Here is a 69,795-nt window from a genome sequence, read left to right on the forward strand (position 1 = left end):
TTTGAGAAACGCCCCATTACCAAACCAGGGACCTGAGGGGGAGGAGAGAGCTAGGGGTGGAGTAGGAGCCACAAAGGTGATGGCAAGCTCCCTAAAACTGTGCTCAGAGCCTCACAGAGACAGAGGGGATGATGGACGGGGGATGGAAGTTGCCTTGGCATGGACCACGCTAGAAAGGCAGAGGAAGGCTGCCTTTGGTTGGGAAGATGCCCCTGGATAGGGAGGATGCTGACCCTTCCTCGGTGGGTCCTGGGCTCATATCCTTGACTCCAGAGCATGGGGGGAGGGACAGGCAGGGCCCTGGTGAGCTGCCCCTCCCCCGGGGGCTGGACCAGGAGCTGACATCCTCAGGAGCCCACAGAAATGATGGTAGGGAGGGCTCCAGCAGCCCGCTAGACCTCAGCAAGGCCAGCAGAACGAATTTTGAGAGGGACATTTGGTGACCCAGGAACTGGTCACAGTCTGATATGGAGGTGGAAAGGGTTACAGAGCAGCTGGGTGTGAGAGGAGCTGATTGCAGGGGGTGGGGCAGGGGCCTATATTTTCCAAATTTCCCACAATGAGCATATATTACTTTTGTGACAAAAAAATAAGCCATGCACATTAATTTGGGAGATGGGACAGGAAGGGAGGGCCCAGGAGAGAAGGACCCAGTGGCCTCTGCGCAGATGGAGGCAGCACCCACCAGCCACCTGCCCATCAGTGACATCGTCTCTGGCTGTGGTGTGTCCCATCACGCCTGCATATTTCAGCCTGACAGCCTCCCTGCCAGCCAGCCCAGCTCCTCCCTCCTCTGGTGCCCGATGTCACCTGAAGGACTGGGAGAGAGCTCCACCCACCTAAGTTATGGCCCAACCTGCAGAGCCAAGGCCGCCATAAAACTTCCTGCCTTGCTCTGTCTCTGCCCCCCCAGCCGTACATCCAAACCCACCCCACCAGCTTCATTTTAACTAATAGGACACTTAGTTTAATGAGCAGAGTTTGCATAAGAGGAACTTGCTAATTAAATTTTAAACCTTGTCATTCTAAAGATTAGCGAGAGCTCTGGACAAAGCATTTGTCAGGGACTGAGGTCTTGGGTGTAAACTACAGAGAGGCCTCTGGCTGATGCAGCCAAAACAGAATCTTCTGGAAGGGGCTCAGAGGTTCTCATCTCCAGGTCCCCAAGGCAGCCTGGGGACTCCTGGGGCCATTACCCTTAGGAGCCGGTAAGGGGTGTTTTCAGCACACCCACCCACGCCTGCAAGCCAGGGATCTGCGGCAGGGTGGCGGGGTCCCTCCTCAGGAGCCCAACCACACTGAAAGTGCCACGTGAGGTACTGGCAAAAGGCCGGGGCCATCTCCCTGTCATCTGTCTTCACTCTGCCTGCCATTGCTGGGGGCCAGCCCTGAAGCTCAGAGTGGAGGCTGGCAAGAGAGCAGACGCTGTGTGGCTGTCCCCAGCATTGGCCAACCACCCGTCGGCAGCCAGCATTGCTCCCCAAGCAAAGAAAGAAAATGGGAGGGGCCTGTGAAGAGGGTGTGTGTCACCAAGTCAGCCTGGAACATCACAGGCCTCGGCCTCTGACCTTTCTGGAGGTCAAACGAGGCTGGTGGTAAGGGCAGGCTCGCCTGGGGACAATGACCAGGAGCCTCTTGTAGAGCGTTTGAGTGGGAGACAGGACAGTGTCACTTTATAAATGACCAGCTGCCCTGGGGGCTGGAAGCGCACCTCCCTGCTAAGTCCACTCCCTGGAGGGTCTCTCAGGAGCACGTGGGATGGAGGGTTGAAGGGTATGTGTGCTCTGGGGGCTTGTCCCACTGCAGGGTCGACCTGCACACCTGCTGAAACTCACGCGCACGCGCATGCACACTCCCACCCCCATCCCAGGTACATCGCTGACTCCGTCTGCGGAATCTGCGGTTTCCTGCCAGGCTCCCCCTTGGACTCCATCCCTCGACCCCCCTGACAGCTGTTGCTCAGTCTCATACCTGGTTTTGAATGCAAGAGGGGCTCCGTGGTCAGGAGGGAATATTTTTATGGTAAAAAATGAACCTCGCTGCATTGGCTCCGGGAGGAATGGGTGCCGTCCCCGCAGGTTGCCAGGCAGACGGATGACAATTCTGCTTATGAAGCCGCTGCTTCCCCATTAATTAGGGGGGAGGGGGCCCTCCCCGCCGGTGCACCTCACCCTGGGCCAAAAGCTTGTCAACATCTCCCACAAGAATGAAAATGTAGATAACTTTCAGATTATTCAATGTCACCAAGGTAGGGAAAGGTCGCGCGCTGGGTGCCATTTATCTCGTGGTGGATTTAAAGAGCTTTTTTCTATTAAATTTCTTAAAATTAATGTTTTATGTTGCTCAGAGTAATTTGAACAATTATGGGCTTAAAGAATTGATCATCTCAGCCCCCGGGGTTTGGCCTCCAGGCTCATTCCTCTGAAAACCCCTTGATTTACCCTCTTGCTACTCAACCAGGCAAGTCCCGGGGTAGGGCCCCCTCCTGTCGGTCCGGGGCGGCGCCCAGACAAAGCTGCGGCTCAGCGTCGGACGCCGCGGGGGTGTCCCCTGGGCTCCGACGGGGGCCCCTGGCTGTCACCCGAGCGCAAACTCCGTATTTAGAAGAAAAAAGGCCCTTTCCCGGAGGAAAGAAGTGGAAACCCTCGTCTGCACCGTTCAGGCACTTACGTTTGACGATGTGATGCAGTTGCTGGGTTCAAAGGTTAACGAGCCCCGACGCCCCGGGCCGGCCCCCTGCTCGGCCCCCTGCCGGCCTCGCGCCCCAACGAGCGGGAGCAAACCGGCGCCGCTGGGGCGCCCAGACCCCCCCCCCCCCCGGCTCCGTCCAGTGGGTCCCCCGAGGCGGCCCCTCTCCCCCAGGACCCACCCCCGGCTTCCAGCTGGGCGCCCCCGCGCGGGTTCCGTGGGAAGACGGGGTCCCGGGAAGCCCGTATTCTGGGGGGCCGCCCACAGCGCCCAGACTCTGCGCCCAGCCAACGGGGCTCATCGTGGGAAACGGGGTGTTTCCCGGGTGAACCCCCAGAAGGGGACCCGGAACGCTGCGCGCCCGTCTTCTCCGGCCCTTCGCCTCGCGCGGGGGGGCCCTGGTCCGCGGTGCCCCCCAGGCCCGCCCGCGCGGTTCCCGGCCCTCCCTGCGCCCCGCCCGTCGAGTCCGGGTCTGCGGGTGGAGCCCGCGCGCCTGCCGGGGACACGACAGCAGGAGCGCCGCGGGCTTTGCCGAGACGGGGAAACTGAGGCTGCAGTGGGCTGTCGGGTGGCCGTGGGTGTGGCCTGCGGAGCCCCATCGCCCAGGCCCCGCGCCCCGGGTGGGCAGGGGGCCGGGCTCGTCCCGGCGGGGACACTTGGCGCGTCATCAGCCTGAGGCGCGGAGCGTTCCCGGCGGCTGGGGGCGGGCGCCAGGATTTATAGTCCCCCCCCCCCCCCCCCCCCCCCCGGCTGCCCCACCCGCACCAACTGCCTTCGGCCGCCTGAACCCCCCACCCCGCTGGTCTCATCCAGGCTCGGCCGCGTTCCCCTGGGGGCTCCAGTTGTCCCCGGAAACAGAACAAGGTCACCCCTCAGAACCTGCCCAGCCTGCTGCTGCGCGGGGGTCCCTGACCGCTGCGCCCTGCGCCCAGGTTAGTCCTGGACACCCCGTCTCCCACCCCCACACCTCCACCCAGTTCCCCTCCTAGCACCCCATCCCAAGGCTGCCTCTGCCCCAGATACCAAGGGGCTTTGTGGGCTTGGAGGCTGCTGGTGCTCCAGGTCCTGCGGGCGGGTGGGGCTGGGGGCAACTTGACCAAAGCCCACTGGGCTGTCTGGCCCCGGGGACAACTGAGCACCTGCTCCTCCCAAGTATGAGCCTCCTGCCCATCCCTTATCCTGTGCTCTGATCTGGCACCCAGCTCCCCTCCCATGCACTAGGGGCCTGTTCTCTCAACAACCTCAGTGCCCTAGCTATCCAGTGGGGGCCCTGTTGGGATCACTCATTGCAGGGGGAGGTGGAGTTTCACATCACCGACTCTCCTCTTGTGTCCCCCTCTTCCAGGGGGCTGTCACCACTGTCTCCACCAGAGGAAAGGGGACTCAGAGGGGGCAGGTGACTTGCCCAGGGTCACACAACAAGTGAGCAGAGGCTGGGATTGGAACCCAAGTTGGAGAGACTCCCATGAACATGTGCCAAATCTGACCAGCTGACTCCAGCATTACCCACCCCCACCGTCGTGCCAGCTCCCAGGTGTGAGCTGTGCTCTGTCTGTCATATTGTCATGTACCCCGGCCCCCTGCCTCTTTCAGAGACTGAGGTGGAGGCCACAGCCCCAACCCCATAGATGTCACAGTCTGTTCTCCTGCATCTCCTAACAGTGCTCAGAAGTTAGACAAGGGGGCCCCAGTTCACACCAGGTGCCACCCCTGGCAAGGAGCCAGCAGCTACTCCAACGTGGCTTCCCTGCTTTCAAAGAACCTCCTCCACCCATGGTCCCCCTCCGCCCACGCCCCAGCTTCACTAAAGACAGGGACCTTCAAAAGACGGCAACTGACAAATTTATTTAAGTCTTGGAAAAAGCCGATGGTCAGAGAATAAATAAAAGACACGGGACTTTCACAGGACCAACAGGTAGCTTGGGATGCAGGTTTGCAGGAATGATGGACTCCCAGGCCGCCAGCCTTTGTCTGGAGAAGGCAGCGGGATGTCTGATGGAGGAGGCAGGGCCAGCTCAGAGGGTCTCCGCCCCCAGCCTTCTCCAGCTGACCTCGGGCCCAGGGCAGTTAGCGGCAGCTGGGGAAGGGGGGGTCGGGGCTATTTGGCAACGGAAATGGGTGGGCTAGGCGTGGCCCTGATGCTGAAGCTTGGGGGCAGCTGTGATGGGGGAGGGGATGAAAACTTAATCTGTGCTGGGAGGGAGCTCTTAGTGGCCCGGAAGGGCTGGTCTGGAGACAAGGGCCCCCCTGGGAGTTCTGTCAACTCCCTAGGGTAGTGGAGTCCGGCAAGCCAGGAATGAACTAGAGCCCTGTGCCCCAGGGAGAGGGATGAGGAGCCTCCTGGGGAAGGTGGGGTTCGGTGGCAGGGAGGTTCCCAGAGGCTGCAGAAAGGATCCAGGTGTGCCAACCTTCCCACACTGCGGCCTCCCTCCTGGAAAGATGAGGCCCACTTCTGACCTAAGAGGGGGCCGGGCCCTACACAGCTCAGACAGATGGAGCCTGGGACATGAAAGCATGAGCAGTAGTAGTTTTTAATTTTGGAAATTAAAGCATTTTCCAGCCTGGCTGGACTGAACTGGGCTGGGCTGGGGAGAGGCCCCGAGTGAAGGCCTGGCCTAGGTGGGATGACATTTCATGTCTAGAATCAGCAGCAAGCCCTCAGTTAATCGGTCAGTAAAGGGAAAACTCTGCTTATAAAACAAGGCTTGCTGGATGCCCACCAGGCGGGCCAGCCCTGTGTCCCAGGATGAGCAGGCATAGAGTCCTTGCCCCAAGAGTGGGGGCTGAGGGCTGGGCGCTCGACAGCAGCCAGCCCTCCATGGACATCTTCATCTTGTCCCCCGCTGGTGGCACCTGCTTCTCGAAGAGGTCCAGGGCTTTGGGAAAGGAGCATGCAGCTCCAGGCCACCCAGCCAGGGGCAGCACCGCCGTGGGCCAGGCCCTTCAAGTTCAGAGCTCAGTGGAGCTGGGAGCCTCCGTCAGAACTGAGCGTGATCCACCTCGTCCAGCCAGGAGGCAGGGCTGGCGGGGAAGTCTGGATAGCCCCCGCTGCTCCCTGTGGACAGGTCGGAGCTGGGTCCATTCCCTGCCACCACCCTCATGGGCGGGGGCCCACCCGGGGCCCCCGTGGGTACGAGGCCCAGGCCAGCATCAGGGTACACCAAGCTGGAGAGGAGGGGCTGGGGGCCGGAGAGGCTCTGCAGGGCAGCTGGGGATGGGGGGACGCCATAGGGGCTGCCAGGACGCAGCTCACGATACTGCTCTGGGCCTGGGCCGGCCAGGCCTCCGTGCTCCAGCGGGAAGCTGCCTGGGGCTCCTGAGGGCCGGCCCAAGGCTGGGGTGGGCTCCGCAAGGCTGCCATAGAGGCCGTTAGCAGGGCCTATCTCGGCCATGGACGGCTCTTCTGTAATGGAAGCAGAGGGCGATGGTCGGTGCCTGCCCTCCTCCACCTCTGGACTCCCTCAGTGCCACTCCTGCAAGGGTGACCTGCCCACGGCACAGAGCAGGCCAGCCCAGGTCTCTTCTGCCCTTACTGCCCCCTGCTGCCCCCCTGCACCTCTGCTTTTGGTCAGCTCAGTCCCGGTGTTTAAGGAATTGGGGATTCCCTGTTGGGATGGTGCCAGGAGCAGTCCAGTCAGGACCCAAGGTTCCCAGAATGACCCCCAAGGCTGCCTTGGGAAGGGTGGCACAGGTACCACCCACCCCCATTTTACCTGAGGCCGAGAGGTTGGATGAGTAACCTAAGGGCACAATGCGGCCAAAAGGAGTCTCCTGATGGACATGAAGGGGTGGGGTGGGGGTCCCCTGGTGCAGGAGGATGAGACCCTTGGGCCCCACAGAGGAAGGTGCACCCACCCAATGCCAAGCAGCCAGGACTTTTTAGTCACTGACTTCAAAATTATGCTGTCCACTTCCCCAAAATCATAGCAAGGGCCGGGACCCCCCCCCCCCCCCAGCCTGCTCGAGGACCGGCAGCCCCACCAGGGCAGGGCGGCGGCTCTGAGCGGCCCACCCGCGAGGGCCTACGAATGGAACCTGTAAAAGCTCCGAGGAGGCCGACTGGGGGTCGGGGCTTCCAGGCTCCCTGCCACCCGCCAGCCCCGGTGCTCCCGGCGTCCCGCGCCGCCCTACCGGTGAAGGAGACCTCGGCGTCGCTGTCCTGCGCCTCCTCGGGGGCGCCGTCCTTGTCGGGCTTGGCGCGGGCGCGCTTCATGCTGCGGAAGTACTGGCCCCAGCGCTGCCGGCCCGCGTCCTTCTTGAGCCTCTTTTCCTTGGCGCGGCGGTTCTGGAACCAGACCTGCGGGGAGGCGCGCGTGAGCGCCGGGGCGCGCGGGGCGGGGAGGCCGGGGCCGCGGCGCTGACCTGCACGACGCGCATGTCCAGGCCGGTCTCCGAGGACAGCTGCTCGCGCACGTGGCGCGCCGGCTTGGGCGACGTGTTGTAGGCGCTCTTGAGCGTCTCCAGCTGCTTGGCCGTGATGGTCGTGCGCGGCCGCTTCGCCGTGGCCTCAGCCTCTGCGCCGCGGGGAGCCGTGAGCCCGGGGCTGCTTCTCCCGGCCCGGCGCCCCGCCCCGCGCCCCGGGCGCCTGGCCCCAACGCGGAGCCCCCGCTGCGGACCTAGGGGGCCCGAGGCCTCGCGGGCCGCGCGCGCCGGGAGCAGGGGACCCGGCGGCTCCGCGGCTCTGTCGGAACCTGCGGGCCCTGGTCGTGGGCGCCTCGGGCCGCGGCCAGCGCCCGCTCCCCACCCTCCTTGTGCTAAGCGCGTGGGGAGGGCCGGGTTCCCAGCGTCGGGGATTTGGGAAGGCAGTTCGGAGGAGGGGTGACAACTGGCAAATTCAGAGCCTCGCTGCGCTCCGGCGAGGCGGCGCTGAGACCCCAGGCCCGCTTCCTCCGGGCGGGTCTGGGAACGGTTCCCCCGCCCTGGCCCCCAGGCCCGGGGTGCGGGCGCGCTCCCTGCCCCAGCCTGCAGGGACGCCCCCGGACTCCCGCCCCAGAGCGAGCGCTTCGCGGCGGGCGCTGGAGGCGAGGGTCCCCCGCGCCCGCGCGGACTGGCCTTAACCCCGCTTGCAGATGAGAAAGGGGGCGCCAAGACCTGCCGCGTGACCGTCGCCCCTCCCGCTGACCTCGCTGCTTGGCCGTCTCGTAGTCCGCCTTGCACACCAGCCGGCTGTCCTCCATGAGGTAGAACTCGTCGCCCGTGGCCAGCTGCCGCTTGCACACGACGCAGGCGAAGCAGTGCAGGTGGTACACGAAGTCCTGGGCGCGGCGCACCACCTGCGTGGGCGGGATGCCCAGCTGGCACGCGGCGCACTTGGTCCCGAAGCGCCTGCGGGACGCACAGGGCGCGGCTCAGCGCGGCGCGGCGGCTCCTTCGCCCGGAGCGGGAGCGAGAAGCGCCCGCGCCGCGCCGCGCAGGGCGGTTCCGGGAGGGAGGCTCCTGGGCCCTGTCCCCGGCCGCCCGTCCCGCAGCCCCAGCAGAGTCGCACAGATACCGAGATGCGCCCGGGGTCCCGGGGAGCACAGCGCCCTCGGCCTGGCGTCGGGAAGGCGAGTCCCTTAGAGGCCTGTGCCCGGAGATCGACAGCCCCCCCCCCCCCATTAGGGACAGAAACAAGACCAAAGCTAAGGGAGTAGGTCCGGCAGAGCTCTACAGACGCGGGATTATTTTTTTAACGGCTGCTCCCACGATTTACAAAATTAATTACGTAAAAAAAGTTAATGTGTTGATGTTTTCGCCGTGCCCAGCCGCCCGCGGAGGCCCGGGTGCCCGGCCTGGGTGACGGTCCTCCAGGGCTTCCCGGCGCGGCCGTCGCTGGGGGCCGCCCGGGCCCGCGGCCCCCGCGCCCCCCGCGCCCCCGCGCCCCCCGCGCCCCCGCGCCCCCCGCGCCCCCGCGCCCCCCGCGCCCCCGCGCCCCGCAGCCCACTCACTTGAAGAAGTCCTCCCTGCAGTACACGCTCTCCCCGCGGCTGAAGCAGCGCTCGGCCAGCGGCGCGTGGCAGTCGCTGCACTTCAGGCACTTGCTGTGCCAGTGCCGGTCCAGAGCCTTGAGGACGAAGCGGTCCAGGATGTGCTGGTCGCAGCCGGCGCACAGCGGGATCTCTGCGAGGCGGGGGCGCGCGGTCAGGAGCAGGGCCGGAGCGGGGAGCGGGGGTCACTTTCCCATCCCAGCCCCGAGGACCGGCGATGCCGAGGGAGGCCCCTTCCCTGCACTTCCTCTCCCCCGCCCGCTTGAGGGGCCGCCTGGCTCCCCAAGTGTAAGGAGTACACGGCCTTGAAGCCCACGGCCCAGCCTGCAGCTAAAATTTAATGAAAGCGAAACAGGTTTAGAAGTGTGCCGGCGAGCAAGAGGTGCACAGGCGTCCACAAGGCCAGAAACTGCTAATTACGAAATGGTCCCACTGCGAAGAAAGGCTGCCCACTGAGCTCAAATGAAAATCCGCCCCCGGAGCTCTCAGAGGCAGGGCTGGAAAAGGGGTCCTTACCTTCACCTGGCAGCCAGGCTCGTGCGTGTGGTGGGGCACCCACCACCCAACCACTCTCATTACTTTGCACAATTAAGCACCCTGGTGGTGAGAAAGAGACTCCTTGTGCGTCAGCCCTGTGGCCCTGTCTGCAGGCCACCAAGGTAAAAGCCGATGCCCTCCCTCCCATCTTCGGGAGGCTGAGGGGTACTTGTGAGTAGACTGGACAAGTGGATCCGATGTCCTTATGCACAAGCACGGGTGCCGGAGCACGCAGTAGGTGCTTTGCCCTCCCACACAGCTGCAGTTGCTCCAACAGCAGGTTCTCTAGAGTTTTGCTCCCCTGAGACTGTGGGCCTCGGGGAAATCAGGCAGGGGAAACTCAGGGGTGGCCTGCAGGAGCCCTGGGTCCATGAGGCACTCTTCAGGGTGCTCACGGGGTGAGGACTCCCTGTTAATTCGGAAGAGAGCTCCCAGAGGAGAGGGCCATGCACAGCCCTGGAACCTACACGGATATTGCATCCACCTCACCTTGCTCACCTGGCTGGCCCCGGACCCCTCCCGCTCCCGGCTGGCTGCAGTGAGCGGAAGGACAGAAGGAGGACCTCACGGGGGCACCAGAACTGGAATCGACCTCCCTCCCGCAGCAGCAGGAAACCCGCGAAGGACGCGGACCCGCATCGGGCAAAATCAGGGTCCCAGGTGCGGAGCCTGGGCATCCGCTGGGCGCCCCGGGCCCTCGTTGTGGGCTGCGACGGCAGAGCGGCGAGGACGCCGGGCACAGAGCTGATGGCTGGACGGGCCCTCGCAGCGCCTTTCAGCACCGGGGCCCGGACAGCGCCCGGCCATCCCTTCCCCGCGGTCCGCATCCCGCAAAAGCCACTTCCGCCGCACCCCTCGCGCTCCCGCGGAACCCTGCGACCGGCCTTACGCTGCATGGCGACTCCAGCCCCGGCGGGTCCGCCGCCCTCCGCGCCGGGGGCCCGGCGGAGCCTCGCGCCCGCCCGCCCGCTCCCGCTGCTCTCCCGAGGGCTCCCGCGAGCCCGCCTCCTCTCCCTCCCTCTCCCTCCGCCCTCCCACCCCTTCCTCACAGCCCCTGCGGCCAACCCCTCCCGAGAGCCGTCGGAAATAAATAAATAAGCAGGAAGGACGAGACCCCGCACCTGGATGTCCCCTTCCCACCTCCCGCGTGCTGCCGGGCCCCAATGCGCCCGGCTGCCTCCGTCTCCATCCCGCGGGTCCTGCCAGCCAGAAGCCCGCGGAGCACGGTCCCGATTCCCTGGGAGCCAGAGTGCTGGGGGTGAGACAGGTGCCACCAGGACGTTGGGGGCTCGGTTGTACAAGGGTCCAGGGGACCAGCCCGAGCGGACCGACAGAGCAAGTGCGCGCGGCTGCCGGTGCCGAGACTCCAGCTAGGGGAGACCTACCGATGGGGCCCAGCTCCACCCTGGCCCCCGCATCCGACTCTTTCCAGGGAAGAGTGAAGGGCCAGGATGGGACTGTCCTCTTGGGGATCCTCCTGCCCCGTGGCCATGGGACCCCGCGGCTGCTCTGCACACTCTCCGCACCAGGGAGCGCGTTTCCTAAACCTGTCCTGGGTGCGGAGGGCTCCCGGCTGGACAGTGCGATGCCACGACCGCGCACCCAACAAGCAACACGGCTCCAAGGCCCCGACCAAACTTGCTGCGGGGGCGCCCAGGCGGGGACGTGCTGGGGCCCTCGAACCCACTCCTGCCGGGTCCCACGGGCCCCGTGGCCAGGCCCGGAAAGGCCCGAGGACCTCTGGGTCTCCGGGGGAGGGGAGGGTCACCCTCTCTGGTGCGGGCGCTGTGCCCGAGCACCCACCTCGGCGCAAGTCCTCCCTTCGCGCCAGCAGCGCCAGCAGCAGGTCGCCGCCCGCCGACTCCCGGCCCGGGCCCAGCTCCCCGCGAGCCTCCATGGGTCCCGCCGCCCTGCGCCGCCGCAGCCCGGCCCCAACTTTCTCGGGGCCCAGCGAGGCAACGGCCTCAGTGGCCCGGCCGGGTCCGAGCTGCTCCGGGCGCTGCGCCCGCGGGCCGCCCGGGGGCCCGGAGCCTCGGCCCGCGCGGGGGGCGGGGCGGCCGGGGGCGGGGCCGCAGCGCTGGGCGGGGCCCGGGGTCGCCGAGACCGCCGCGAGCGTCCGCCTCCGGTCGCCTTCGCCCGGGGCCGCGGTGCCCGAGGCCACCCCGAGCGCGGGCCGCAGGGCGGGGGCGGCAGAGGAGCGGGGTGGGGCTGCCTGGGCCTCGGGCCCGCAGCTTCCCGGCCCCGCGCCGCGGCCCGCTGAGGCCTGGACTCCCGCGCGCAGGCTGGGGGTCGCGGGGGGGGCTGGGTCCCTCGGCCGCTGACGCTCCGGCTCGCGAGCCGGGACCTAGAAGCCGTAGTGACAACGTCTGGTCGCCACCAACGACACCCAAGCCCCAGAGAGGGTGAGTGTGTCGCCCAAGGGTCAGAGAAGCCACCGGGAGCCAGATGCGACCTCAGACCTCCTGGCTCCGGCCAGCTTCTGGACTCCACCGTTGGAACTTCTGCCCTGAGTGGCCACAGGGAAGGAGGGCAGTTCTTGAGAGGAAAACCCAATGTCCTCGGCCTGGACATGCAGCCAAGACTCCAGGTCAGGAGGAAGAGAACTGGGAAGGCCAAGGATCTACCCTCACTCCCCTCCACCCCTCACCACCCTGGCTTGCACAGAACGCAGCCCCTGCACCTGATTTTCCAGCATCTTGCCCCAGTCCAAACAGGTGAGCCTGCAGGAACCCACCCTGTAGAGAGCTGAATCTACCCCAGGGCAGCTGCTCCTGCCCAGAGGGCCAGCCCCCTGCAGTCACCTACAGTCAGAGTACAGCTGTGTGGGCCCCCTGCAGTGTGGGACGTGGAGAGGGCAGGGGCCCCAGGAAGTGCTAGGGGACTAGCAGGTCGATGCTGTTCTCCAGGTGTCTCCACTTGGAAGCCCCACCCTAAGGCCAGTGTTCCCTTGTCCCCTTCCCCTGGCCTCCAGCCCCAGGTCTGTGTGATGTCTGTTTTGATCAAAGGCGCCTGCAGCCAGCATGCAGCCCTTCACACTGCACTGTCACCCTGAAGGACAGGGCAGTGGGTGCCCAAGCCCTGGAGCCCAGTGGGTGCTAAGTGTTGAATATCAGCTGCTGCAGAGGCCTGCCTGAGAGGGGCCATGTGTGGTCTGATTGGGGAAGGGGAAGGGGAAGGGGAAGGGGAAGGGGAAGGGGAAGGGGAAGGGGAAGGGGAAGGCAGGCCCCAGGTGGAGGGGGCAGCGGCCCCACTTGCTCCAAACCTGGATGCCCACCAACAATGCCTTCATTATCTCCCCTCGTCCCTCTGTGTTATCCAATGGCTACGGGGAAGGGAGGTTCAGGAGGGAGACCCAGTCAAGGGGTTTAGGTGCTGCGCTGTTGGGCTGGTTGGGGAGCTCTAGGCTGGGCTGTGTGGGAGCTGAGGGGTCTCTAGAGGAACTTGGCACCTCCAATCTGTACCACCCCTTGGCCCAGCAGTGCCTGCAAGGCCCCTTCTGTTCTGGGGTGCTCGGGTCTAGGCCCCCTCACCCACTGAACCGTGGCAGAGAGCTCCAGGCCCTCCAACCCTTGCCTCCCCTCACCCGTGTTCCCATCTCCCTTTCTGCTCGAGGTTTGGTCTCTCAGACTTTCTTTCCCTCACTGCCCTCCCTGCGTGCGATGCCTCTTCCTCCCAAGTATCCCTCCGTCTGCCTCTGCGTCCCTTGCCATTTCCCCCCGCAGCCTTCCTGTTCGGGCTGGAGGGTGAAGGCTCGCTGGGGCTCTTACCCCCAGTTCCGACGAAGGTGCAGACAGCAGAGGCCCCGGGGGCCCCGGGCCTATCTCGGTTGTGCTCAAACTCCGTTTCTAGCAGCATGGCTGCCACCGGGCTGGGATAGGGCCAAGCCTCTCGGGCCGCACTCCTGCCTCCTCCACCACGACACACCGGTGGGTTCGGAGCCTGGAGGCCCCCGTCTCTGTCAGGTCAGCCCTGCCAGGCCCAGGGAGCCTTTGGGTGCAGGCACTGTCCACGGTGCTGAAGGAGGCGTGCTCTGGTCTCTCACCTCCTGCCTCCCCAGGTCCCCCGTCCCTCCTCCTGCCATCCTACCACCCCTTTCCCCGCCCCACACCCTCTGTTCCCTGACCCGCCTCCTCCCCCCATCCCATGCTTGGGCAGCGTCTGGGGTGCGGCTCCGCCCTGAACTCCAGGCTGCCTCAAGGCAAGGGATTAGAGGCAAGTGTGTGCTCCACCCAGATGCTCCTGCACGGGGCCTTCTGGAAGGCAGCATCCAGGACTCCAGCCTGGGGTGGCCCCTCTGGCCCTGTTGGCCTCCAGCCCAGGTCCCCACTAGGCCCTGGCTCCAGATGTGGCTCAGAAGTGAACTGCTGCTACTGGCCTGAGGAACTTTCTGCATTTACAACCTCCCCAACACTCAACTTCCCCCATATCTCAGGCCACAGCCCCACCGCCACACAGCCCAGAGGAAGGGCATCTGGGGTGCCCTCCAACAGAAACTACTCAGGAATTAAGGGCAGGGAGCTCCAGGACCCTGGGCCTGGGCAGGGGTCACTGATGGTGAGCCTACACCCATACCAGCACCACACAGACCCAGGCTGGTGGCTGGCATACCCACTGGTTGCCTCGTGCTCTGCCCCAGCTGGCACACCAGGGGCTGCCTGTGTCCTCTCTGGGGGAGGGGCCTGGGCAAAGCCAGGGAGGGTTACCTACCAGCCTCTACACAGCCCGGAGGGGGAAAGGAAGCCACAGAAAGTGCAGCCAACAGGTCTCCCTCTGAAGCCACACATGACTACTGGAGGGGGGCAGGAGAGGAAACCTGTATTGTTCAGGATCTGAGGCAGCAAACAGGTGTCAGGGGCAAAGCCCTGGCTACTCAGCCCCAAAAGGCTAGGGCATTCAGGCTCTATGGCAAAGGGGTGGCCTAGGAAAAGCTGATGTCCAGGACTGAGTGGCTAGCGGGTAGGGTCCTGAGAGATGCCCTGAAACCGGTGTGCCCCGGTGCAGTCCATCTGCACCCGTCACCACCCACATATCACTGCTGTGTGGAATGAAGGCTGCTGCCCTGTCTCAGGACATCAGCCCAAGATCTATAATTTAATTTATCCCCATCTTTCACTTACCACCCAACCCTGGGGCTGCTTTCCAAAAGCCTCTGGTTCCGAGAAACTCTAGAGCTCCAGGTGTGCCGTCCATAAACTTTAGAGGGAGGAAGCTCCGCTCTGCACCCCTCCCAACACCTCAGTGTCTCTGCTAGTTGACATTTCAAAAGAATTACAATTTTTCAAATGTCAGTTTTATTTCAAAATGTGCACATTATAGTTTACTTAAATACAAAATGTTCACTTTCTTTGCACGTAAGAAATTTCACCGACACTTCCATGTCAAATAGCTTTTTAATCAAAATTCTTCCATTAAAAATAAATACATTTAAATTACTGAACTATTATATTCATTGTCTCAATACTTACAACTTTAGAAAAGAGACCTAAAGGTAGCATCCAGTTCTGAGCAGGCCACGTGAGGTGGGCAAGACTGCTCACACTTGCAGGCAAGTGGCCCCGATGGCCCCCGTGGCCCATCACTTCCCAGACCACTAACAGTCTACTGGAAACCTTGCCCCTCCTGACGTCATAAACGTGTCCCTCAAACAGTGGTGAACTCTAACTGCAACATTACTATGAACCTTAAAAGCCAACATTGTCTGTCAAGTGGGTTTTGATGTAGGATGGTGCACACAGCTTACAGAGAAAAAGACATTCCACACGAGCCAAGGCAGCTTAATGAATGACTCTGTTTCCCTTGAACTCTGTGTAAATCTGTTCGTTTTCAAGTTGAAAAGAAACAATATCACGTCTTCAATAACCCAGGCACACATGATATGTGAGTTTTAAACCAGAGGCTTCTAGGGGTTAAAAAGGTATCAACCAACAAGAAACCTCTGGTGGCAGAGAAGCGAGCACAAAGGTCAGAGGGCAGGGCTCCTGGCTTCCGCAGCCACGCCTTCCACTCAGGTGGGCACCAAGCTAATGACAGTGCTAGAGGCACCAGCTGTCCGCCTCCCCCACGCTGCAGCAGAGACATGGGTGTGACAGTGGTCTTACAAACACTCGCAATCAGCTGCAATGAGTGAGCACAAGTACAAAACAGGCAAAGTGGGGAAAACTACCTCCCACTATCACATGCCACAGGCACGTGGGGAAAACACGGGGGCAGACACTGAGGGCAGACACGGGGAAGACACGGGGCACACACAGGGACGCAGACACTGCTGAGCTGCTGTATAAGGGTCTCAATGGAAACGCCCTGGGCAGACTTTGTTTATATGTTCACTTACCTCTAAATGCTTTGGGTTTTACAAATAACGTGTTAAAATCATTAAATGATAAATAATTAATCGCCAAAGCCTGGGGAATGGGCTCTGTGCCAGGGCCCTGCATAAAACATCTTCAGGGCAGACAAAGTTTGGCCTTACAGGTGCCAGGGAGACCACCTGTGTACCACCCACTCTGGGCTCTGGGCAGTTAGTTCAGCAGGGGCTGTGGGTGCTGGGTGACACAGGGCCCCAGGTGAGAGCTCTGCTCTCCAGCTCACAGAGGTTTCCCTAACTGCCCAGGGAGGACAGGCAGACTGGGATGGCCCTCGCTCACTTAGCTCTCTCATCACCAGAATGACAAACGATAAGCAAAGGCACTGTCCCTGAAGAATATGGTGAGCCACCACCGTCCCTTCCAACCACCGGGTCCACCCCATGGCAGGGGTTATTTCTTGAAATGCAGCAAAGCCAGAAATCCAGTACCCGTTCTGCACCAGTCCATGGCTGCATCTAATCACCCTCCCCCTCCCAGTGGGGGGACCGGGTGAGTTTTTCTTCAAATCCCAAGACAAGGCCTTGTGGAAGGGACATGGAGTTCAGTAAACTCGAGACAAAAGTGGGCACAAAACATTTTGTTCATTTGGCCTGGAATCCCCACCCCCTAGAAGAGTAAAAATAAAGAAGTAGTTTTGCTATGCATCGGTCAAAGGCGTCATTGAGTCTGCCAGGAGTGCACAGTCCCCAGCCCGGACACCAAAGCTGCCACCTGTGAGAGCAGGTCCGAGTGTCTATAAATCCCTGATCGGAAACGTGGAAGCTGCAGGCATGTCCCAGGCCTGTTCAGCTCTACACGGATGGGTGGTAAAGCCGGACTTTCCACCGCTTGGATCGCACTCGGAAGAAAAAGAACATCACCATCAGAAACAAGGAGGAGGCCACGTAGAGCACGACACAGAGGCTCATGTCTAGGCTGGAGAAGCCCATCCCCAGAAAGGGCGCGGCCACCTCAGCCTCCCTGCGGCCCTCGGGGCCAGGGCCGGCCAGTCCCTGGTGCGGCCTCTCTGACAGGAGAGGGGTGGGGGGCAGCAGGCTCTGGGCCCCGCGGTCTCTAGGCCTGCCTGGGTTGGCGAGGCCTCCCTCCTGCTCCTGGGCCTCACCCGCAGGGCCATCCTCACCCTCACCTCCCAGGGCCGCAGAGTAGGTGTGGATGAGGTTGTCACTGCCATAGTGCCTCTTCAGGAACAGCAGCACCTGGTCTTCATTCCAGCTGTCCAGGCCCCTCATTTCCTCATGGCAGGCTGGGCAGAGGTCCGGAGTGGGCCATGGGACCTTTGGAAACCTGGGGTCCTCGCTCAGGTGGCCTGGGAGTGGGAAAGAGGCGGCAGTGAAGGGGCTTTCCCTCGACCTGCCACCCACCCAGGGCCATAGCCGTGCAGCCTCCCTCCCACAGTCGGTCAGGCCAGTGCCTGCCTGTCCCCACCCTGTCCACCCTACCCACCTCCACTGCAAACTCCCCGTGGGGTCTGGACGACGCCCACCCCCCCCACCCCCACCTTTCCTGCACAGGCTGCAGCCCGCTTCCCTAAAGCACCCTATATAAATATTGTTTCTTCCCTTACACCCTTGGATGGGTCCCCATGGCTACACTACACTGCTACTCACCTGGCCAAACCCTGCTCCTATCTGCCCAGCTGCTTTACTTCCCAAACAGTCTGTGCCAAGTTCTCACCTTTGTGCCTTTGACCTTGAGGCCCCCTACTCGATGCCCCCTCCACGTCCGCTTCCCTCAGGGTGCAGCTGAAGTCCACAGTCCACAGAGAACCCCAGAGCCCCCGCCTGGACACTCGCAGTCCCAGTGTTTCCACATAACTTCAGGCACAGGGGGCTCGTGCAGGGCCCTCCAGGCCCCTAAATACCCTTTAAGGCCCTGTGAAAACTATCTGGGAGTGAGCCCTGTTTCCTCCAGGAAAAGCCAAGAACCACCATGTGCAGAAAGATAAGCACAGCTGCTCCCCATCCTGCCCCAGGGGCTCCATCAACAGGGTCCTTCCCAATCTCTGTGATGCAGCAAATGTCTTTACAAAATTAAAACGCACACAATTCTCAGTGGCTGTGTCCTCAGAACTCCCTGTGATAAATATATCCATCCACAGTGTTTCTGGCAGTCGTTAAGGAGCCTTCATGGGCTGTGCGCTGCACAAGAGGCTGGGAGGGGGATGCAGACCATGGGTGGCCCAGGCAGGCCCTGCCCTCCGGCGACCTGTAGAATCCCAGCGTAACACCGGCAGGAAGGGAGGCTCCGGTCAGGTCTCTGGGTTTCCAAGGAATTTGGGTCACAATCCAGAGGCTAGAGGTGGGATTGGGGGACTACAGGATCTAGGAGACAGTTACACGGGCTGTAGAAAGCCTGTTTCTGCTGCAGGGTAGTGACATGGGGGCACATGGGGCTCCTGGAGTGGGGTGGGCCTGCTTCAGAGCTCAGTGCTGACAGGATAACCAGGGACCTTGTGAGGAGCGATGGTGGCAGAGGAACAGAGACAGCAAGGGTGGTGCAGATGGAGAAGTCCCTGTACCAAACCCACCACGGAGGCGCCTTAACCTGCACTGACAGCGATGAGCAAATCCCAGCAAACAGAAGGGGCCATGGGCATGTGACCACAGCCGCAGCAGGCAGCTCTGAGTGCAGAGAGAAACCAATTTTCTTTAGTGCTTCAGTTGTAATATGTTTTTATAATACAGTGGATTAAATAAAAACCAACAGTTTAGTGGTGTTTTCTATTCATCTCTATTAAGATTTACCTCTCAGTGGAATTATTTTTAAGCCTAATTTTAATCTGCCACTGATTTCGGAGCAGTTTGAATTACTTAACTCTGAGAAAACGTATGCGCCCGACTTAGGTTTTTAAACAAAGCCATTTTGAGGAGTTTGATTTATAGTCTGAAAGCAGATTTTAATGACACTAAAATTCCTTCCTGAAAATTAATTATAATCTAAGTCTTCCAATGCCAATCTTACTGGGGACCCGAGTGGGTTCCTCAAGGGCAGATAAATGATGTGTGTCAATTACCATGTGGCCTAGGAGCCCCTGAGTGAGAGAACAGTCTGTAAAGCAGGACTCAGGAGACCCAGGAAAGTCTATTGTCCGGGCAGCTCCTGGGCAAGGTCATCATGAAACTGACATTTGACCAGGGCAGGCATCCCAGCTGTGAGTGTGGAGCAGGAAGCCTGGCACAGGGTGGGCAGGCAGAATGGGACCAAGGCCATCACTGTGTGAGCAGTGCTGCTGCCCACAGCACACGCTCTGATGGGGTGCAGGCAGGGACACCCGGGCACAGGCCACCTGAGTGGCTTCTGCTTACCTGCCAGGCGGCTGTTCACCAGGTTATGTTTCTTCCAAAGCCAGAGAATGGCTTGGTCTGGGGTTTTCACAGAATCCATGGATTCTTTAGCCATTTCCTCAAAGTGCTCACCACACTCCTTACACCCAAAGAAGGTGTGGATGTACCTCCTGATGGTCTGCAGCACTGCCTGGGGGTCGTCTTCAAAACCTGCAGAGGAGCAAACACCGTGGGCACCGTGGGATGAGGCACAGATGTGTCTGTGTCCATGAGAACCTCAGGGCTCCGGGTGGTGTCGGGAGCCAGGAACAGACTGAGTACCTGACATGAGAAGGGGACAGTCCCACATGTCTGCACAGACATAGGAGGGAACCAGTGCCTGCCCAGATGCCTACTGCAGCAGGTACTCCTGGCCTCTGTGGCACTGTGCTGAGCGAGCACCTGTCCAGCCACAGAATGAACATGACTCTAAGGACTTTCAGGGGGACAAGCTGCACCTCCGACCAGGTTCCAGCCTCATGGCCTAGAGCCAGGGGTCTGCTGAGGGTCTGAGCCCCAGTGCTATTTCTCCCGCTTTCATAAGCGACCCCCAAAGGCTGGTGCCCGGGCCATGGTAGCTGCTCCTCTAAATTTGTGCTTGTTTAGCTTTGAAATCCTTGCACAACACAAGCTCAAGTGTGAACATGGCCTTAGCTCGTGCCTCTGGGGGTTGCTGCCAGCCCTGCAATGGTCTTCCTGAGGGGGCGGTGCTGGTGATGGACTGGTCAGCTGCCAGGGCTCCTTCAGGGAACCTCAGGGTGGCAAGGACCTGCTCTCCTTCTAAACAAGACTGCACCTCTGCATGGGGAACTCTGCAGCATCTACCAGCCACACAGATTACAGCCCTGTGTGGTGCCAAAGTAAATACTGCGATGTTTCAGGACAGCGGCTGCCCAGAACAGGGAGGCAGCAGCCAGCATGGTACTAACACGGGGAAGCTGAGAAAACCAGAGGCAGCATGGGCTGGGTCCAGCAGGCACCTTCAGACTAGTACGGGGGACTGAGCGTATGAATGAGACTGAGATTAAAACAGATTAAATGTCAGCATTAAAAGACATGCAGCAAAATAACTGGGGGAAAAACACATGCTTTTGAGACTGACTCCATCTTAATCAGTAGCAGGCCCTGCACGTGGCCTCTTCACAGCCTGGTGTGGCCCTGAAGCCTGTCATGGTTCTGCTCCCACGGCCCATGTTCACAGCCTTGTGAGCCGAGCCTGGTGGGTGTTTCAATGTCTGTCACTAACCTTGGCGGCCCTGATTATTTCACTGAGAGGAGTGAGCTGAGCTGGCTTCTCCCAGGCGGAGTATTTCCAGGGCAGCCGGGTGGCGCCCACAGCGAGATGACTATGTGCATGCGCTTGGGGCTGGGCCTCTGTCCTGTGGCCCCTTGCCCGCAGCCAGCAGACCTTGGGCTGACATCTGCCACGTGTCACGGAGTAATCCCCCTTCTCTCTCCAGAGCAAAGCGCTGCACACTTGGACCTCCCTAATCTTTAAAGTGGACAAGAACCACAAAGCTCTACCTGAGGGGGATTAGGGGATGCACAGGCTTTTAGTCGATGGGGTTTAAATGTGCAGTAAGGAGGGAAAAAACCTCCCAAGACATAATCCAGCATCTCCGTCTGACCCAGTTCTGCGGCATGAGATGCTCTCCCGGTATTGCTGCGATTTACGTGGCCTCCACCAGGGAAGACCATGGCATCTGTGCACTGTGCTGTCTCCACCCTCCCCGCCCTCCTGACATCAGCCTCAGTTCTGCACCATTTAGTGGAGTGTCCTGGGGATGACCTGGCCCAGCCGTCACCACACTGCCCTCAGAGCATGCTTCCTGGCAGGACCCCTGGGAACTTGAGCCCTCCAGGTTGCGGCTCATAGCCCAGAGGTGGGTCTGCAGCTTGGCTGGCACAGACCTGGCTGTGCTTGTGCTCCGATTTCACCTTCTGTCCAGGAGCTCAAGGTTTCTCCTGAAATCAGGCTGCTTTTGTTTATGTATGATTCTTAAGAGAATTTGAAGTTTGAAAGCCCACCACCTCTGCCCCCACAAGTCCACTAAAAAGGAGAACTCCAGCATTGCCTTGAGGAGAGCATGGGTGGTAAAAATTTCCGAAGATGGCCACATGCCCCTCGGCACGGGACTCTACTTCTCCACCTCACATAAGGCTGGATGAGACTTATCTGGCCAATAGGATGTGGCAGAAGCGATGCCATGAGCCTCCGGCTGAGGCCCTGAGAGCTCCTTCCTGAGTGTGGTGAGGAGCAGGCCAGCGGCAGGGCTTGGACCTTCTGAGTCCAGATCAACCCAATGACATATGCTGCCTTACAGCCAACCAACCCTCTGCTGAGCTTCCGATGGCACCAGGCAGGTGCCACCATGGTATATGTGTCAGGGGGACTAACAGCGTCCTTGGCTATGTGGGGAAGTTTACCTGTGTCATCCAACGCTTCTGGGTGGGTCCCAGCCCGGACAGTCAGAGTGTGGAATAACTTCCAGAGAGAACAGGTGTAACCCCTCAATTCCGGTCGGCTTCCCTGACATCCAACCCACTTTATGTGATTAGTAAGGAATACTCCAGAAATCTGGGAAAAGAAAGGAAAGAATTAACAGATAACTGCTAGAATTAAAAATAGCTGGTGAATGTCCTGACTGGTGGCAGTTACACATGGGAACACTTATCAAAACTATAAGAACTCCCAACATGCTCACACCAGGTACATGCTGATCATGACCACAACCATGACCATGACCACGTCCTGGCAAGTATGGCCCTGGGTTTACTTCGTTATTAGGCTCTCGGAGACCCTCACTATGGGTACCCTGCCTGAAAGGCAGCTCAGCAGGGCTTCCACACTCTTACTAAACACATCATTTTAATTCATTTTTAGGTGTAAAACTCAGTTTACTGAAAATTTAAATAAAGAAAAAAGGCATGGTGCCACATGCTTGAGAAACCACCTCTGCCTGCGCAGGGCGGGCTGTCACGAACTGTCCTTGACTCGAGGACTCAGCAGGAAGCGGAGAGCACCAGAGGCAGAGGAGGGAGTGGACATACAGTCGTCATGGGCTGACAGAGGACAGTGCGGCAGGAGCCAGGAGGGTGCTCACCCGCATCTTGTTGTTGACCAGGTCCAGGATGGCATTGTAGGGGACCCTGTCCAGAGGCAGGCTGGCTAGCCACTCCTGCAGCATCTCCAGCAGCTTCCTGACGGGTGGCCGGCCAGGGAACAGCTGAGCGAGGAAGCACTGCACTTAGACTCTTTGGAAAGGATGGGCAGCACCACTCAGGTTTCTAGGCAAAAGTGTGCAGCCTGCTGGTTCGCTGAGTGTTGCACCCAGGCCTGAGAAACCCCAGCCCAGCGACCCCAGCGCTGCAAGCACATTGCTGTTAGACGTGCAGATGCTGCTGCCAATGGGCTCCCAGCCCTGAGCCAACCTCACGATGATGAGGCTGAAACAGCAGTGGGAACAGTGCACTGACAACCCCTTAGATGTTGACACAGGCCAGCACCACTATCAATTCACGCGTATTTAACTTCAAATTTGAGTCAACTTTAGAGAAATGGTTAAGATGATGGACGCCCTGATCACAGAGCTGATCCCGTGTCACACTGGACTGAAAGACAGCACAGGAGGCCAAGCAGCCCCGCGACAGGCAGGCGAGCAGGATGCTTTCTCTGAGGAATTGAGGACGTCCCAGAGAATCCTGAATTCTGAACCCACAATGGGATCAAAACCTGTCCAAGCAACTTTCCATTCACCTGAAACATACTAAGTGACTTGTTACTCCTTTCAATATAAATTCTACCTCCTAAGTGGACTCTGACCACCCAAAGTGTTGAATGTGATGCTCTGTTTAGGGACCTTGTGTGAGGCAGAAAAACCTTTTACAGTTGAAGCCTCCTTATCTTTAGATAATAGCAAGTATTCTGGCTGCAGTGCTGTGGTGGCCACTAGGTCTCCACTGTAGAAGCAGCAGGAACAAAGGGCCCTGTTCCGGGCACACTGTGACTGCAGGTGGGGGCAGGCTGAGCTAGGCTATTCCAGAGGCCAGAGAGCAGAAGGGCCATGGCCGCGTCCAGACAGGGCTGCTGCGCCAAGAGAACAAGGGCTCAGGTCTGTCCCTAGGAACCTGAGGGATGGCCTCCTGCTTCCCGCTGCTCTGCCCCCCAGAATCGTTCTGGGCCAGAAAAAGACAGGGAGCCTTAGAGATAAGAGCTCTTGGAAGGAACTAAACTTGAGCTAACACACGAGCCTCCTACCCCACTACCTGCTACTCAAGGTGGAGGACCGGCCAGCCCAGTGCACAGGTTCAGGCCCACACAGCAGACCCCAGTGGACAAGGATGGGGTGCTGTCTGCACCCTCCCTGAGGGAGCTGCCTGCCTGCTCCCTGCTCCCCAACTCCCCTTGTCATCGGGCTAGTGGTTCTGGCCACACACTGAGTCACAGTGCCACTGTGTTTCCACCACACTCACCTCTGACCTGGCAAGTGCCTCTCAGATCTCCCCCTTCCAGCCTCACACCTGCATCCCCCCCGGGACCCCCTGCTCAGTGCACCTTCAGGGTGGTGTCTGCACAAGAGCATGGCTGTGTAAGCCACATCCCGGTGTTCAGAGCAGGACCAGGCCCACAGTTGGCAGGCAGAGCCTATCCACTCAGGTAGGCTTCGTTCCCCAGGGGTCATGGGCTAAGCTCCCAGTCCAGAGCAGACCCTACATACCTTGGCAACAATGGTAATGAAGTCCTTGAGTGTTTTCAGCTCAGCTCCAGCCAGTGTCCTGTGGGCGGCCAGCTCCACCCTCAGGAGGTAATGCAGTCCTGACTCCAGGTCCGCCATGTACAGTTTTGACCTGAGATCAAATGTCACAGAGCCAGGTGTGAATGACCTTCTCTTTACGTGACTCCCCCACTCCTCAGGGAGACCTCGCTGGTTCCTCAACAGCCAACAGTGTGGCTGCTGGGCTTTCCAGTGGACCCAAGCTGCCAGTGAGGCGAGCCCCACAGCCTTTCTGTCCCAGCCATGGCCTCCCCCACGTGCTCACTCCCCAGGCAGCTCACGTCCAAAGGGAGCACTTGCCTGTCAAACTCTCTCCACACCACAACTTCAGAATTTTCTTCTTTGTTTGGCTTTTCAGGCAACGAAAGCGATTTTTTTCTCACATCCGGCAACGACTTCAAATAAGAGGAAAAAAACGACCGGAGAGGCTTCATACTGAGAGGAAGGAGCAGGTGGGTGTAGGCTGAGCCAGTGTCCAAAACTAGCCCAGAGCTGCCCAGTCACCCTGTGTCCCAGACTGAGATCAGGCCCCCTTCCCAATGGAGAGAAGCTATACCCTGCCCTCCTTGCTCCACTCTTGACTGCAGGGGCTGTGGGTGTGGCCTTGGAGCTGGCCCTCCCCTGAGGACATAAGACAAACACACACAACCCTAACACCAGCTGCTCAGTGGGGACACCAAGTTGGTCTGTAAAGCTGGCTGAGCATCTGCCATTATCAGCTTTATGATTATGGACTTCATGGCCTCAGTTGGCTCCCCTGAGCCTGCTGCGCACATGGCCCCTCGAGTGGACAGGGTGGGATACGCTCCGAGGATATAAAAGCTGTACTGAGCACATCTAGTAGCTCAGAGATCATCCAAAGTGTGCAGGTAAAAATATCATCGTTATGTGCTAAATTGTACAGATAACACTTTCAACATAAATCAATCATTTTTCTTCTAAACAAAATGGAAGTGTTCAGGGAAGCTGTCGAGGGCAGTTCTGGGCTTTGACCCTGGCCCCGGCGGCGTCTGCTACAGGGCGAGGTGCCTCAGGTGTGCAGGCCCAGTTGCTTAGAGCATCCTAACAAACTGGACTGCAGAAAATGATACAAGATGGCCTAACTCCATAGAGAACTTACAACCCTGAATTCCGACTCTTTTGTTAAGAACAGAAATACACCTTAGGAACTGTGGTATGTTGGGGAGGGCACCCTTGGTGCCCAGTTACACTTTCCAGCCAGTGAAGCAGAAGCCCCTTGAGGGAAGGAAGCGTCCTGTCTCCTCACTGCTACCCCAGCCTGTGGTGATCACCCGGCAGGGCAGGCCTTTTTCACCACTAAAAGGGGGGGACCCGGCAGACAGCACAGGCTTCGGGATGTGACCTAATCCCTCACCTACGACCTTTCCCACCCTTTTACAAGTTGGGTTTATCTTGGGCCCCAGGCACCCAGTGCAGAGGCAAACGATGTTCTGGTTTCTGTGGTCTTAGCAAGGAGAGTGGACTGGGAGGGGACAGGGGCCCGGAGTTCACCTGTGCCCACTGCTCATCTGGAGAAAGGGGGCGTGCTTGCCCCACCAACACAGAATGGACCATGTCTGGCCCCGAGTGAGCTCCCACCTAGAGGGGTTCCCAGATGTCACCACCATTGCAAAAAGTCCTTTAGCCAAACTACGCTTACATGTTAATGAACCCGTGGGACCCATTTGGGTAAATCAAGTAACAGGAAGGAACAGAAGAAGCGCCAAGTTTCTCCAGGAAGGCTCGGTCTGTGTCCAGTGCTCTCTTCACCACGATGTTCTCGTAAGGAATCAGATCCAGAATCACCTGGACAGGGAGAGAATGCGTCACCTCCCCTGTGGAGGCGGTGTCCTCAGGAGGTGTCATACCAGTGAATGGCCTGCTTACAGAAATCAGAAACGACGCCACCAGGAATAAAGAGTCTGCACCTGTCTCTATAACCAGCCATCACTGACAGCTTAACTTCTACTGCACGTTAAGGCAACTGGATGAGACGTATACCACGGCAGAAACTACAACCTGGTTCTGAATCTCAGGCTGTCAGAGGAAATGCCTGGCAGTGACCCTGGAGCCAGCACGTCCTCCACCCAACTGGCCATCAGACAAGGGCCCTCCCACCACTGCACATGTGGGGCCACCCCCCCCAGCAGAGCTGTCCCCTTCCTGTGCCCGAGGCATGAGCCCTGCCCTTGGGAGGCCAGCAGTATCCTCAGACAGCAGCCGGGCTCTGGTCTCTGCCCTGTTCCCAGATCTCACAGATAAACAGCCAGCTCGGCAGGGGGCAGAGGGAAGAAGCTGAGGGCTCGGCTCCAATACTCGGAGCTAAGGAACTGCTGCCAACCACCCTGGCCAGCATCTCTCTGGTCCCTGGATCTCACCACAACAGGCAAAGGCAGAGCTGCAGAGCACACACAATGGCTGAGGAGAGCTGAGTCCCACGAGAGATAAAAACATGTTTTACAGAACCTGGGATTTGGCTAAAAAGCTGAAAGTTCAGAAAATAGTGCCCCCCCAAAATAAACAAAAAATCTTGTAACAGAGCACAAGGAGTAAAGCAGCACCCCCAGACCCAGGTCCCCAGCCCTTGGAGATGTGCTCCCCACCTGTCTCCTCCATAAACTAGCCAATTTGATAACACAACTGCTGTAGTTCTCACCGCCCAGGAGTCTAGTCCCAGGCCCCATGCCGCGCCCACCATGTACTGGGACCCAACAGGATAAAGACACAGTACCTCTCGTCCAACATACGAGCCGTTGCTCTCAAACAGAACAGCCACATAGCGGCCATCACGGTCGTCAATGAGAGAAAGAATGTCGCTGGGCCTTTTAGGAGGAAAAGAGGCTTTTAGTGCTTTCAAGAGCAGTGAGCTGACCGTCAGACACCAGGGCCCATTCCACTTAATGCACATCTTCGTTCTGCAGAACTAAATTCAACTCCTAACCTGTTTACAGATCTACGCACCGAACAGGGTCCAAAGCTGGGCAGGCAGGAGGCCTGTCTGCATCTGTGTGGTTTTGCAGGAAGTCAATCATGGCTTGTCTCACGGTCTGCAGCTCTCTGTTGGGTCCTAGGGGAAGCAACCATCATCACCATGGTGACATACCTGCACGCATGCCCCACTCCAGGGACCCAGTGGGGGTCCCCTCCCCCAGCTGGTACAGACAGAGGTGGAGTCACACAGCAGGAGGCTGCACAGTGACCTGCGTGAGAACAGGTGGGAACAGGGATGCATCTCACCACTGGGTGGAGACACAGGTGTACACGTCCAATTCCACCCATACCAGGTTCCCACCAGGCAGGACGGTCTGATTAGAACTCGGTCACCTGTAGGCTGACTGGTCATGTTCTGGGGCCTGATCTGGGCGCTGGCTACTGGGTGGGCCCATCATAAAAATTCACCTGGTGTGCACTTCTCCATATCTTTTTGATTAAATGTTTACTTTTAAAAAAATGTCACCACTGTGTTTGCCAAGGACGACAGAGCACAAAATACAAACTTCCTGCTGAGACTGTGCCTGTCTGAGTTCTTACAGGTGACGGGACAGGGGGGCTGGTAGCAGTGTGTGAGGTGGGCTGGGGACAGGCCCATCAGGCGAGTTTGATACATTGCTTATGTCCTTACCTTTAAAATCCTCTCCAGTTGTAAAGTCCTTTGTGAATGCTTTGAAATACTAAGAGGAAAGACACAGAACAATCAGCAGTAGCCTTGCCTGGAGTGTGTGTCAGTGTTTGATCTTTAAGTGGCAAATGAGCACACAGGTATCTCAAGGTCACCTCCCTCCAGAAAGTCTGCATGGACCCTCGAGGACCCAGGTGAGAAGCCCAAGGCTGTGTCTCTGTGGACACGGGGCTTCCTGCCAGGCTTACAGGGGGGTGGTAAGCATCCATCAGAACTCTGTTACTTACATGTTCTCACCCAACAGGGCGAGAACCATGCAGACAGCGCCTCTCCTGGCCCTGGTGTGGAATGTGTGCCCTAGTGGTTTCACTCTAACAACACAAAGGGTTCTGGGGGGGATGACAGACACAGAGAAGGGTCTCTGAGCAGAAGGAAGAATTTTACATTAAAGTTAAAACCCTCTTCATGAAAACACACACTAAAGACAGTTATGAGGCCAAGTGCTGCTGACACAGAACTGAGAGCAGCTGAGCATTGTGGACACACAAGGGGCTTCTGGCAACGAGTCAGAAATGGACAAATGACCCAACAGGAAATGGGTAAAACAAGTGAGCAGATGTGTCACAGATGGGGTGACACGAGGGCCACAAACAGATAGGGTCACTGCCCCTGGTCAGCGGGGAATGTGTTGGTGCAGCCCTTGCCCAGGGACACATTCCCAGGCCTGTGCCCAGAGGGACTCTTGCCCACACAACAGGGGACACGAGTGAGCGTCTGCACAGCAGCCAAAACCTGAATAGCCAAGTGGCAGTCATGGAGGGGATGGTGAAGAGTGCTCCTGTGACAGTGTGGTGACTCTCAGCAACCTATCAAGTAAGATAGAGGCCCCATGTACACAGTGAACACGACCACACAGGAGCACATATTCCAGGGGGCCAGACTCAGACAGGAGCCAGAGGACAGGCACAGGGCTTGAGGAGGGCTGGGCAGGGAGCAGGGGGTGAGGCTCCATGAACAGGGCAGGCAGGGGAAGCACTCTGGACGCAGCCACACAGAGCATAGGGCTTTAGGGCTGAAAGGGGAGGGGTCACGAAGCCTCCTTACTGCCATGTGCTCATGTGCAGGCCTGTGACAGAGCACACGCACACGCACGCACACACCATGTACATGGTTCTCCGCCTTCCAGACTCGTTAACCTTCTGCCCCCTAGTGGGAGAGACGGACACAAACCTGTCTGTTGGCCCACATGATGTGCTCAGGACAGCCAGGCTGGGCACATATCAGGGAGTCTTGTGGGCAACCGGACAGGTCAGTACCCATGGTACACAGAGGGGCTGCCTCATGTAGGCCACATGTGGGGTTGGGGGAAGCATGGGGCAGAGAGACCCCAGACCAGACTCTAACAACAGTCCTGACCACTCCCACCCACAGGGTGCAGGCCCCACAATGATGTGTCCAACGCCACAGGGTGGAACAGAAGAAGAGGGACCCTCTGCAAACAGAAATTCCCATGTTTGCAGAAGCACCCCAAATAAGGAAGATGGAGGAAGCGCCTCCGTGACTCCAACTTAGATGGGAGGGGTCCAGGTGGGAGCCGCGTGAGGATGGAGGGCGAAGGGCACTCACGCGGAAGCTGGGGTAGAAGTGGATGTTGTAGGCCTGGCACACCTCGTGGTTCCTCTCCTCCGCACAGTCTAGGGCAGCCACTCGGATGGCGGAGGCCCAGTCTGAAAAGCAGGGGGGAGACCTTCAGCATGGCAGTGCTAGGCTGGCTGGCCCCTCCCCTGGCCCTTCCGTACAGCTGGGAAGAGGTACAAACCTGGACCCTGTCTCCCTACTGGTGCCAATGGCAAACTGGACTTGCTGAACTGCAGTCATGCTGCAGCCTCAGCGCTGGCTGCGGTCTCCCCCATAAGGGACCGAGCTGGTACCAGCTGCCCGCAGCCCAGGCTGCTTCTCTACGACGGTCTAGTGCCCACAGCAATGAGTCAGCACCCTGGTGTTACAACACCTATGAAGTGGTTCCCAGTACTTTTCCCAAGATGCCCCCCACAATCCCGTGAACACTGTCACCTTCCTGGGAGTAAAAAAGGAGCAGTTTTAATTACATATACATTTTTCCTATCTTTAAAGTGTTTTTTAAAATCCCCACCCAAAGATATGTGTATTGCTTTCAGAGAGAGAGGAAGGGAAAGAGAGAAGCACTGATGTGAGAGAAACACTGGCTGCCTCCTGTACTCACCCGAACAGGGAGGGAACCTGCACCCTGGGTGTGTGCCCTGGCGGGGAATCGAACCTGCAACCTTTCGGTGTACAGGACGACACTCCAACCAGCTGAGCCACCTGGCCAGGGTTGAAGTTTTTATTTAGGAAAATTCTCAACATCTGAATGAAACAGAGACAACACTCCGTTGCCCCCGTCAGTGCCAGAGTAACCACTCCGTTGCCCCCGTCAGTGCCAACGATGACCAGCTGCCGTGTTGTCCATCAGAATGCCCACCCACTTCCAGAACCATCCCCCGGCCAGCAGTCACTTGGCTATGCCCAGAGCTGCACCTCTGAAGGACAGGGCTCTCCACCCAGCCTTAGCACTGCTGCCATCATGGCAAGTCGTCTACATGCTCCACCAGCAGGTATCCAGGCAGGATTCAAAGCTCCCTAATTGTGTTGTTTTTGTTTAAATTGTTTGAATTGGGTACAAATGAAGCTGTCCATTGCAACTGGTGGATGTGTCCACCATCTCCTGCCCCCAAGCCTGCACTGCTCATGGGAGGACAGGGTCCTGTGCACTGTAGTCTCCCACCAGCTGGGCTCTGCTGACTATACCTGGCCCCCCAATTTTCTGTAAACTTGCGTACCTATGTCAGACTGTGTCCGATTCTTCTGGGGAGATGACTTCCCAGGCAGAGTGCATGCTCCCACCAGGACGTGGGTGACCCCTGTCTGCCTCCCTTCTGACTGACCACCCTGAATGCATTAATTCCTGAGGGCTGCACCCAGGTGGGGTGTCTCCCTCCTCCGGCTTCACTTACAGGCAGGAAGCTCCTGTGTTCGGAATCTATGCTCATGGCGACCCTGAACGCAGCTCACTTGGGAGTTAAGTGCCGGCTCATCCCTTTAGTCACCTGTTTCAAAGGAACGGTTCCGAACATCCTCCAAAGGAGACTCATGAGGTTTTCCCTTCACAAGGTTGGTTCCCTGCCTCTAGGATGTTAGGATTGATTACACCTCCCTCCTGAATGCTCCCTGGCCTGCCAGGACAGCCTGAGGAAGCAGGACCCACGCGCCAGGTGGTGGCCTCTGCAGAGCACACAGTGCGGACCAGGTCATTCCCAGGCCAGGTGAGTCCTACTCGCCTTCTGCCGTGAGTCACAGCTGTGACTTTTGAGTGGGTCTCACCACTGCTTGTCCCTGGGAAACCGACGATGTTGCCTTGTGTTGCCAGAGCATGCACTGGTCTAAACCAGACCAGTGGTTAAAAACCAGCTGAGTTTCCTCTGAGCTCCACTATGGTCTCAAACTTCAGAGGTTCCGTGAAAAACACGCCTGAAGGAGAGAGGATACTAACCAGTCCCTAACACCACACAAACGCAAAGGCTTGCTGCACACACTACCAATTCAGTAACTACTATCTTTCACCTACTGTACCATTTCTGTTTAAATAGGCATACTTTTTCTTCCATAATTATAAAAAAAATTAACCAACATTATATAAGGCAAAGGGTCAAGTAACAAGAACATAAAGCTATGCTTTCCACGACCAATGACCGAATATTATGAGCCTCGGTAAAACCAATCCATGTCCTGAGAACATTTTAAATGGATGGAAAAGAAATGTTACAGACCCTCCAGAATCCCCGGTCACATCCTCCTGGAGGCTCGAATTACATGGGCCAGAGGAAGGACAGTTAATACCCTGGTGCCAACAGCACAGCAGATGGCCCGGCGCTGAGCAACGTCCCCGCACCTTCCTCCAGACACTCTGGATGCGGGCCCTGTCCAAGCCTGTTATCTCTGCTGCTCACCCCACGCGTGTCACAAAACCCCCATGGGTGCTACCTCCCGGCTCACAACCCAGGGATTCACTGTTTACTGGGAATTTCCATGACACACTTTCATGCCACACTTAAAACACTGCACCACTCAGAGAGTAAGCAAATGAAAACGGGTAATTCCGTGCACACAGCACAATCGCGGGAAGTGTCAGGCTGGCCCAGAGTCGGAAAGTCAGACAAACACTGCAGGGTGCTTGTGGGGACCACGCCCCATGAGTGAGCATCTGCTCCCCCATGTATCAGCTGCTACCCTGGAATTTTCCCAGAGTGAGACTCCAAATGACACCTAGAGAGGTGTGCGTGTCCCAACCCTGGGGCTGAAATGCTGCCAGACAAATCTGACGTGAGAGTGGTGTCGGTGCCTCAGTAACCCTCCCAAGTTGTACACAGCACCTGCCTGGTAGGAATGGCCGTCGTTCTACAACTTCGTCCCCCAAATGCAGAAGCCAGGGTACAGAAGAGTCCGTTCCAGAACGGGAGGCTCAGCATGGGTGGGCCCCTGGCTCTGGGCACACAGAACACCCTAATGTGAACATCGTAACCCCACTCTCCAGCTGTGCAGATTTTGGAGGACCGGGGCATGGATCACTGCAGAGCAGAGGCCTTTTCCTCATCCAATTCCCAGGGGGAGGGCGGGGGGGAAGGGTGGCTGACCCATTGCATGTGGCTCCCTTACCTTTCCTCTAGGCCCCACCTCAGCCCAGACTGCTCGTGCCACCCGCCTACTTGCCATCTTCACTTGGCTGTCTCAGGCATCCCTCCTGAAATGCAACCAAAGAGACTGATTCTCTGCCTCCCCACCCTGTGTCCACCGGCCCAGAGGGCCCAGCTGCCTTCCCAGGGAGGGGCAGAGGGATGCAGGGTGGTGGTGAGGGGGGGATGACACAGTCTGGCTGCAGAGAACCCAGACTGCAGAGGGAAAGCAGCGCCATGCAGACGCAGTCACCATCACCACCTGGGTTTTCAGCCTCCAAAGCTCCGCTACCTCCGGGCACCCAGCAGGCAGACCCTGCCCTCTGAAGCAGGGCACAGGGCTGGAGTGAAAGAGGAGAACCTCGTCTCCCCGCAGGTGTGCAACAAGCTGCGCACCCAGTCCCGTGCAATAGCATTCCCTCAGAAGGCAGTGGGAAACCTCCAGCTGACGCCTCTGATAAAGGAAACCCTGGGGCATGACTCTCAAAAGCCAAAGTCCCTACTCAGACAACACAAAATACACAAAAGCAGAATGAACCAGCCGATGGCCTGGTCGGGGCTGGGAGGACATGAGGCCGTGAACAAAACAGCCCGGCTGAGACAAACTTGGCATAAAGCCCTCGAAGTCTCTCACACGTTCCAACTATGGCCTTTAGTTCTCCAGGGAGCAGCCAGAGGCCAGGTCACTGGACACCCTCTTGTGCCCACTCTTCCTCTCGTAGCTCAGGAAGAAGTCTGTCTATAGGCCTATGAGCCTGGAGCTGCTGCTCCCACCTGCTGCCTGGTCAATGGGAACCCCTACTTGACCACTCTGGCCCCTTTCAGTTCTCTGGACACAGCAGTCCTAGTCCTGCCTGTCCTGGGGCCGTTGCATGTGCCATCCCCTCAACATGGTATCCCACACTCAGCTGCTACGCCTCATCTTTGGACTCTCAAATGCCTCCTCCAAGGCTTTCCTCCACAGCCCTATGCGAACCCCATCACTCTATTTATTTCCCAGGACTTATCACCTGCAGCCAACCAATCTGTTCACTCTGTTTTCTGTCATGGTATGTCCTCCCCCTGGGCAGTGGTGTCACTGAGGCATGCCCACTGGTCACTGCTTTCTGCACCTGCCACAGTGCGTACTGTAGGGGAGCACTTGGGACACAGTCCATGAATTACTGCAGAGCAGACATCTGATCTCACAGGGAGTTCGCTGGAGCACACTGGTGGGGACAGGATGGTGCGGGGGGCCACGGCCTGCCTGGCTTCTAGGACCCCTGAGAATCCACAAGTCCATTTGCAACCTCCACTCCACATACACCCGTCCCCCGGAACTGGGCTGCTGTCCTGGTGGAGGGGCAGGCTGACCCTCACCAGGCCTTTGTCTGTCTTTGAAAGAAGGCCTGTCTGTGCGAAGCCACCAAACCCAGACAGGGAGGATTTCAGTTACAGTCCCTGCAAGTCTCGGGCAGATGGACGGCATTCAGGGAACACAAAAGAGAGACACTCTCCATTCCCAAGTAAAATGCAGCCATTTCAAAGGTCTGCTTCAGGGTATTTGCCCCATTCAATGGGGACCCTCCCCTCCTCCTGCCCATCCCACCTGTCTGGATCCCCCCACACAAAGGAGACACCCACTCTGAACTGAAAGCACATCGTCTGCTTTCACACTTCAGGCCACCCCGGCCACACAGGGTGCCAGTGGGAGGCTTCAAGGCTGCCCGCCAGGGGCACAGTGGCCACAGCCTACTTCTCACCTCCACTCACAAGCCTATTTTTAGTACCACAGGCTTAAAAAAATACTTTCGATGTAATTAAGCTTCCAGATACAGTAGACTAAAATGTAGTTCAAGTTTACTTGCCAAATAACCAATTACTTAACCTAACAGGATTAAACCTTTTACTATTACTTGTCAGATTCTAATGAAAAGTCTGTGAAAGTCTGATTTCTGGTCAAACACCAGTTAGTTCTAGATGATGACTGGACAACTTATCAACCTCCCAGGTTTAAGAGAACACACAGGACTGTTGTGTTCAAGGCACAGAGCCTAGTTCTGGCTTCTCCATCCTTGTGCAAAGTTAGGGTGATGTGGGGGTTCCTAATCCCATGGTCCAGCCACAGGAGGGCAGTGTGCTCTCACCTGGTGCAGGTCCTGTCTGGGCTAAGCTCCAAGTTCAAGCCACAACACAGATGGGTAACACATTCAGCTCCCAGACTAGGAGGGAACAGCACAGATTATGTAGAAGCTCCCACTCAGAGTCCAGGCATGCTTTCTGAGCCCCCCGGGGCCCAGGGCTGGGACTGGTCCGCTGTCCCCAGCTTTCGGCCCAGCGAGGTTAAACTCAGGCTGCTTGGGGTCCCAGCGAGCAGGCACTCCGGGGTGACTCCAGGGACACGAATCATGTCTTGCTGGTTAAGTGCTGAAGCATCACAATGCTCTGAGATGGAAAAAGCTTTCGAGAACAAGTCTGCACATCTTCAGAGCTGAGGCAGGGCCAGCAGCATTGATGACCTGGCTTCTTCCACTCATGGGCTGTTTCTCGAAGAGGTGGAGCTCCTCTGGACACAGTTGTAATGAAGCCAGGTCTCACAGGCACATCCGGGCTCACAGCAGGAGACTGCTGCTACTGCCTGCCTCTCACCTGCCCTTCCAGCCTCTGTGAGCCCCTCCAGAGTCCAGGTGAGCTCCCACAGTCCTCCTGGGGCTCTCCATCCAGCCACACTCCTGCAGGTCATTCCCGCGGCCATCAGCACCCATCCTCCTCCAGGCCCCCATTCCTTCTTCAGGTGAACAGACACTGGGTCCGTGGGGAACACCGAGTGCCCCAGTTCATCACCAAGAAGGCTGCAGCCTTGCCACACAGAAGTCCAGACCAGGTGATGAAGAGCTCAGAGGGAGGCAGGACTGAGCCAATACCACGCGGCAGCAAGACGGAGTGCCCCCATCCTGTCCTCTGCAGACACAGGGAGGAGTCACCCAGCCTCTCTAGGCTGTGCAATGATCAGTGGGTGACAGCCTCACGGTAGCAGACGGGGAAGACAAGGTGTGGGTGGTGGTGACTGCCTGCCAGGTCTCAGCTCCCCTTCCAATCGCTTCTCCACAATTCCAGTGCCAGTTACAGAAAACCTCCCCCGCCCCCCCTCCAGGTGAGAACAGATACCAAGGATACTCCTGTGCTGATCAGTCTTTGCAGAGATATCTGGGGTGGGGTGCTGCCCTAGGCACAGGTGTCTCACTCTCAGTCACAGGAGGAGTAGACCAGTGGAGCTAAGACCACAGCCCCAGGCTAAAGATTTCCAGGAACACAGCGGACTTTGTTCAGTGAGTCCTCAGAAGTGACAGGCCTGGGCCAGACCTACGTAAACACAGGAGTGACACTGGCTACACCCAACAGTAGACCTTTTGTTTGTCAAGCTATCTTATTATTATTTTTTGTGTGAGTACATTTATTAAAGCTGGGACAGTGAAACAAGGACGTGCTTAGGACAGAAGAGGCAACAGGAGAGCCTAGGCAGGGCTGCTTGGCTCACTGGGGAGTCAGAGAAAAGGGGGCCTTGGAGACAGGTTCAAGGGGTGAGCCTGGAAGGAGCTCCCACTGCCCACTGATCCCTGGTTGAAAGTCCCATGGGACTCTTAGACTAGGAGATGCTGCCTGAGGGAAGAAAGGTGGGCGTGAGCTCCCAGGAGACAGTGCTCCGCCACCCTCTTATTGGAAAAACATTTATTGTCAAAATCTTGAAAACGGCAGTGAAGACTTCAAGTTCAATCCAAATCTAGGGTAACGAAGGTGCCTAAGCTGTGACTACAGGCCCTGCCCTGCCTGGGAGGAGCCCCATCCCCTGCAGATCACCCTCTGGGTGTTCTGCTCCCTCTAAGCAAATGGAGGCTGGTTAGAAGGCGACGGTGGGGGGACAGCAGGGGAAGCAGATGCTCATCTAACTCAGTGACCCCCACCCGCCACCCCAAGGCACTCTCAAGCCAGGAAGCAGAGCCTATACCACGACCATCCACTTTCTAGAAGACACTCAGGTGTAGAGACTGGGAGGAGGGAGGTGGGTAGGGAAAGCTGGCTGGACACTCTCCAGTTTCAGGTGTGCATGCCCTGGGAGGCTGACTGGACAGCCCAACTCACAAGTGACTGATTGGGACCAAAGTGGTGACAACTAAGTGAAGACTCCACTTAGACATGTCAAAGAGAAAACCACAGGCCCCAAATGGTGTCAAACTCTTGGCTTTATTAAGCGTTTGATGGATCGGGTAGCATCCCATCTAGCAACTAGAAGCCCATGACACCGAACCCTTAACACCCAACCTAGCCATAGTTCCAGCCCCTCCCAGGAGCAGAGTTTTCATCCAGTCTGGAACTTCCTGACCCACTAGTGGAGTCATCTGCCTGCTAAGGCCCCTGCCTTCCCCTGGGGAATGTGTCTGAAATAATCCACTCTTAACTTCTCAGCCCACCCTTCTGCTGATGAAACCTCCCATTCTGGACATCCCCTCTGAGAGACCTTCTAGTTGCTAGATGGGATGCTACCTGATCCATCAAATGCCTAATAAAGTCAATTAGATCTTCACATTTACTGTGTTGAACTTTGTATTTTAACAGACTGGACCATGGGGTGACGGGGAGCTCAGCATGGAGCAGAGGGGCTGCCACTGACTCCATGGTGAGGGCGAGGGTGTGGGCCAGGGCGGTTCTTGCCAATGCATCCCACAGGGAGTGTGCTGAAACGAGGCACAAAAAGGGACCTGTGGTTAATGACACAGCAAAGGGTCAGAGTTAACGGATTCCTTTGCTGAGGAATTTTCTAGCGGTGTCATCCACGAGGGGGAGCCACTGTCACAATCCCTGTCTCCTTGGCCACAGGCCCTTTCTTGCAGGTATCGTGCAGGGTGTCCCTGAGAACAGTGACCCTCCAACTTTGGGGCTGTGCTGACAGGACACTGGGCCTCGTGCCCAGAGCTTCTGACCCAACGGGCCTGGGCTGGGGCTGACTGCATTTCTAACAAGTCCCCAAGTGGACACTCCCAGTCAGAGTTGGCATGTAGGCAGCCTTGCTGGCAGTTTGGCTCTTGGGACCCTCTGCCTAGGTCCCCAGAGATCCCTCCCTTCTCTTGCCTCCCTTGTGTTTTGGGCTACAGCCGTCTTTCACTTTTAGCTGTATCTGCCTTGTCTCAGGCCTAGTTTTTCCGGCCTGGACCTGAATAATGTCCAACACTTTTAAGATAACCTTATTTAGCTAACAGTTGAGTTAATCACGTCACTTGGTATGGATTTGACATTTCACTTTCAGAAGTAACCTTCCAAGTTCCAGAGACAATTTTCAAGACTCCTTACAGGCTGGTTCAACTAAGGAATAGTTTGCAATATTTTAATCATATTTTACGATTTTTGTATTTCAGAAACTAAACTAAAAAAATAAAAATATGCAAAAAGTAGGTGACAAATGTCTTACCAGAGCTACCTGCATTTTATTTTATTTTACTTTATTATTATTATTTTTTAAGTATATCTTTATTGATTTCAGAGAGAGGAAGGGAGAGGGAGAGTCATTGACTGGCTGCCTCCTGCACGCCCCCTATTGGGGATCAAGCCGGCAACCCCGGTGAATGCCCTGACCAGGAGTCTATTGAGATTTCCTGGACCTAGTTTCTTGGATCCTAGGTCAATGCTCAACTGCTGAGCCATGCCGGCAGGGTGAGCTACCCGTATTTTAATTGATATATGTTTCTGTCACCGAACAACAAATGAGAACCGAAAAATTCTCCATATTATCAAAGGGCTTGTTTGTTCTCAAAGCAAAGGCTTAAAAAAACCCTGTTAAGGAGTTCTCTGTCCACTTCTGTCTCTGTCTGTTATCACCAGCACAGAACACTAGGGACTTAAAACAGTAGATCAAAGAACAAACCCTTTAGAATGAAAAGGCCCCAACACCCTGAGCTAAGATGAGAATGCACCTTAAAGGTAATCATTTACAGTTATGCACAAAAACCCTATTAAGACTTCTTTAAAGTTTCTTTGTGAACCAGTTTAGATGCGAGAAAATTAGAACAGGATTGGCTGTAAGACTTAAAAACAAAGGTAGGAAGGAAGCACAGCAATTTGTCACCGTCTTGCCCACTGAAATACATAATTACAGGTTAGCTCAACACAGGCAGGAGCCCTGCCAAACCTCGCTCGTGCCGGGGACGGGCTCCCGCTCCACGCGCGGACCCTCGCAGGTACCAGGCTGCACACGCCCCGCCCCGCCGCCCCCGCCGCCCTTCCCAGCAGGCGAGGAACGGGCCCAGCAACCCGCGGGCCCGCGACCGGCGGGCGCCGCCATCACAGTGCAGAGCAACAGCCCCGTGTGGGGGCATCACTAGTTTGCCGGCGCAGAGTTTCCAAAGGCGGCGTGCCTGAGAACCCGAACCTCCCGATGAAATGCTGGGGTCTTTTTCTGCTCCTACAGAGACGTCTCCAGAGCGCCTGGACGTCTAAGTTGGGGGGCACTCTGAGTGCCCGCTGTGCGGTCACCCAAACCAGGAGAGGACGGAGGGTTTAAAGGGGAGGCAGCTTGGGGTCGAAATGCGGATCCTCAGAGAACGGGGGTTCCAGGCAGTGACAGGGAATGACTGACGGTGTGCGTCAGGAAACCGCCAGGACAGGGCCCGGGGGGTAACGAAGCTCTGCGGGCCCAAACCAGGTGTCCCGAGAGCCGGGAGGGGCTGGAGGGCGCCCTGTGCCCAGCTGTGGAGTGAGGGCTGGGAGAAGGGCTGTCTTTCCGACTTGAGACAGCAGCTTCCCAGGAAGGAGCCCTTGGGGGCCATCTGGGGGACCCGGGGCGCAGCCCAGCGGGGCCGAAGGGGGGCTCTGCCAGGCGGGGGAAGGGGCTCGGGAGGCCCGCGAGCCCGAGGGGCGAACCCCGGGGCGCAGGGTCCCGCGGGCGCGCCTCACCTCGCACGTCTCCCGCCAGGGCCCGCCAGGTGGGCGCGTAGCCGATACAGTGGCCGCACCACGAGGAGTAGAACTGCACGAGCCACGCGGCCGAGCTGTTGGCCGTGGCCCCGCGCACGCTGCCGCTGTCCAGCACCCACACGGCGTCCTCGCCCGCGCGGTACAGCCGCGCCGCGCCGCCCGCGCCCGGCCCCGCCGCCGCCGCCAGCAGGACGAACAGCGGGGGCAGCCGCGCGGGCCGCGCCGAGGGCGGGCGCCGGGCTCGGACCGCCGTCCCCGCCGGGGCTCCCGGGCTGCGCGCCGCCCCGACCGCGCCGGACGCCGCCATGTTGGAAGTGCCGCGGCGCGCTTGACCTTTCACCCTGGCAACCGCCGTCACTCGTGCGGCGCGCGCCCGGCCCCGCCCCGAGCGCCGGCCCCGCCTCAGGCCCCGCCTCCGAGCCCAGGCCCCGCCCCCATCCCGCCCCAGGGCGCCGGCCCGGCCTCCTAGGTCCCCCTTCAGGCCCCGCCCCCCTGCGCTCCCGGCGTTGCCGCTCCCGCCCCCACCGCGGGCCCGCCCCGCCCCCGCCCACCCGAGCCAGGCCCCGCCTCCGGCCCGCGGCCTCCCCCCAGCGCCCCGGCCTCCCCAGCCGCGGTCTCCCCGACTTAGCCCGGGGAAACTGAGGACGCCCAGGTCTGTGCATTCCGGAGAAGCAGCGCGTGGTTTTCACGGCCAAGTGTATTCCGTCCCATTTGCCCACCAGGTGCGGGACACACCTGGACGAAACGGTGCGCTGCCCACCCGACGTTCGCGCGTCACGGGTTCCCGGGCTCGTCCCGCGGCCCGGCCGGGCCGTCAGAGGGTCCGCCGCGCGCCCGCGGCGTTGTAATGGGAGACCCGAACTCCGGGAAGCGTACCGAACGTTCGTGCTGATCAGGGGCGTCCAGGGGCTGCCCTGGGAGTCGCCGCAGCTCACTCCTCTTCAAGCCAGAAGATAAAGCTTCATGTGGCGTTTGGCTTCAGTCAGCGTGGGAGACCTGGCTCCTAAACCGCTGTTTCTAATTGCTATACATTTCTAGACTTAAGTGACCAAAACAAAAAAGGAAGCGGATTACAGAGCCGATGGGAGTCAGCAGCCCTCATCCATTGCCCTGGAAGTTCGAATTCCTATGTTCCAGGCCACCTCGGTCGTACAGGTGATTCACTTTTAAATTAGTAAGTAAAATGATTTGAACTCAAACTACATGTTTACCAATGCAATCACCTCTCTGCTCCTTACATTGTGGGGTTCTGTGTAAGGTTTTGTTTGTACCCTCTCCCCAGGTCCCATCGCTCCCCACTTGCCATCCTGTTTTTCTTCACTAACATTTACTGGGTTCCTGCTCTCTGCTGAGCCCTGGGGACAAAGTGGAGTCACTGGGTCTGCATTCCAGGAGAGAGGTGGAGATAAGTGCTATAAAAAGCAGTAAAACAGGGCAGGGGGAGGGGACTGTTGTACACAGGGGGTGGGGAGGCCTCTCAGAGAAGGTGATTTGGGTGGAGGTAAGAAGAGAGGTGAGCAGCCGAGGCAGAGGAACTGTACGTGCAAAGGCCCTGAGGTAGGCACTTTGGAAGAGTAGCAAGGAGGCCAGTGTGACTGGAGTAGAGTGAGCCAGGGGAAAGAGAGAGAGCTGGAGATGCAGCTGAGGGCAAGACCCCGCAGGTCTGCCCTAGCCAGGCTGCAGACGGGCGTTGACTCTGATGGTGCCAACGGAAGGATTTTGAGCTAGAATGTGGTTCTGGCTGCTGGAGGGGCAGCAGGAGACCTCTGAAGGCCATCGAAGCCCTCCAAAAGGTGGTGGCACTCAGGCGAGGGGTGGATAGTGGTGCTGGCAAGGAGGGTCAGACTTTGGGGATGTTTTGAAGGTAGAACATGTGGTGAAAATCCAGAGTGTGAGGAAAAGGGGGTCATATCTGCCTACAGGCTTTTGGCCAGTGGCTCTTGGCTGAGATGAAAGGTGGTAGGGGAGGGGTGGGAGAGCAATTTTCGGGGTGAGAGTGGAAATCAAGAGTTTGTTTTGGACCTTTGAATTTGAGAGACTTTTTCAACATCCGTGGGAGATGTCAGGTCACAAGTTGGCTGTGCGTCTGGAGCTCAGAGGGTAAGTAGGGCTGGTTGGGGTCCCCACACTCAGGGAGCCCTGGGGTGGGGCCAGGTGTGTGTGTATGTGAGGGGGGGGGGATCTCGTCCTGCCCCCAAGCCTGCACTCAAGTTTTGCAAACACTACTGGCCTTCTCCCAGATGTGCTCACAGGGCATTAGGGAGGGGCCTTTGCTTGGGGCAAAGGACAGGCTGGTTGGGGGACTTAAGCCTAGAAAGAGTTTGGTGTTTGATGGCATAGTGTGCGCTGGTAGGACAGAGGACCAAGGGGACAGATGTGGGATTCAGAAGCATTCTTCCAGGACCTCAGTGCTGCCTGGGAGCCCAGTGTGGAATAGGATTGACTTGCTGGGCACTCACCAGACAGCCTTGTCCCCAGCTGCAGCTGTGGAGAACCTGCCAAGTGGGGACCCAGCTCCCTCCAGGAGACCAGCACTCTCAGGGAGCCAGACCCCCTGGGCAAAGGAAGTCACCAATTAAATGGATCCCTGTGTGTGTGGTGAGAGTGGCTGTTATGGTGTCTAATAAAGCTGGTCTGATGATCTGGGATTTCGAGGGCTGAAGGAGGGACCGTTAAGTGGGGAAGCTGAAAGAGACAGATCACAGGAAAATTAAATGTGGGGTTTAACTGAGAAATAATCATTTTCTATGAAAGGTAATGACTTCTCTGGAGGCAGGTATCAAGATTTATTGGCCCAAGAGGTTACTGGGGATTGGAGCCAAGGCGAGCTTGGTGAGACCTGGACGGGAGTAATCCTGATGTTGAAGGTCAATACATCTGAATACCGAGCCCCCTGCCCAGTGCATATCACGTGGGCTGGGATTAAAACTGTCTACCTCCTCGGGGAACACAACTCTCTAGCCAGTCATTTTATAGCCCACCTCCCTTGGATGCTGATGTCCTGAGGGGGGGGGGCAAGATTCTCATTAGTGCCCCTCAACCAGCCTCCCTTCGAGGTCACGGAGCCACAGGCCGGTCACGTGGGCAAGGCCACATCAGGAGGCCCTGGTTCTAGCTTTGAGCTCAGCCAGGGCGTCATGACAGCTTCCACTCCACGGTGACAAGACGGGAGACCACAGAATTGGAGGCAGACCTGCAGGGTTTCCACATGGGAGATTTATTACCATGCCAAATGCGTTTGTGTAAAATACATAATTCCTCTCACATGGCCTCATAAATCCAAAAGGGTCAGCCATAAATAGAAGAAAATATAAAATTACAGACTAATTTGTTCAGAAAACTAGAAGGGAATCAATAAAAAAACTGTAGCTCAAAATTTGGTTTGAAATTGTGTGCACAGAGAATGAACACACATTTCCCTGCTCGATCTAAACCCTCCTGCTCCGTAAGGCAGGCCTGCAGTGTTCTCAGGGGACTCGGGTCCCTCACCAGAGCTGCAGGGTAGAGGGCACAGGCAGCCCCTTGGGGCTTTGCCAGGTCAGCTTTATAGACGTCTCCCACTCTACAAGTCATGGAAGTCTGGGCTCCCCAGGGGCCCATAAACATAGTTCAGTGAGTGAGTTCTGCTCTTATAGCTGGGGAATCCTGGGTCCCTGGATGGGAGAAGCTGACTCCTGGAGGGATCAGCACTGGGACCCGACATTCCTGAGGCCACCGCTGCTCACTGGATTCTGGACTCCCATCAAGCAGGGATTTTCCAGTTCAAGAGGGAGTTGGGAAAGAATGGATGGGTGGATGGGTGGATGAATGATAGATAACAGATGACTGATGGATAAATGATAGAGGATGGATAATAGGTGGTACGTGATAGATGATACAGATGAATTATAGTGAATTCCCTGTAGCATGAGCTCAGAGGTGCACTCACTGGAAGGAACTCTCTCCAGCATTCTGTTTGTACTGGGGAAGACGTAGCTCAGGACCCATGGTGGCTCAGATACAATGTTCTGGGACTGGCAAACAGAACATAAGTGTCCGCCATTGTATGAAACGGCCCGAGTGTCCTGTGGCTCCCTCTGGACAGTGGCTGTGGCAACAGCACTGCTGTGAGTGAGGTGCCATAGCAGGAACCCAGTCATAGTCGGTCAGTGTCTTGTGTGGTGGCTCCTATGGGGAGGGGTCACTGCTGCGGTGGCCTGTCCTGCAGGTCCATGAAGGCCAGCTTCCCCGGGGCTGTTCCACCTGTCCCCGACCTGCTAAGACCATGTCCCCGAGGGCCTCCACCTGGCAGGTCTCAATTCCTTCTACAGGTTCATCTTCTCCAACTTCTTTCCCCACAGGAAGTCCTCTGTGCCATAGTCAGCACCTGGGACACCTTGGAAAACAGTCCCAGTCCACACGGGGTCATGTAGGACATGCTCGGTAATGGATGCCACTAGGAAATGGGCTCTCATTTTTTCCAGAAAGTGTCCAGGGCACATTCAGAGGGGCCTTGGCCCACCCCAGGGGACAGGCCTGAGGGTAGACTGGCCAAGGTGAAGTGTCCTTTGACCCTTGAGTTGCCACGTCCTCTAATCTGTGCAACAAGGCACAGGAGACGCACGTGCCAGTCACCCAGACACAAGTGACTGGCTGGACACAGTGAAGGCACCGTTCAGTCTTGGCCCTGCATCAGATGACTATCTACACCGCCAGCCTATTCTGAGAGGTGGGTCTACCCGGGGGAAGTCCCAGCTTCCTGAAGCCTCCAGAACACGAACATGCACACACAGACACACAGACACACACACAATCATACAGTGACATCACTGATGTCTCTGTGTCACCGTAGGCCATCTGCCCTTTTCTCAGAAGGGCCGTCTTCCCCAAGACTGCCCAGTGGCTGCTGTGTGAGGCCCGGGGGCATGGCTGGCATCTGCCAGCTCTTCTGTCTGCTGGCTGCCCAGCGGGGCCAGTGCGGAGAGCACAGCCAGGGTGTCGCACAGGATCCTCCTGGTGAGCTGGGTAGAGACCAGATCCACCACCTCTGTCCTGTCTACACTGGGTGGATCAGTGCAGGGGCCCACGTCCAAAGTAGGAGCTGGATCCCCCTGCCAGGTGCCAGACAGCCTTGTGTTGCCCAGCGTCAACAGTGTTGGCAGACCCTCCCCAGCCACATGGGCCACTCTGGACAGTGTTGGGGGCTGCACTGACAGCCCTGGGAGCCCTTCCGGAGCATTGCCTGCACCCCCACACAAGGGGGACCCTATCCATCTGACAGGTTCAGACCACTGGCCCCCCACAACCCGGTTTCCCCCAACAGAGCTTGATTCACCCAATTGGTCCTGGAGGCTACCACCCTGTCCACCTGCCCCCAGTTTGAGGCTGGACTCCTGGGGCCCCAAGGACAGTACCTCGGGAGGCCCCTCCTCAGACAAGGAGGGCAACTCGCAGGTATTGATGGAGGTACCCTCCTCTGGGGTGCCCAGTGAGCCCCCAGGAGACATGGCATCTTCAGGTGGGGAAGGGAAGTCCTCTGAGTGGGGGCTGGGGGTGGCACCACTATCTGCTGGGAGGGTGGGAGGCAGAGGAGGGAGGTGGTTGTCCCTGTGTGTGGAGGATGGGAGGTCGGCACTGCCATAGGACAACATCTCGTCCACTGGGGACAGGATCTCAGGCAGGACACTGCTGCCTAGAGTGGGATGGGCTTTCTGTGGGGTAGGGGTCCCTCTACTCCCCCCATGCCCAGGTGCCTGGCTCTCAGCTCTTAGGGCTGCCAGCACACTGGGGGCTCCAGGAGGAGCCTGTGGGGGCTTCCTGTTGGTGAGTGAACTCAGGTCAGCATCCCCAGGCTCCTCTGGGCAGCCAGCTGAGGCCTGCGCAGGCCCAGTCTCTCCTTTGCTGAAATCCGCCCCTTTGGATGCCGAGGATCCCGAGGGAAAGGAAAGGGACAGGTCTGAGTCACTGTAGGAAGAGGTACTGGGTGGGAATGCAGTGCAGGCAACCTCAGGGGATGTCCGTTTGGCCTTTCCTATGTCTAATTCACTGGTCATGCTCCCACTGGTTCCAGGAGCTTCCTGTCCCCCACCAGGGCCCAGAGAAAGGAGTGCCGTGCAGGGTGCCCCTCCATCTCCCAGGTCAAAGGAGCCTCCAGCAGGCAAGGAGTGCCCTGTAGCTGTCTGGGCACCCGCACCAGGCTCCAGCAGGCTCTCCTCATCCCAGACCTTGCCAGACTCTGACAGCTCTGATCCCGACCTGGGTGAAGGGACATAAGGGAGAGGCAGCGGCCAGCCTGCCTGCAGGAGGCCTGGCTTTGACTCTGGGCCTCCCAACACAGTGGAGGAGCCGTGGAGGGGACTGGACCCACTGCCCACTGGCCTCTCCCAGGCCACCTGCCCTCTGCCCAGGTGCAGCGCCCCTGAGTCTCCAGCAGGAGACTCCCCTGACAAGCCCAGGTCTGCCTCTGGGTTGTCCCTGGCCTCCCAGTCTGACAGGGAGGTGGAGCTCTCAGAAAGCTGGACCAGAAAGGCAGACACTTTCTGGAACCCCTGGAGAGACGGACAGGACAGGCTGCTCCCAGAGGAGGGGGTGCGGGACCCCAGGGGAGACCCTGAGCAGGTCCCAGGGCTCAACTCACAAAAGGAACCCAGAGCAGAGGGGGTGGTGAGCTGGGGCATGGGGCTGCCCTGGCGCTGGACAGGGAGTGCTGCCTGCTCAGCTGCTGCAGGAGCTACAGAGAGAAGAGAGTGCAGGGATGTCACCAAGTCTCACACTCTGCCTTCCCCATGATGTCCCCCGGTACTGAGAGTGGCAGCAGCCTATACCCCACAGCCCCAAGCCAGTGGTCAGAACCGGAAAATCCAGACGGAGCCGAGGACATGTCCAGCAGCACCAGTGTGTGGACCCTGAGATCCCAAGCAGCTAGCCCAGTGCCCCCCACCCCCACCCACAGGAAGTGAGTCACATCTGTGCAGACATGCCTGCCTCTCAGGGACTCAGGCTCAGAACTGCAGCTGAGTGACTGTCTGCGTCTTGTGTGTTATTTAAGATGAGAATGTTTCAGACAGGGAATCTACCCATAGCCCTTCACCAGCCCATCTCACCGGTGATGTGACGGGGAATGGGCGGCCCCCCAGCCCAGCTGCGGGAGAGGCTGGCTATGATTTAGAATTGGCCTTGAATGACCCTTAAGTGGGGACTTGATGGTCCTGGTGCAAGGTGGGGCACCCTGTGGGGGCTGAGCATCACCTTCACAAGTGGTCAGCTGGGTGGCTTCCTGCCAGGAGGCAGGGTCGTGGGGGTCCTCCTGCCAGCAGGTCTCTGTTCTGCAAACACATGGTAGACAAGTCCGGGGTGCCCCCAGAAGGGAGCCTGTCCTCCCAGCCTCCTCCCAGCCTCCTCCAGGCTCAGGGTCTCTGCAGGGGGCCTTCAACTATCCCAACAGGAGGTGGGGAGGTGACCACCAGAGTACAGAGCTCTGCAGATGGGGGCAAGGGGCCCTGTCTTTAGGGGGTTCTGGCCTCAGTCCCCACTGCATCAGGTAGCTGGGGGGTTGCCACATGAGAGGCTCAGAGGTATGTGCTCCCTGAAAGGGCCCCTCCTGCTGCCCCTCCTGGCTCTTGGGCTGATTCAGCAGGTGACATCCTTATTTCAGACTCAGAAGGGCATGGGGTGGGCTAGGGGTGCAGAGCGGGGCCAGTGCACAGGGTACCAGGAGAGAGTGAGGGTCCCCCAGAGAGAGCACAGGGAGCAATGGCTTAACCACCTCCATGCCCTAGGTCCCAACCCCTGCCCGAGGGTCTCATGGGCCCCGGTAGCCCCCCTCCAGACCCCGTACCTCTGTTCCTCTGACCACTCGCTTTCCATTTTGGGGGCCTCCCTGACAGGGCTGCAGGCAAAAGCCAGCCCCAGTTCTGCCCCCACCTGGCTTGCGCTGCCTTCAACCACCTGCTGGAAACAAGTTGGAGAAATGCCACATTCAGGTGCAGTCCATGTCCCTTAGCTCAGAGAAGGCGCCTATGCTCTGTTGACCACAGAAAGGAACTAAAACCAACCCCTACAGAGGGCCCCAGAGACCCCCCAGCGGACACCCTTCCTCCCAGTGGGCTCCAATGACCCAACAGAACGACCACCCAGGAATAGCCAAAGAGTCCCTGTCCTATCAGCAGCCTCACCTGATGGACGAGGTCACCCCACCCAAAGCCACATGGCAGGGCCAACAAAGCAAGGCCAGGCCCCCACTCACACTAGCTTCTTGGGGGCTGCAGCGCCCTCCTCTGCCCCGGGAGTGCCGGCTCCAGCCCTGGAAGCTCAGTGCTTGGCTTTCTGTCAGAGCCTGGATCTCCTCTGCTGACGAGGGGCTGGGGTTGGTCTGGGGGTCTCCTGTGAGGCAAAGCGACCGTCAGGGCTAATGGGCAAGGACACAGGACACAGAAGAGACAGTGCCTAGGAATTCTGAGGTCACATGAAAAAAAATCTTAAAATTCAAAATAGGTGCAGCACTTATTTATTTTTGGCTCAGGTGAGGGTGTAAAAATACATGGCCACCTGCTCCTGAAAGTATCCTTGTGGGAGAGTTACTGACAGGAGTCCCAGGAAAACTTTTAGAAGGTGGGGCAAGGGCAGGCCTTGACCATGTCAGGTCACCACGGACAAGCTGGAAGATCAGCAGACTGGGGACGGAGTAGGGACAAGGGGGCCTTCAGTAGGGCCTTTGCAGAGAAGCCCCAAGGACTCACGTCTGTACATCACTCTTCCTACACCTTTCCACCCTGGACCTGGCAGATGTGGGACACCAAGACCCAGGAATCTATGAGGGTCCTAAGGTCACCAGCCTGGGGGGATTGGAGCTACCCTCTGGTCTACAGCCCTTGGTGAAGGCCGAGGCATCGTGGGTCATATAGAAGAACCCTGGGCTACTGATGACTGTGATGGGCATCACCCAGGGAGCATCCTCAGGCACAGTGTCCTGAGCAGAGAGCAGCTGGCAACTGGTCAGAGTGACCATCTGTCCTCTGGCTGCCACCACTCCTCCCAGTTACCTTGGCCCACATGGCTGTTGCTCTGGGCATGAGGACAGCCATTGGCCATGGGTGTCTCCTTTCCCCAAGCTGGCCTCAGAGGTCGCAGATGAACATCTGAAGCAGAAGTTGCCCTGGGGGATGTCCCATCCTGCTGCTTGGTGACAAGGCTGCAAAGCAGTGCAGAGGGGCTATGATTGCCTGCCTGGCCGCGCCCTCCTGGGGTGTCCAGCCTAGGCCCCAACTCTCCACACGTGGAACTCGTATCACATCCGGTGGGAGCTGTGGTTGGTGTCCAAGTGGTCAGTGCACAGTCAAGGAAAGACAGATCCTGGCCCCTCCCCACCCAGCAGCTCCTAAGTAGGGCCCATTGCCCCCAAATGGGGCCACTGCTGGGGGGTGACAAGACATGGGGTACAGTGCTGGGGTGTGGTGGGAGGGAGATGTCCATCTGTCCCCTGGCATAGAGCAGGCAGGGCACATGCTCCATCAGGACCTCTGCGTGGAGACTTACCACTGGTCTATGGCTCCATGTGTGTGAGCTGGGCCCACTGAGCTCTGGGAGGCACAGTGTGTCTGGGCCCTGGATGCTACACACGCTGCCATGCTCCTGGCACACTGATAGGCAGCAAGAAGTGGCCTGATCTCAGCCTCAAGGAGGTGACTGGTGCCCTGACTCCTTCTGGCTTTAAGGGCAATGCCTGTGACAGGCCAGCTCTAGAACATTCTGACACTCTCTAGGTGCAGCCTGGGGTTATGTTCCCTTCTCCCCAGGCACTTGCTACAACCGGGCCCAGCTTCCTAGTCCCTCAGGGTTACCCTGAGCATCTCCCCAGGATTCACAGTCACATCAGGGCATGGACAGGGGCTGTGGTCAGTGGGCCATCCTCTGCCTGCCCAGCCCTACACGCAAGCCCATGGATGCCAAGAGGGTAGAGTTGGCCTGGGGATTTCAAAGACCTGGGGCTGGCACTCGATGGCAATGTGAGTTATAGGTGTCCTTGTGAGATTTATTTGGAAAGCGCTCACAGAGGGAGGCCGAGGGCGAGCACCAGGGCCAGGGTCTCCCATGATGACTCACGGTGGGACTCGTGGGCTCTCAGGGCTTCTCCAGGGGTGGTGGCTGGGGGGGCTGCCAGGCCTGTGTTGTGTCGGGGGGCATGAAGAGTGCTCTGCAGGCCCCTCTGGCTGCTGGCTTGTTTCAGAGCCCCCCTCCCAGACGGCTTTGACTTCAGGGCTGGAACTCTATGAGAAACAGCAGAGGGTGAGCTGGCATGGACACCCTGGTCCCTCTCTTCTTCAGAAAGGGGGTGCATGACGTGCTCCCCTAGTAGGCACCTGGCTGAAACAAGTGGGCCTAACCTCACAGGAGCCCTGCACCTCGGAGCTGATAGCCCACGACAGGGCAGACACCATGACAGAGTGGGGGAGTAGCTGGGCCCACACCCAAGTCTGGGTCAGGCAGCCCTGGGTGCCTCCTCCTATAGGCTGGTCTGAGGCAGGCAGCACACCTGCCTGGTGGTCACCCTGCGTGTGCCTGCTGACCTATACCAGGTGCTTCATGGAAACCAGCTCATTTTACCCTTTCTGCCAGGTGAGGCCAGCAGCACTCCCAACTTACAGAGGGAGCTCAGGCTGGGAACAACCACCCCACCTGCCCCACATCCACAGCCCCCTTCATGAGATAGCAGGCAGGGACAGGGCGCTGGACCAACGATGCCCTGTTGCTCAGGGTCCCCCAAGGGGCTGGCCTGTCCAAGGAGCCCCAGGTCATGTGCTTCTTCCTGCCCCAGATCCCCTCCCACTACCACTAGGAGTTCAGCTCCTCCTCCAGGGCCTGGCCAGGGCTACCTTGCCCAGAAGACCTCCTTGGGCCCCCTAGCAAGTGGCCGCCCCACCTGCCCTCCGTCTTTACCCCCCAGAGTTCCTTTCCTCCCTGGATGTTTTTACGAGGGACTTGTATGTCCCTGTGAAGCAGCCTGGCGACAAGCATCTCCTGGCCTCAGCTGGAGCCTCCAGCCCGGGTGAGGGTGCCCACCTGAAGCAGTCGGGTTGCGGCCTGAAGCTCCTGCCGCAGGCAGGCCATGGACCGCCGCACAGAGAGGATGTCCCGGTGATGCTGCAGGAGCAGTGTCCTCTCATGGCTCCAGAGCAGGTGACTGCTCTGCAGGTATTGGATTTCCCTCTGAGCCAGGCAGAAGAGGAACTGTTGGCCATAACCCCAGCCCAGAACAAAGGCACACATGGAAAAGAAGCCCACCAATGAACAGGGTGCAGGGCAGCCTGGCTCTGGCACTGGGTGGGACCTCCTTTTGCCCTTCCAGATGCCCCTGCCCTTCTCATCCTGCTTGGCCAGGAGACCCTGTGCACTGTGGCTCCCTTTGGGTTTGGCCAACAGGAGGCTCCAGCAGGAGGCAGGAGGGAAGGTGAGTGATCATCCCTGGGGCCCCCCAAATGGGGCTGGGACAGGCTGGCTGTGCCCTTGCCCTCTCCATGCAGCTCTTTCTCCAGGTCCTGGGCACTACTCCCACCTCTAGAGCTCCTCCCTGTTAAATGTCCCCATTGTCCTCTGTTCCCTGCTGCATCTCTGACAGCACACCCCTCAGCAGAGCTACCTTGCCATGCCGGGGCCTCTTCACATACACCCTGGGAGACCGCAATCCCAGGCCCCAGAGGCCAGGAGCCCTGATGCCGCCCCCACCACCCTGTCTCTACCTGCAACATAGAGCTCCGGGTTTGGACATAGTCCCAGGCCGTCCAGCCAGGGCTGGCTCTCAGTGGGAGGCAGGGCAAGCCCTCAGGCAAGGCCTGTTCTGTGGGCCACCCTCATTGCCATGCGATAACTGGATCTGCTTCTAAGCCCTCTTCATGGTTCACTGGTCAAGCCAGGCCCTACAGGTAGGGTCACTTGCATTTTTCTGTCTGGGTCTCCTCCCGTTGCCCCCACACCTGGAATTTCCCTCCATCTGCCCTCCACTTCCTCAGTCCAGACAGGCCATCTAAGTCAGAGATGAGAAACCTGAGCAGCCTGGGGTGTGGTGAGGGCTCAGGCTCAAGAATTCTCGAGTTGTGGCCACATGACCACCTCGGTGTTCACCACCTGCCCACTCCCAGGTGACGCTCGCCTTACCTGCTCCCGCTCAAGGCTGCTGAGGGCCTGCTGCTGATTCTCTGCTGAGGCCACCAGCCCAGCATCATTCCCCTTGCTGCCTAGACACCTGGAGCAGTGGTGAGACAGACAACCTCAAGTCTGGCGAGTGGATGTGAAAAACCAGGCATGGCCAGCCCTGGCCAGCCAGGTGCACCTGGGACCCCCTGTCCCTGCAGCAGGGCACCAGCAGGAGGCAGCTGTGCTTGGGCAGGCTGGGGAGCCGTGGGGGGGCCGGTGGCCCCAGTCAAGGCTGTCACTGTTCCCACATCCCCTCATGACCCCTTTTGTGCCTGAGAGATGAAGCACCCTGGAGCCCTAGCCCAGCCTGAGGGTGCTTTGGGGAAGGGTGTGGGGTGTGGAGTGGAACACCCACAGCCGGGCACACTTGTAAACTTCTGGTGAGGTTCTTAGCTGGAACCCTTTTTGGAGGCCAATGTGGCAATATCAAGAAGCTGGAAAGATGCATTCTCACTGCTGGAGTCTAAGGAAATCATGCCTCGGAATGAGCACTTCTAGTCTGAAGGCCCAGCCACAGGGACTGGCAAAGGAATTGGTCAGTCCCTCTGTGCTGGGCACCCTGTACGTTGAAGCAGTTTAGAAGGGACATGGGAGGGTTTTTCTGACTGTTAAGTGAAGACTGAGGTTACAAACAGTCTGTGCTGTCGATTACTAATGCTGTTTAAATAGCCATGCATATCTCCCTCAGCAAGAGCTGGCCAGACAGGCTGGAAAATAGGCGGAGATTATCTCAGAGAGGCAAGACTATGGGTGGTTTTAATACCGGAGCGGGGCGGCCTACAGGGCTCACCTTCTCTGCTGCTCCAGCCAGGCTAGCTCTGAGGGCATGTTCCCCTCCATCGCCTTCTTGTGTGGGGGCAGCAGCGTGGCCTGGTGCTGCGCACACAGCTCTTCCTCCTGCAGGCTCTGCCTCAGCATCTGGAGCGTGAAGCAGAGGAAAACTCCGGGCTTGGCTCTCTGGGACCCTGCCAGGCTCTACTGCAGCAGGGTAGACCAAGGTCAGACCTACGGGGCTGTCTCACCACTGCCTTGCTTCCAGGCCGGTTCCCATCAGACCAGCCTTTCCCGGAGTGGAGCCAGCCCAGGGGAGGCCAGTGGCTCCAGGAAGCCCTCCTGGACTGCCAGCCCTACTCATTCCGCCGTTGTGCCTCCCTCCCCAGCTGTGAATTCCCGAGGGCAGTGCGGGGGTCCTCACCATCTTGGCCTTGTGCCCAGCCCCAATCCAGTCCAGGCCCTTGTTTGTGCTCTAGAGGGTTTGAGATAGGCTAGGCCACCTGGTTTGCAATGTGCAGCCTGGGTGGGGGGAGTGGGGGGCCAGCCCTGCCCAAAGCGGCCTGTTGAAATGCCTGCTCTCACCTACCCCCCGGCTGGAGGAAGGGGCTTAGGCTGATGTCAATTGGAAGGGTAGGTGATGCCCATGGCAGGGAGAGCCTCCCCCAGCCAAGGACCCACCGTGGAGACCCCGCTGGGCACAAGCTCTAGGAGAGGCAGCTAAGAGAGGATTTGGGTCTCCACTATTGGCTACCAGTACCTCCCCTGCACCCCACTCCTATGCCCCTCCCCCCAGGGGATGTCTCCCTGTACCTGGTGGATGGGGTTGTCCCAAGGATAGAGCCTGGCCAGGGGCAACTGGTAGGGGCCTTGGTCTAGCTTCCCTTTCTGCATGGGCTCTGAGGACAGAAAGAAAGCAGGCTGTGGCTGGGTCACGTAGGGGTTCCAGGGGCTTTTTCTACAGGATGACTGGGGCAATTTAACGCCCCCTCCCAACAGCTTCACACCAGATCACAAGACCATGCCAAAAGGCGTGGACTGTTGCCTTTGCCCTGACATGAAATTTTGGTGTGTGAGCCCACTGACTGTGCAAAGGACCAGACCCAAGGTAGAGGGGCTTGGGGATGACTCTGTCCAGCTGCTTCACTCCCACAGAAGGGGAGACTGAGGCCCAGAGAGAAAGAATGACCCTTTCGAGGTCTGGCACCAAGAAGGTGGGGTAACAGCAGAGCCCACACTCCCGGCTTGGGCAGTTGTCTGGCCACTGACCACTGCTGGCCACCCTTTGGTGCTGGGTGTGATGGAAAATGGACCCTGTACTTCTAAAAAGGTCAGATGAGGACCCACACTTCTGCCAAGAAAGAGCAAAGGAGATTGGATTGTGGATTTGATGTCTCACTGAGAAAAAAACTGTAAAAGACAACTAAACAAAAATGTACGTATGTGTATGCATATGTACAGGTATAAGGTTCACACACACACATGAAATAACGGTTTTCCGGACACATCAGGCAACATTGCACAGCAATCCCTGAGAGACAAAAAAAATTAGGTGAAACTTCTGATTGTCGCAGCCTACTGCCTTGAGAGAGGTTCCCAGCTGCAGTGTGGGAGGAGAAACTGAGGCAGAGCCTGCAGACCCCTGGGTGGAGGAGTGGAGCTGAGAGTCTGGAGAGACCAAGGCAGCTAGAGCCAGTAGGGTGGCGAATCATCGAGGAGGGAGCCACAGAGAGACCTGGAGATCCGTGGCGTGCCCCCTGGAGCCTTCAATAGCAAACCGGTAGGTGATGCGCCTGAGGAAACCCGGGCGCTGGGGAAGGAAGCACTGAGAGGACCCAAAGGCTGGGGGATTATGTCTCTCTCCAATAGCCAGACTGCAGACCCTCGTGATTCGCGGGTCTCGGGGCAGAGTACACAGTAGCTGAAAGGTCACCAGAGGAGCAGCAGCAGAGATGTTAAAGGGGATCTTTCAGGCAAGAGGAAAGTGATGCCAGAGAGGAAGTCGGCTGCACACAGGGGCGAAGGGCAGTGCACAAGGGAAAACATACGTATGCCTGCAGGTGTATATGGGTATGTGAGCCTGCACAGGGTGTCCCCAAACTGTACACACACTTTGAATAATTGTAAAGCAGTGCTTATTAAAATACGTTTCATTTTCAAAATTGAACTATCAGCTGTTAAAGTGTATATACCTTTCTGGGGACACCCTATATGTATATACATATATGTATATATAAACTTTAAAAGATCGTTGTGTGTTTAAAATAATAACAATGTGTTGTGGAGTGTATAAAACATTTCAAGTAAAATGCATGAAAAGAATCACATCAGATCCAGAAAAGGAGAAGCAGACGTATTGGAAGAGCCTTCTGCACAAGAGGAAGTGATGGGGTAATCCTGCAGGCAGACTGGATACCCTAAAATAACAGGCACAGCTCCTAAGTCAACAACACAGATAAAACGAAACCATGAAAGAATATTCACTTAATCCTAAAGAAGTCAGAAAAAGAGAAGAAAGGAACAAAGGATAGATAACAGAAAAGAAAACCAAAATCAAGATGACACATTAAATGAAAGTGTGTAGCCGCCAACCGAGAGGCAGAGGTTGCCGACGTGGATGAGAAAAAATAGAGCAAGACTCAGTGGTGGGTGTCCACTGGGCCTGCACTTGGAACGGACACCAATAGGTTGGAAGGGTGGGAGGAAAGTGTGACCCTGGCGCTTGCTCGGCACAAGGAAGCCGGAGCAGCTAGGTTAATACCCGGCAAAGCGGACTTCAGAACAAAACTCATTCCCTAGATAAAGGGTTACCCGCTGATGACATCATGATAAAGGAAGGGGTCAGGTCCTCAGGAGCACGAAATAACCCTAAATGGTCCTGCCTCATTCCAGAGCTTCTAGTATATGAAGCAAAAGCTGGCTGCACTGCAGGGAGAAGGGGCACAGCCCAGAGACGGGGCTGTTCCAGTGCCCCTTCCTCGGCAATGACGGGGAAAACCCAGAGGACAAAGCAGATTTGACCAGCCCTCCATCCACCAGCAGCAGGCACTCTTCAGGAGCATGTAGAACCTCCGCCAAGACAGGCTGCATTCTGGGGAAGACCCAGGTCTCATCATACTTAGGGTCCTGCACAAAGGCTTCCTGACCACAGTGAAATTAAACCAGAAGCTGCTCACAGGAGCAGAGCCGCACAGGGGAGCGGCTGTCTGGCTGGGCGTGCACAGGGTCCAGAGGCTCCAAGCTCTCTGAGGTTTGCCCTGCGGACCTGCAGCCTGCACTAAGGGGCCCTCACCTACCAGCACACAGCACAGTGTGGGGCTTGGGCTGGATGTTTACTGGCTGGCTCTCAGAGGGCTCAGGGAAAACCGCTGAAAGGGACGGAGGAGGGCATACTGGTGGGCCTGGCAAACGTAAGAACGTGAGGCTCCCTGTTCCCAAGAGGGCTGTAGCCAGGGCTTTGGGGAGGTGGCAAGGGCTACCCTGGAGGTCCGCTGGGAGCAGGCGGGAGGAGCTGAGACCCTCTCCATCCCAGAGCAGGGTGGACGGGGCTGGATGACACCACGCTCTTTCTTACTCGACCATGGCCATGGCCACACCTCTGGGCTGTCTTACCCAGTGTCTACCGAAAGCTTTTCTGCAGTAACCCAGGCTTACTGTCTCCAGGTATGTGTGGGTGGGGATGGTGCCCACCATGTCCACTTGCTGCTTACTCCCAGTTACCCCAGGCTCCATGGGTGCCCAGCTTGCACCTACGAGCAGGAGCAGTGGTGCCCAGTGGTCAATCACGGTTCTGGCCATCAGACGGACTTAGTTTCAAATCCTGGTTCCACCCTTACTCCGTGTTCTCAGGCAAGTTAGTCCATCTCTCTGGGCCTCTCTAGTGTGTGCCTGACTCAGTTTCCCTTGGGATCCATGCACGGAGCCTACTCTGCCTGCTGCCAGGCTCGGGGTCAAGCGCCTGGAATGTGGCTGGTACTGAGAACCCTCTCACCTGTGGAGGCTGACTTGCCGGCCTGACTCTCCCATCCTTCCTCGGGGCCCTGGGAGGGTGCAGCAGCGTCTCTGCCCGGGGGTATCTGTGATCTGCCAGGAGAGAAAGCACTGGAGATTGAGCTCCAGCAGCACTAGAACCCTTGCTTGTCTGAGACCCCCCACCTCACCTTCTATGTTGGGTGGGCACCACTGTCCCAGGCCTTGGACGCACCTCAGTCTTCCAGCTGTCACAGAGCTCCAAGGGGTTTTTGGATCCAGGTCCCCACACACCTGCAGCCCCTCCAGCTCTGAAGCTGCTCCTGGCCTGGCCTGGGTTGCATGCTTCTCCATCAGCCTCTGTGAGGACAGGTGTAAACAGGCAGCCTCATAGCCTGTGGGTCAGGCCAGGTGCCAGGAAGGAGCCCGAGCCCGGGTGCGTCTCCAACCTCTGGACACTCCACGTGGAGCGGCTCCTTCCCTGCCCCCTGGAGAGGGCTGGGTGGGGGAAGGGTGGCAGGTGACCTGCAGACACAGTCCCAGACCAAAGACACAGAGAAGAGTCACTTCCGAGAAGGTTCGTCCCATCCGACCAGATCATAGATCCTGGTCCTCACTCTGCCGGCCCCAGGCTGGGTGCTCCCTGTACCACTCTGACCAGCCAGCGCGGCGTGTCTGCTGGGGCTAAACAGTGCAGGCTCAGAGGCTGGGCAGGGGGTCTCAGAGGTGGGGGTCTCCTTCCTGTTCATGCAGATCTGTCCGGGGCTGAGTGGTGAGCTCCCACTGAGAGCCCTTGGCTCAGGTGCCAATAACCCCAGGATATGTGCAGGTTCGGATGGTCATCCCAGCCAGGAGCCCCAGGACACTAGTGGGAAAACATCCTGTTTCTGATTTAGAATGAGCATCCTCACATAGCCCATCAACAGGCTTCTGGCAGGTGGCCCTGCTCCTCTCTGGGGCACAGGTGGGGCCCACACTTCAGGAAGCAGCATGTCTGAAATCTGCCCAATTTGCCCTCTGCAAAGGCAGGCAGCCCCACTCAGCAAGGAAGCTGCATCCACCTTAGGAGGGCCACGGGCTCAGAGGGCAGGCAGGGTGTGTTGCCCCTGGGCAGGGAGTGGGGCACAGCCAGTCTTACTTCCAGCCTGTGTTTGAAGTGCAGCTCGTCCAGGGCCTTCTGGGTCTCCCAGACCTCGAGCTCTGCCCGCTGCCGCAGAAGGGCCAGGGCCTGCTTCTGCTTCTGCTGGTCCAGCTGCAGGGAGGGCCCAAGCCTCAGGATTCTCCAGTCCCAGCCTGCTGCTTCCCACAGCTCCCCGTGGAGAGTGCAGGTGGTGTCACCTCTGAGAACAGGTCGTCTCCCACCAAAGGATCCACTCTTGGCAGGGCCCCTCCCTCCAGGTCCCATGCGTCCTGGGTGTCCTGGACCAGCCGGACTGTCGGGCTCTCCTTCCTTCCTCCCTCCCAGCCGCCCCCTGAGGAGCTGCAGCTGTAAATTCTAAAGCTCCCTGCTTTGGAGTCTCTTCTGCTCAGCTTCAGGGGAACAAAGGCTGCTACCAGCTCACCTCAAACAGAAGAGGCCTAAAGGGGACACGGTTGTCATCTGCCTGACACAATGGGGTGGGACACACCTTCAGTGACTGGAGAAAGCTCAGGGACTTCTGCTGGAGGTCTGTGAGGTGCCCAGCGTGTGGCCTGTCAGGCTCCCTCTGACCTGCGGAAATCACAGACGAGGGAGCAGCTGTGTGCCTGGGCCTCCTCGGTGTCCCTGGCTCAGCCTCAGCACAATGACCTGCAGGGAAGGAGGAGTCCAGGCCAACTCTGGGGCTGGGCTTCCCCATACATCCAGGGAGGGTGCGAGAGGCTGTGGCTCATGAGGAGGAGACAGACCCTGCTGCATCTCCTGGACCTCCCTGGGGGCTCCCTTTGAACTGACCCCAGCCACACTCCCCCCCCCCCCCTGCCCCCAATGACCCAGGTCTGCAGAGATGACAGGAACTTTCCCATCAGACAGACCTCACTTGTCATGTGTTTGCCGGTTGACCTGGAACAAATCACTAACCCATCAGAGTCTCCGTGGGGAGACAGAGGTTCCCGCCTGCCTGATGGTGAGTGATTTACTGCACACTCAGCTGTGGTGGCTGTTGTCACCCTCCTGGAGGTGATCATGTCGGGGGTGCAAATTAACATGGAGCCTTAGGCCCCGAGGTCTCCAGGTTTCCTGGCTTCTTCCAGAGAGTGAGCATGAAAACCTCTGCCTCCCTGGTAAGGAAGTGCCCAAGGGTGGTGGAGGGGCCACCCTTTCCCTCTGGTGACCTCTGGGGCTAGCCCTGCGGAAATTGCCTCTAGGGGTGATTCCATGGCCGGAGAGGTGGCCAGCGTGCTTCTTCCTCCCCCTGGTCTCCATCTCCTTGGCCTGGGTCCTGGTGAGAGGTGGCAGAGGATGGCATGAAGGACGGTCAACTCATCCCTGGGCTCAGGACCCTGGTCTGAGGACAGCAGAGCCCTCCTGATGACTCTCAGATGAGCTCCTCAGTCACTGCTGGCGAGTGTGCAGAGATAACACCTTCTCGACTGCACTCTCCTTCCCAGAACAAAGCGCTTGGCCTTCCATGGTTAGAGGGTTAAAGAGTTGGGAGCAAAAGCTGCCTGGATTCCTGTGTGTTTCCATGGCAATTGAGACTCTGAGGCACCAGCCTAGAGGAGGGGCAGGGGCTCTGGCCACCTGACATGCACTGAGCATTTGGGGCGATGCTTGGGGTGCCCCCTCCTACTCCGAACTGGCTTCCATGGGATTGAAGACACTTTTAGCAATTGGTTTAAAGTGTGTCCTGAGCTGAAGTTCCCCTGAGAAGGGAAAAATCCCCCCTTGCTTCTGTTTTGTGTCCTGGAGAGAAGCTGAAGTCAGAGAAGGTGCCTGACCCTTGCCAATTCTGCTAAGCCCCCGAGGACCCTCCTCCAGGGACCCAGAGCTGCAGAGGCCCAAGGAGGGGGAATTCCTGGTCATCTCTGCTCACACCAGCATCCCTGAAAGGTCACCAGGGAGACACCGGCTGTGTGCCCCTGAGCTCTGAGCTGTGACCTAGGAGAAAGCAAGCTGTCCCTGACATGGGCATGGCCCTGGATGGCCAAGCAGCTGGCAGCCCCCAGAGACTTTCCCCCCAGAGTCACGCCACTGAGCAGAGGATGACACTGGCCTCTCTCCCAAGTCCTCTGGAGACAATTGGTGAGGAGCCCCCAGAACCGAGTACCACATGCCACCCCAAAGCACCTGGTGGCTGAGGATCCAATGAGAGGTTTTAATAAATGCTGTTAGTATCACCAATAACAGTGGTGATGATATTAACAAGGTGTGTTCTCAGTTATGGGATTGGGGTGTCACGGTCTCAAACCAGAGTGGAGCTGACAGGACACCTGTCCCTGTCTGGCTGGAGAGCCACCGCGTCTGAGAGCCAGGGCTCTACTGTCCCGTGTGGCAGCTGGTAGCCACCATGCTGCTTCCATACACACTTAAGTTCACAGGAAATAAAATGCAAAATTCCACTCTTCCGCCACACTGGCCACGTTTCAATGGCTAGAGAGCCACACCTGGCTGGTGGCTGCCGTATTCGATAGCCCACAGGTTAGAACATTTCCCTCATTCCAGAAGGTTCTGTTGGATGACGTGGTATGAGGCATTTAGGTCTAGAAAGTAAGCTCTGTTGGACAGTGCTGATCAAGGTGCTTGAGTCTGAAAGGTTGTTGGGCAGCACTGCTTCCACTTGGGAAGGCTGGAGCTGACTCACTGAGTCTGAGCCCCGCTCTCCATTCGCTGCTTGGAAATGGATGAGCCACAGACAGATGCACACGCAGGAGTCTGATGCCCACAGAGCTGGGCATAACAGGGTGAGTGGCAGCACCTGCCCCTGCCCCAGTGTTATCTGGGAGGCTTCCTGGAGGAGGTGTCTGACATGAGCTCAGAGCAGGTACTCTGGGTGATGTTCACTGTTTAGTTTCTGGCTACCTGTGACCCTGCCCTCAGCTACTCCAGGCCGACACAGATTTCAAATGACTCTGGGGCTGCCCGTGGCCCCAGGATAAAGAGATCCTGTCATAGAATTTCAGGAGGGACTGAGAACTTGAGTGAGACCATTGCCCAACCTGCTCCCACCTCCTAGAGAGGAAGCCTGGTGGCAGAGCCAGGGAGAGGAGCTGGTTTTTCTAGAAGGCCCAGGACCTGGCTGCTCAGGTTCAGCCTGTGGAAGCTGCCAGGCCCCAGCCAACAGCTCACAGCTCTGCCCCACCAGACCTCAGAGGCTTCAGAAGGGACGTTCTCAGGGTGGGGCAGCTCTGCCCTGTCTCCTTTCCCTGGAAGGCACAGCAGCTGTGGGTGGGCCCCTGGGGACCCCGAGGTCCCATGGTGGACTGGTATGGGGCAGCCTCCAACCTGGTGTCTCCTTCCCAGGAGGTCTGTGACCCCTCCCTCTGCTGGTGCCTGCAGAGAGGGGACAGCTCTACAGAAAGGGCTTCCTGAGTCAGCTCTCACCTGTCCTTGCCCTGGCACCCAGACCACCCACTGAATATTCCTCAAGGGAATGAATCAGTGCAAAAGCTCACACCTTCCAGACCCGATTTGTGGACCAAAGTTCAGGTATTTTGCCCTTTCAAAAGGTGACTGACGCTTTTCCCTGTAGGATGCTGAGAGGGTGCCCTTCTCTGCCCCTGGCTCTGGTCTCACACCCCTCACCAGGCAGGGCTGCCTGCCCCCGCCCCAGACACCATACCACATCCCAACCCCACCACATGTGGGCAGATACAAGTCCAGGGAAGGTAGGGGGCTGGGGTGCATGTTGGCTGCATGTCCCTCAAAGCCAGTATCAGTCACAACAGACGTGTGGCAAGAGCACAGAGAAGTAGCTGGTCCCGAAAACCTCCAAAACACTTTAATACTGAAATGTGAGCACTCTCCACATAGAAAAGGATCTTGCTACACCCTCAGGACCTCACTGGAGCGGCAGGCAGTGGAGGGGTTCCCCATCAGACCTCCCCGGCCAACTGACCAGCCAGCCCAGGGCCTGTCTGCAGCCTTGCCCTTACCGAAGCTCCGCATGGTCCAGGGTGTGACCAAGCCTGCCCTTCTGGCCGACGGCATCTCCTCCAGCCACAGGGAGCCACAGGTGGGGTCTGGCGGGGCTAGTACCCCGAGTGAGCTGGGGACATGCAAACATACATGTAGACAGGGTGGGGTGGGTAGGAGGAGCTATCAGGGCTGGGGTGAGAGTCTGGGCTCCTGAAGCCAGAAGAGCTCTCAGACTCACACAGTGTCCAGGGATAGGCCTACGACCAGAGAGCCAGGAGGGCAGTATGAGCAGGTGGGGCCTGCAGATGCTGACACCTGCAGGGTCCTGGGGCTTGGTGGGGCATCATCTGAGAAGCAGTGACTTGGGGTTCTGCTCTCAGACTGGGGGGAACCAGTAGCCCTACAGGAGTGCAGGCAGCTGAGGCTTGGCTTCTACTGGGGCCAGGATCAGAGTGCCCTTTGCCGCAAGGCCACACCTGCCCTGGGTGCCCAGCTTGTGTCCCAGTGTGCACAGTTGTCCTTCCTGGCACATAGCAACCCAGGAAGTGATTGAAGATGCTGGCCACACACACCTGTGGTCATGGAGACCAGGGTGGGGGACTTGGCCCTCCTCCAGCAGCCCTCAGGGACCCATAGGCCACAGGTGTTTGCCAAACACCTGCTGTGTGCCAGCTGCTGTTTAGTATGGGGTTGACTTGTGCCCAGTCCCCACCCCCACAGCTCACAGACTTGTAGGGGAGGTGATGTGGGAGTGTTCCAGAAAGAGCGAGCAGCCTTGGGGCTGAGACAAGATGCTGAGGAGGCAATGGATGGGCCCAGCAGCTGATTCCCGGATGACCAGGAGATGCGGGGGGTGCGGTGTATGTGTGTGCTCTGGGGGTGCAGGGCCATGAAAGGGAAGGAGGGATGGGATCACTGCAGGGTCCTCTCCAGACTCACTCCTCCCGATCCTGAACTTAGGATGCCAGCCTCATGGAGTGGATCAACGGATGGCAGGAAGGATCTATCCCAGCAAAGGTTTGGTTAAACGGAAGGCCATGGATGGCTATCAACTGAAAAGCCAGTGTCTCCTTCCACTATCTAGAGCAGGGTCAGCAGGCACTTCCCATAAAGGAGCAAATGGTAAATTTGCTCTTTGGGCCACAGTCTCCATTTCTGTGGGAAGGACTTAGCATTGCCCTTGCAGCATGAAAGCAGCCCTCTTATTTACGTAAAAGTGAGTGCAGCCGTGTGTCAATAAAACTATTTACGAAGACAGGAATAGGCCTCAGGGGCTGTGGCTTGCTGACCCCTAGTCTAGACTTTCTGGGGCAGTGGTCCTCAAACTTCAGTGTGCACCAGAATCCCCAGAGGACTTGTGAAAACACTGCCTACTGCCCACCCCCAACGGAGGGCTAGTGTGCCAGGCACTCTGCATTTCCAATGGGTTCCCAGGGAACAGTGGGAGAATCTGTGGACTAGAGAATAGGCAGAGTGGAAAAACCATGGGCTCTTTAGTCCAAGCCCTGGTCTGAATCTTGGCTTGCCCCCCCACGAGCTGTGTGGCTTGGGCAAAGTCCCTTCTCTCCGAGCCTCAGTTTTCCTGTCTGTGAAATGGTGAGAACATCTTTCCCAGAGGTGCTAAAAGCTGTGCATGAGGTGCAGGAGCCTGTGGGGGCTGGGCAACCCCTTCCTTCCAGAGATGCCGGATAAATGGGGTATCCTGGGGCCCAACCAAGTGTCCTGGTGACAGACTGGCTCCACCCCACACTGAGTGTCATGGTCCGAGCTGGGAAAGGACGGGGTAGAAGAGGTTGTCCCACTCTGATCCAGAAACTGGCCTCGGAGGGGAGCTGTGACTTTCACGCCTGGATTCGGGCAGTGGGAGAGGTCACCAGGGGCATGGCCACAAAGCTGCACCTATGAAGCAGTGAGTGGTGACTGTGGTTTTAGAAGGGACAGCCCAGGCACCTTTCCAGAATGACCAAAGGTCTGGCAAGCCCCTGGGCTCCCCGATCCCCGCACTCCAAGGCTCTAGGTCACCTGTTAGTCTCATGAATGACTTTCGTCATTGCCTGTGGGACCTGGTCATGGCATCAGGGGAGAGGGGGACTCTGCAGGTGGGAATGCTGGGGGGGGGGGAGGGCAGATGCCCTGGAGGTTCTGCCCCTCAGCTCTGAGACCTTTTGGGACTGGGCCCACAGGGCCTTGCTGGCCATCCAGCATCAGAACATGCAGATGCAAGGTGTCCTCCTTGGAGCCTGATGTTCCTACATTAACCTCTTAGAATTCTCCCCACCGTCCACCCCTTCTGAAGGTCTAGAGGGGAAGCAGGTGTCTGCTGGGAAGACACAGAACACAGCCCAATGCTGCCCCCTACTGGCGGAAACAATCCAATTCCATCAACTGTATGGAGGCTGGTCCTGGGTAGGTGGGGAAAGGAGCAAGATAAGACTCATCCCAAAGAACCAGACACAACCTCCCCACTGGAGAAGTCAAGGGGGGTTCAGGAAGGCAGGGTGGATGGGGATTCCTGGGGGTGACAGGCAGGGGAGGCACACAGGCAGGGAAATTTCCTCGGAGGGGAGGGGTTGAGATAGTGTTGGGGGAACTGCCCCCGCATTTGAGGTGGATACATCACCCTCCTATTGCCTAGGGAAGACTCTGAGGCTGGCAGGGGGCATGTGACTTTGCTCAAAGTCAACAGCTTGAAGTAAAGATATGGGATTTGAGCTGACTGCACCTTGGGGTCCCTGGGACAGCCCCATGTGGAGGGGAAATCAGGATCCCTTTTCCCCAGAGATGTAACTACCCCATCTGTATTCCCCACTCCAAACTGCCTCAACTGTAGTCTCCAGCCTCCCTTTTAGCTCTCTGATAATAAGCTCTGCACCCTTCAAGGCCCCCTAACACCAGGTGCCAAGACCAGCAGACCAGGTGAGTAGGTGGTAGGGAGCTCCTGGCATCCATCCCAGGTGCTCCTGGTGGGCTCTGGCTGATACAGACAACAGGCAAGGCCAGCCCTGTGGAGACTGCCTATGGCCTGTCCTCTCTGCAGCTCCCTTTACCCTCGGCTCTGACCTGTCAAGCCTGGGGTCCTGGAGGACACATGGCCACACAAGGGGAAGGGGCTGCTGGAGGCCAAGCTGGAGACCACTGCCCCAGGGCACTTCAGTCTCAAGACAGAGAGATGAGAGTGACAGGCAATGGCCTGAGAAACTCCAGGCCATGTGGTGTGCCAGGGAAGAGAACAGGGTAGGGCTAGGGATCAGGAGGGCAGTGCTGGCCACTGCGGAAGATGGTAGGGGACCTGAGCCTGCTCTGGCATCGGGAGATGCTTGGTAGGTGGGAGGGCAATGGGCTGAAGGAATAGTTGTTGAGGCCGCAAGTGGGGTCTTTGAGGAGGAGACCAAGCATGTTCATTAGCCCCAGGAGATGAGAGGCCACAGCTGCCCAGAGAGGTCACATATTGGCAAGGAAGCAGCTGCCCCCAAAGATGGTCTGGACAAAGCTGTGCAGGGGCTGGGCTGGTGGGAAGGACACCCTTCCTGAAGGGAGTCAGGGTTGAGAGGGGCTGGGGGCACAGAGCAGGGACTCTGGTTACTGGGGGTAAAATGAGCCAGAGGACAGAGGACAGGAAGGGACAGCAAATGGACCACTGGGGGAGGATGGCCCAGGGGGATGCTGGGCCAGCCAAGGGCTCCTAGTACCCCAGCCCTAGACCAATCATCTGTCTGCAACTGGACCCAATGTCTCTTGGGAAGGGACCTGTATGAAGCAGCCCCCAGAGAAGTGCTGGGGGTGGAAGCCATGAGAAGGTGCAAGGGTTTGTGGCCAGGTGGTCATGAGAACTTAGACATGGACGTGGAACCTGGATGAAAGTGCACCTGCATCAATGTCCCCTGGACACAGCCTGCCAATCACACCAATGACATAGGAAAGTGTGGCCAACAGTGTCTCCCTGGGGCCCGGAACCCATGCAGGGAGCGTGGGGTGGGGTGCACATCAGGGGGCTGCTCACTCATCAGCAGGGCCCATGGCACACAGCCCGGCCACAGAGGTGTCAGAGCCACTGTCTGACCAGCCTCAGAGCAGCTCAGGTGGGTCAGGAGCTGGGTCATTCCCCTGCCAGGCCTGGCTGCACCCAGACTCCTGGCCTTGGCCAGCGGGGGCCCTGCCATGGGGGCGTGAGAGGCAGCCCTGTGGTTCACAGAGTGGCTGGTGCGTGAGGGTGCTCATGGACTTACCTCCCTGCCAAAGGGCTGAGGGCCCGGAAGGAAGCCATGTTTCTCGCCAGCCTCTGGTCCAGCTCTGAACGTCCATCCTCTGTGAATCCTTTGGAGAGATGGGCACCAGGACTGCACTTCCCAGGTGTTGGCATGAGAGGCAGGGCTGCTGGTTAGTGGGGAGCAGGGAGGGCACCCACCCCACAGCAGGAGGGGCCGGCAGCTTCACTGTCCAGAGTGCCTCACCCTCTTTTGAGCCCATCATTGAGAGGCAGGGCAGGGAGGTGACAGGCACATGAGCCACAGAACCAGGCCTCACCCCTCCAGCCAGAGCCAAGATGGGGACAAGAACTGTAGCTGATGGGAAACTGAGTGAGCGCTATTCCTGCTGCCAGGAGTGTCACCTATGTTACCTTCTCGGTGACAACTACTGTGATATTGTTATCACATCCCCCTTTAGGGAGAAGAAACCAAGGGACAGGGAGAAAGGTGGCTCCCTTGGCTGTCGACAGGGCTGGCAGTTATCGTGGCCTGGGTGCCAGCCTTACCTCGGGGCTCGCTGGCCAGGTGGCCCCTGGGGCTCCTGGGGCTCAGGCTCCGCCGCTGCTCCCAGCCAGGGCTCCACAGCAGCGTCTCACCCTCTGGGAAGCAGGTGGGAGAGAGAAGCAGCCTGGCCGGTCTGTCTGCCCAGTCCCAGGGAGCCCCTCTGCCCCCGTTGGGTACCAAGGCTCTGGGGCAGGCTTGCGCCGCTGGCATGGGGGCTGCAGGCACAGTGCTGGGGCATGAGGGTGGCAGGTCCAAGACCAGGTCCTCAAGAGTGTCCATTGCCTCGGACCTGAGCAGCTTGGCTGTCAGGATGTCGATGCGCTGCTTCAGGATGTTGGCCATGGTCTCCAGGGCCTGCAGCCGGGCCTGCTTGTACCGGAAGTGCAGGGGTCCCGATGTGCCGAGGCACTCAGCCTCCTCCTGGTCCAGGTAGATGCACAGCCCCGGGTGCGGGTGGTGGGTGGTCAGGTCCTGGAGCTTCAGGGGACCCAAGGAGGAGCTGGCCGGCATCAGCAGGGGAGCACCCTCCCAGCCTTCTTGGGGCCCTCCTGTCTCCAGAGTCTCTGTGCGGTTCAAGGCTCTGTCCAAACACAGGCAGAAGCTGCAGGGACAGAAGGTGCAGAGGGTGCAGTCAGGCCTAGCGCCACTGTGTCCAGCGGCATGTGCAAAACACACATGTGCAGGGATGAGCATTGTGTGTTCTGTGTCTGTGCACGACAGGGCTGGTTATGGGGAGTCCATTTGACCACACACAGCTGTTAGAACGAGGGTAGCTGGCAGGGATTTCCTGATATGATGTCAAAAACTACAGGAAACAAAAGAAACAGATAAATCTGCTGCTTCAAATGTAAAACTTCTGCACATCAAAGTACACAATCAACAGTGAGAAGGCCACCTATGGAATGAGAGGAAATTTAGAAACCATGCATCTCACAAGGGTTAAAATCCAGAATATGTAAAGAGCTCCTACAACTTAAGAAGAAAACTCAATAACTTGGTCAAAGAGCAGGCAAAGGAGTGGAGCCGAAGATAGAGAGGCAGCGACAGCACGTTAAAGATGCTCAGTGCCGGTGACCACCGGGAATGCGAGTGAAACCACGGCAGATCCCACCTCACACCTGCAGGATGGTGGCTGTGAACAGAGCAGAAGTGTCGGTGAGGAGGTGGCGACATTGGAACCCTGTGCGGTTGGTGGGCGCGGAATGTGGCATAGCCGCTGTGGAGAGTGGTGGGGAGGTTCCTCAGAAAGCAAACGCAGGGTGACCACATCGCCCGCAGCCCCACTCCTGGGTACCCACCACCATGAATTGGAAGCAGGTCTTGGAGAGATATTTGCACACCTTTGCTCACAGCACAGTCACTCACAACAGCCAGAGGTGGACATGACCCCAGTGTCCATGGGCAGAGGATGGATAAGCCAAACTTGGTCCACCCACACAGCGGACCCTCATTCAGCCCTAAAGGGGAACCAAGTCCTGACACACAATCCATCATGGATGAACCTAGAAAACGTGCTCAGAGAGAGAAGCCAGACACCGAAGCCACAGGGCGTAGGATCCCACCTGGGAACCGACAAATGCACAGAGATGGAAAGCAGGCTGGGGGTGGCTCGGGAGGAATGGGGGATGACTGCTAACCAGGTGGGGTTTCCTCTTGGGTGATGAAAGGTTTTGGAACTAGACAGAGGTTCTGGTTGCACAATGAAAGCACTAAATGCACCGAATTGTTGACCTGAAGTGGTGAACCAGGCAGGATGTGACTCTCCCCTCCATGAGATCACTGGGCTGATCCACACAGGGCCCAGGAAGCTGCCCACCCTAGGAACCCCACCCAGTAAGTACAGCCCCTGCCCCTGCCCGTGCTCCTGCACACCCACCTGCCCGGAGCCTCCTGGTCCCCCAGCACCATGCCAGAAGTCACCTTGCTCCACTGCAGTGCTTCCAGGCCCTAAAACAGAGGAGGGTGCAGTCGGAGTCCCCCCTGGCTGGACGACCCTGACACCCTCTCTTGGCCTCATAGCTGGCCCGGCCTCCACCGGACCTCAGGCTGGATCCCTGGGGCCTCCTCTTTAGGGGCTGGTACAGAGATAGCAGGATCCCTCCAGAGCCCCATCACACCCAGGGAGGCAGGCAAGCATCTGGGGACTCCAGGGAGTGGAGGCTGTGGCTGAGTTGCCAACACCCATCTGCACCCTGGAGCGTACCCTGGACTGTGCAGCATGTGGGACAAAGGTCACGATGCTGGGGGTCGTCTGGGAGACCAGGGGGAAGGCTTTGGTGGGGACAGCCTTGCTGGGGATGGCCTTGCCCAGGACCGCCTCCCTCTGCTTCCTGTAGACATCCTGCAGCCTCTGGCTCCTCAGCTCCAGCGCCTGCATGGCCGAGGACTTCTCCTCCAGGGCCTGCTGCCTTCGCGCCAGGGCCTTCTGGCGCATGAAGTCCCGCAAGGACTCGGGGCTGTAAGGGTGGCCCAGGACCCCCCGGGGCTTTGGGCAGGGTGGTGGCAGCCGTGCCTCATTCTCCTTCCCAGGTATCACCCGAGGGTTGTTCTGGGTGGGCCTGGGGCAGGTGATCTTGGTTCCCGAGGGAGGCAGGAGGGAGCCTCTGCCCTTGACTGGGATCCCAGCCCTCTTCATGCAGGAGATGCTCCAGGGCCTCTGTGCTGGAGGGCTTGGCCTTTCCAGAGGGTTCCATGAGCCTCGGGCAGGGGCCTCCCAGTCTTCACAAGTGGCTCCGGCCCTCTGCCCAGCTGAGGCGCTCCATGGCCGCTGAGGGAAGTAGCTCAGCCTTTCAGGGGGACTCCCAGGCCTCTGGAAGGTGGGGTCCCATCCTTGGGCCGACCAGGTCCTCTGCGGATAGGACTCCCACCTGGCCAAGGAGCTCCTGAGCTGCCCGGTGGGGAAGCTCCCAGCCCTCTCTGAGGAGGAGCGCATCCTCTTTGTTGGGCCCTGAGGACTCTCAAAGAGGGATGCCCGCACATCTGGGGTACTCCAGCGGCCCTGGTGCCTCCTCCCAGCCAGCTCCTGTGACCACAGAGTAGATGGCCGGCACTCACGCCCTCCCCTGAGGTGGCGGTCTTGGGCCAACTCCAGCCCTGTCTGGATTTGCTGGCGGAGGTCTTGAAGGGTGGCCATAGCAGACTGGATGGTCATGGCCTGGCCACAGGAAGCCAGGTTGGGTGTGTTGGCAGGTGCCCGTGGGTCACTGCGGGTAGAAGCTGGACTGGGTGTCCGGGCACGGACAGGGGACCTCTCAGCAGCTCCTTTCCTGGTGTCTCCTGCAAAGACAGGCAGTCACAGGGGAGCAGGACCTGTGGCTCATGGAGGAGCAGAGCTGCCCCCTCTCAGAGGCACCCTTGCCCCTGTCCCAGGGAACCCCCTTGGCCTCTACACTCGTCACTGACTCGCAGAGCCCTCAGGGGCAGGTGCTACATCAGGTGACTCGAAGCTGTGCCTGGTACCTGGTGAAAACTCAGCACAAGTTGGAGGATGGGTGTCTGTTGGAGAAGCCCCTGCCAGCGCTCACCCTGCTTCCCTAAGTCAAGGAAGCCTAGATGGCTGTGCCCAGCGTCCTGGGAGCCAAAAGGGTGCCTCTCAGGGACAGAAATCCTGTCCTTAGGCTTCTAAATATAATGCTTTACCAAAGTCCCCCATCTGATGATGGGTTTGAAGGGCATTTAACACGTTGCTGGGAGAGAGCTGCTGCCCCAGCACCTGATGCCACCTCCTCCCCTGGTGGCATGGGGACCATGCCCACCCCCAGATGTGACAGCAGAGCACAGTGGAGCCCAAGGCAGAGGCACAAGATACCTAATTCCGTGGTGGGGGCCAGCTCTCTTGAGGGTGCCTTGCTCTGGAGCCTGGGGAGGGCGGGAGGGGGCCCAAGCAGGCCCCTCACCAGAGCTTGTCCTTTTCTCCAGGCGTAAACACCAACCAACTCAGAATCTTAAACAGAGAAAACACACACAGCCGTGCCGGGGCCTCTGAATGCTGGCCCAGGTTGGTGGCTCCATGAAGCCTGGGAGACCAGTTCACATGCTTCCAGAGGGGCTGGGGGTGAGCCACACTCCCAGCCACCACTCAGCAAGACAGGGCTGCAACCCAGGATGACCTGAC

The 69,795-nt window shown here is 58.2% G+C and overlaps 1 protein-coding gene across 4 annotated transcripts; it reads right to left on the reverse strand.

Annotated features, from left to right (window-relative positions):
- Window positions 1–5,666: 5,666 nt before the first annotated feature.
- Window positions 5,667–39,273, reverse strand: LOC308552050 (LIM/homeobox protein Lhx3; the record flags this gene model as incomplete). Of its 4 annotated transcripts, none has more annotated exons than XM_081163013.1 (17): window positions 5,667–6,091; window positions 6,820–6,985; window positions 7,051–7,202; window positions 7,811–8,013; window positions 8,616–8,787; window positions 16,683–16,862; window positions 18,862–19,050; window positions 21,307–21,457; window positions 21,984–22,106; window positions 23,598–23,727; window positions 23,955–24,089; window positions 25,315–25,460; window positions 26,386–26,476; window positions 26,616–26,721; window positions 27,277–27,325; window positions 28,900–29,000; window positions 38,946–39,273. In XM_081163013.1, 17 exons carry the CDS (start codon window positions 39,271–39,273, stop codon window positions 5,667–5,669), a joined length of 2,847 nt encoding a protein of 948 aa, XP_081019139.1. The 4 variants fall into 4 exon arrangements, with proteins under 4 accessions (XP_081019139.1, XP_081019138.1, XP_081019141.1 ...); XM_081163012.1 differs by having other exon boundaries at window positions 16,659–16,862; XM_081163015.1 differs by lacking the exons at window positions 16,683–16,862; window positions 18,862–19,050; window positions 21,307–21,457; ... (7 more) ...; window positions 28,900–29,000; window positions 38,946–39,273 and adding an exon at window positions 12,959–13,046.
- Between the last annotated feature and the right edge of the window lie 30,522 nt (window positions 39,274–69,795).

Source organism: Miniopterus schreibersii (assembly GCF_964146895.1).
Source record: "Miniopterus schreibersii genome assembly, contig: HAP1_SCAFFOLD_130, whole genome shotgun sequence".
Lineage (NCBI taxonomy): Eukaryota > Metazoa > Chordata > Mammalia > Chiroptera > Miniopteridae > Miniopterus > Miniopterus schreibersii.